Source organism: Euphorbia lathyris, chromosome 8 (genome assembly GCF_963576675.1).
Source record: "Euphorbia lathyris chromosome 8, ddEupLath1.1, whole genome shotgun sequence".
Lineage (NCBI taxonomy): Eukaryota > Viridiplantae > Streptophyta > Magnoliopsida > Malpighiales > Euphorbiaceae > Euphorbia > Euphorbia lathyris.
This window is the reverse complement of record NC_088917.1, coordinates 7,359,889-7,431,977: the sequence shown is the minus strand read 5'-3', so window position 1 is coordinate 7,431,977 and position 72,089 is coordinate 7,359,889. Positions and strand designations below refer to the sequence as shown.

Here is a 72,089-nt window from a genome sequence, read left to right as displayed (position 1 = left end):
CTAATGGACAATGACCAAATATAATTTGGTCCTTGAGGTCCAATTGAGCGGGACTGATAAATGCATCATTATGCATTTGCCACTTCCAAATCATGTTTTCTTTTCTTAAAATATCTATAGCCCTTGTAAAAAAAAATATTATTCTCGTATATTTTGAAAACGTCGTATTTACTTTTGACTTGTTTAAATTGATTTAAATCTATCAAATTTTCTTACTTAGTGGTATTTAGTTACTCATTTTTATGTTCGAGTTGAAAAGATAAATATAGTGTTTTTATTGTGTGGTGTAATAGGACATGTTCACGAAGATTGTGAAATGGAGAATCCTGAAGGTCTAACGGACTGGCAATACGGGCCTGGGTTAAGAGCCTCCCCGACAAAACTAAGAACCTTTAACTATGGGTTTAGAGAACAACCAATGAAGGATGAAACCTTTCAGGGCACTAGCTCAGTGTCGAGTAGACATGAACCGGTCAAGAGACAGTTGGTGTTGCCTAATCCTAGGAGTGAGGAGGTTCAGGATAACTCGGATGCTCAAAGTACACATCTAGGACCAACAAGTAAAGGGGATAAGGAAGGGGAAGGAGTTCTCGAGCATACGTCGGGGACGAATCCGGGTGTGGCACAAACAGCAGTGGATGGGAAGCATGCTGTTTTGATGAAACAGACGGATTGTGAAAAGACGGGGTTGAGGAAAGTTAATCTAAAGAAATTGGCTAGGCAAAGAAAACAAATAGGGGAAGGCCAACCTACTGTGCAAGCCGTGGAGACCAAGCAACCAAATAGCAAGAAAAGGAATTTTGAATGTGTTGATGATATGGAGATAGAAGGTAGCAGTAACAAAAAAAAGAGTTTCCTATTCCAATGACCAGAGGGTGGAGGCCGAGATTCGGCCCCACCCTACACAATGATGCTACTAAGTTGGAATGTTCGGGGGTTGGGCAATACCCAGACATTCCAAGATTTAAAGCAACTTCTCAAGTTGCATAGCCCCGATCTTCTTTTCCTTATGGAAACAAAATTGTTTGATAGGGAACTAGGAGATTTGAGATCATTGTGTAGGAATTATCATTTGTTTAGTGTACAATTACATGGTAGAAGAGGCGGTATTCTATTAGCATGGAAAAAGGGGCTCAAAGTTGAAATTCAACACTTTGGGGCCCACTGCATTTATTTTTTTGTTAAGAACGTGGATGATGATGTGTGTTGGCGTGGCATTGGTTGTTACGGGTGGCCTGAGGAGAATAATAAACACCATACTTGGAATCCAATTAGACATGTTACAGGGCTTCATAATTTTCCTCTTCTTCTCTTTGGAGATCTAAATGAAATTTTACTTCCCTCGGAGAAGGAAGGCGGGAGAGGAATGGACTGGGCAAAAATTAAAGAATTTTCTGACTGTCTGCAGGATTGTGGTCTTAGCAACTTGGGCTTTATTGGATCACCTTTTACATGGACAAACGGGAGACAGGGGGATGCAGAGATTAGAGAGAGGTTGGATCGATGCCTTGGGGACGCGAACTTTCAGGCTTTATTCCCAAATCTGGTGGTCAGGCATCTTGGTCGCCATAGTAGCGACCATTGTCCGATCCTGTTAACCCTGGACCCTGGTTTTGAAACCTGCAACAAGAAGAAAAGGATTTTTAGGTTTGAAAGGATGTGGTTAAGAGATGAGAGTTGTAGGAGAGTGGTGGAGGATAGCTGGAAAAAGGGTGGCGGTGCTATTCAAGGTATATTTTCTTGCTCTCGGCGCCTTAATGATTGGAATTATAGCTCGTTTGGGCACATTAATAGGAAAATGAAATTGCTCTATGAGGAGTTGGCGGAGGTTCAGAAATTGGAGAGATCGGACAGGAATCGAGCAAAGGAGATAGCAGTGTCTAAAGAAATTGCAGAGATTTCAGAGAGGGAGGAGATATTATGGAAGCAAAGAGCTCGAACCGATTGGTTAAGAGAGGGTGACAAGAACACAAAGTTCTTTCATGCTAAAGCTTCAGCAAGACGAGCAAATAATCGAATTGATCGGCTTAAGAAAGGTAATGGGGAGTGGGCGAAAGGTGACGATGATGTGAGCCGTGTTATTTTGGAATTTTATAGAGAGCTGTTCTCTAAAGGTGAGCAAATTGGGGTGGATGAGTTTATTCGGGGGATTGATACCAGAGTACCTGGCTCAAAGCTAAATTTACTTGGTTGTCAGGTTTCTGACGAGGAGATCAAGCACGCCTTATTCCAAATGCACCCCGATAAGGCCCCTGGCCCGGATGGTATGTCATCTCTTTTCTTTCAAACCTTCTGGGATACTGTTGGCAATGATGTGGTGAAACTTGTTAGGGATTTCTTCAATTCCGGAATAATGTCGGATAAGTTAAACCATACTTGGGTAACTTTGATCCCTAAGGTCCAGAAGCCGGACCGAGTAAATGACCTTAGACCTATTAGCCTGTGCAATGTATTGTATAAAATAATTTTCAAAGTGTTGGCTAATCGACTGAAATCCTGTTTGAGCGATGTGATTAGTGAAGTACAAAGTGCTTTTGTTCCTGGCAGGGCTATAACTGATAATACCCTTATAGCTTTCGAGGTATTTCACTCAATGAAGCATCGTATTAAAGCTAAAAAAGGTGTCTTTGCTTTTAAACTGGACATGAGCAAAGCTTATGACCGAATTGAGTGGAGTTATCTAAAGAGTGTAATGAAGAAAATGGGCTTTCCTGGGCACTTTATCAACTTGATTATGACGTGTGTGTCATCTGTTACTTACTCTTTTCTTGTGAATGGTACTCCTAAAGGGTTTCTTATACCTGAGAGAGGTCTTAGACAAGGGGATCCATTATCCCCCTACTTATTTCTGTTGTGTGCTGAAGGGCTGTCATCCAGGATAAGAAAAGAGGAAAGTAGTGGCAACATACATGGCATTCGAATGGGGAATGAAGGGCCAGTGATAAGTCACCTATTATTTGCTGATGATTCTATAATTTTTGATCGTGCAAATAGCAGGGAGGTCAATGTGGTTAAAAAGGTGCTTTCTGATTATGAAGGTGCATCAGGCCAGATTGTGAACTATATGAAATCGGAAGTGTCATTTAGTGGAGGGGTGATGGATGAGAGGAAGAATGAGCTGATGCAATTGTTGGGGGTTAAAGAAGTGGACCAATTTCCTAAATATTTAGGGATGCCAACTCTTATTGGTAGATCGAAGAAGGCCATTTTCCAATTCTTAATTGAGAGACTTGTCAAGAAGCTACAAGGGTGGGGAGAGAAATTGTTGTCCAGTGGTGGCAGGGAAGTGCTTATCAAAGCAGTGGCTCAGTCAATTCCTCAGTATATTATGAGTTGCTTCCTGGTCCCTGAATATTTCTGTAAGGAGCTTCAATCCCTCATTGGCAGATTCTGGTGGAGTGGAGGAGGTGGGAAAAGGTCTATTCATTGGTTATCCTGGGATGTTTTGTGTAAATCAAAAAAGGAAGGTGGATTGGGGTTCAGATGGTTGGAATCCTTTAATCTGGCTATGGTTGCGAAACAATCCTGGAAAATTTTAACAAACCCTTCCTCCCTTTGTGCAAAGGTTTACAAAGGCAAATATTTTAGTGGTTCAGACTTCAGACATGCAGTTTTGGGAAATAAACCGAGCTATATATGGAGGGGGATCCTTAAAGGGTTGCGGCTAGTGGAAGAGGGGCTATCTTGGAAAGTTGGGAATGGGGAAAGCATTGAAATATGGAGATCTAAGTGGGTCCCAACACTTCCGATTCAAAGACCCTTGTCAAGACTTCGGGATGTAGATTTCACAACGGTTGCACATCTTATTGATCGGGAGTTGGGTTGTTGGCGGGTTAAATCCCTTAAAGAAGTGTTCAGTTATGATGAAGTTCAAGAGATTATCAAAATCCCCCTGAGCAGACGATTCCCTGAGGATGTTTTATTCTGGCCGGCTACGAGATCGGGGACATATTCAGTACGAACTGCTTATTTTCTTGCTGAAAAGCGCAGACGGGATAAGTACAGTAAGGCGAGTTCATCGACCACCATGAATAATTCAATAAGTTGGATTTGGAAGTTGAATATCCCCTTAAAAGAGGAAAAGAGGAGTTGAAGCTCCGTTTCTTTGTCCATCATGTAATTGGTTTAGTGAAGATGTGTTTCATATCTTTAGAGAATGCTCTGTGGCTAAGGAAATGTGGAAATGTTTTTTTGGCGATGATTGGAGGTGGAAAGATGGCTCGGAGAGTTTTAGAGGTTGGATAGAAAAAAGGAAGGAGCAGCTCACAACTGAAGGCCTAAGGGATGTCGTCATTGTTTGTTGGTTCAGGTGGTATAGCCGTAATCAATTAGTGCATAATAAGGTGAGCTGGTCAGCGGATAAAATTGTTTCGTGTGCAGCGGATTGGGGCGTTAAATGGTCTGCTGTTTGCAGAAATCTCGAGCCTAGTTCGATGGTGTCGAATGATGATGTCAAATGGAGTCGGCCGCCTGTGGATTTTGTGAAAATTAATACGGACGCGACTTGGAAGATGAACGAAAGAGGAGGGATTGGAGCGATTATTCGAGATGAGGTTGGCCAGGCCGTTTTTGCTGCTGCTGCACCTACTGGTCCAACAACGTCTGTGGAGACAGCCGAGCTGCTGGCAATCCTGTTGGGGTTGGAGACGGCTTGGAATGGGTGCTATCGCCACATAATCTTAGAGACTGATAACTTATCAATTGCGAAGGCGATAAATGGAGGAGGATTGGTTGATTGCTCTGTCTCTGTTCTACTTGATGACGTTAAAGCTTGGCTTCCTAATTTTGATTCTATCATTATTAACCATGTTAAAAGATCGGCCAATGTCACAGCCCATGAATTAGCTAAATGGGGTGCTTTCCTTGATAACCATGTTTTGTTTATTGAAGATGTTCCTTCTTTTCTTGTAAACTTCATTCAGGCTGACTTTTGTAATTCGGTTCCCGTTTAATGAAGTTGCATTTTCCATCAAAAAAAAAAAAGAAATGCATAATGCTTTTTTTTTACTTCGCAAGTATCTTTTTTAATTAGTTTCTACTAATTGGTTTAAATTTTTTTCTTTTTTTTTTTACTGAAATCGGTTTAAAGTTATTTAAAGGGTAAATTCCAAAAACAACCCCTGTGGTTTCATGTTGTTCAAAAAAAATCTCCGTGGTTTGTTTTTACAAAAAAAAGGACCGTGGTTTACACCGTAACCCGAAAAACGGAAAACGGCTTAACGGTGTTAAAATAGAGGGGTAAAATTGGAAATTCCAGATTTTTTTATTTTTTTTTATTTTTCTTTACTTTTCTTCTTCTTCTTCTTCTTCTCCTCCTCCTCCTTCTTCTTCTTCTTCTTTTCCTCTCACTTCTCTTCTTCTTCTTTTTTCTTCTTCTTCCTCTCTCTCTCTTCTTCTTTTTTTCTTCATCTTTTTTTTCTTCTTTTTTTTAATTTCCAGAATTCTATAAAATTTCCAGAATTCTGGAAAATTCTAGAATATCTAGAAAATTCCAGAATTCTAAAATTTTTCTAGAATTCTGGATGTCTGAAATCCAGAATTTCTCGTCTGGGTTTCAGACATTGAACGTCTGAAATTCAGACGTTCAACACGTCTGAAATCCAGACGTTGAACGTCTGAATTTCAGACGTAACGTCTGAATTTCAGAATTTAAAAAAAAAATAGAAGAAGAAGAGGAGAGGAGGAAGAAGAAGAGAAGAGAGAGAGGAAGAAGAAGAAGAGAAGAGAGAGAGAGAGGAAGAAGAAGAATAAGAAAAAAGAAAAAAAATAAATAAAATTCCAACTTTACCCCTTGCCACGTCAGCAATTTATCACCGTTAAGCCGTTTTCCGTTTTTCGGGTAACGGCGTAAACCACGGTCCCTTTTTTTTGTAAAAACAAACCACATGGGTTTTTTTTAACAACATGAAACCACATGGGTTGTTTTTGGAATTTACTCTTATTTAAATGTTCATTTGATTCTTCCTTTTTATAATTTATTTTTATTGTTTTACTCAAGAAAATCATTAATATATGCGAGCTAACTATAACAATTGAATCACAACATACTTTAAAACTTAAATTTTTAGGCATGATAATTTATTTATTTTATAATTTATCTGATTTCTCGGTTCGAGGTTTGTCAAGTACTTTTTAAGTGGATCTTCTCCCAATTAAAACGGCACGATCAACTTTTAAACCCTAAATATTGCATGTTTTGATGCTTCATGATCACTTAACTTTGTTAATATGTGATATTAAACTCCCATTTTTGTTTTTCTATTTGTATTAAGTCCACGTAACTTATTTTTAGGTAAATTCTATGATTACTATGTTGGAAAAAAAAAAGTAATAATACTTTGTTTTAGTATCCAATAGTAATTAGACATGTGTTAATAAAAATAAAGTTAATTAAAATTAATAACAAAGGTAACCTGCTATAACAAGTAATATTTAATTATGGAATTTTAAAAATTATTAATTACAAGGTAAATATTATATGAGTCCCTATATTTTAATCTAATCACTATTTAGTCATTATATGTTAGTAATACACTATTCAGTCCTTAATTTTAGCTCAATTTAACAGTTTAGTCCCTTGTAGAGGGATTAATCTGTTCAATAATTTAAAAATTTAAGTGACAAAACTGTTGATCAAAATAAAAAATAAGAAGTAAACAATATATTATTAAAATACGAGAACTAAATAATATGTTAGATATTTAACATATGGACTGATAAAATAAAAAATTTACGTAAAACTCTATTTTCACAAGGTTTGTGAATTTGTTTCTCCTAAAATAAAAAAGGTTACCTAAATTTAGCAAAACTATACGTAAATTATATCTAAAAATAAAATATTTACGCAAAGGTTGTATGTAAAACTCTAATTTTCACAAGGTTTGGATTTTTTCTTCTAAAAATAAAAGATTTACGTAAAATTCATGGTTTTACAAAAAACTCTATTTTCACAAGATTTGTGAATTTTTGTCTCCTAAAATAAAAAGGTTACGTAAATTTAGTCAAACTATACGTAAATTATATCTAAAAATAAAATATTTACGTAAAGTTCAAAGGTTTTACGTAAAACTCTAATTTTCACAATGTTTGTGGATTTTTTCTCCTAAAATAACAAAGTTACGTAAATTTAGTTAAACGTTACGTAAATTATGTCTAAAAATAAAAGATTTACGTAAAATTCATAGGTTTTACGTAAAACTCTAATTTTCACAAGGTTTGTGGTTTTTTCTCCTAAAATAACAAGGTTACGTAAATTTGGTCAAACCTTACGTAAATTATGTCTAAAAATAAAAGATTTACGTAAAATTCATAGGTTTTACGTAAAATTCTATTTTCACAAGGTTTGTGAATTTTTTTCTCCTAAAATAAAAAGGTTACGTAAATTTAAACAAACTATACGGAAATTATATCTAAAAATAAAATATTTGCGTAAAGTTCAAAGGTTTTACGTAAAATTCTATTTTTATAAGGTTTGTGGATTTTTCTCCTAAAGTAAAAGGGTTACGTAAATTTAGTCAAATCTTACGTAAATTATGTCTAAAAATAAAAGATTTACGTAAAATTCAAAGGTTTTACGTAAAACTCTATTTTCACAAGGTTTGTGAATTTTTTTCTCCTAAAATAAAAAGGTTAGGTAAATTTAGTCAAACTATACGTAAATTATATCTAAAAATAAAATATTTACATAAAGTTCAAATATTTTACGTAAAACTCTAATTTTCACAATGTTTGTGGATTTTTTCTCCTAAAATAACAAGGTTACGTAAATTTAGTCAAACCTTACGTAAATTATGTCTAAAAATAAAAGATTTACGTAAAATTCATAGGTTTTACGTAAAACTCTATTTTCACAAGGTTTGTGAATTTTTTCCTCCTAAAATAAAAATATTACGTAAATTTAGTCAAACTATACGTAAATTATATCTAAAAATAAAATATTTACGTAAACTTCAAAGGTTTTACGTAAAACTCTAATTTTCGCAATGTTTGTGGATTTTTTCCCCTAAAATAACAAGGTTACGTAAATTTAGTTAAACCTTACGTAAATTATGTCTAAAAATAAAAGATTTACGTAAAATTCATAGGTTTCACGTAAAACTCTATTTTCATAAGGTTTGTGAATTTTTTTCTCCTAAAATAAAAAGGTTACGTAAATTTCGTCAAACTATACATAAATTATATCTAAAAATAAAATATTTACGTAAAGTTCAAATGTTTTACGTAAAACTCTAATTTTCACAAGGTTTGTGGATTTTTTCTCCTAAAATAACAAGGTTACGTAAATTTAGTCAAACCTTACGTAAATTATGTCTAAAAATAAAAGATTTACGTAAAATTCATAAGGTTTTACGTAAAATTCTATTTTCACAAGGTTTGTGAATTTTTTTCTCCTAAAATAGAAAGGTTACGTAAATTTAGTCAAACTATATGTAAATTATATCTAAAAGGAAAATATTTGCGTAAAGTTCAAAGGTTTTACGTAAAATTCTATTTTTCATAAGGTTTGTGGATTTTTCTCCTAAAGTAAAAGGGTTACGTAAATTTAGTCAAATCTTATGTAAATTATGTGTAAAAATAAAAGATTTACGTAAAATTCAAAGGTTTTACGTAAAACTCTATTTTCACAAGGTTTGTGAATTTTTTTTCTCCTAAAATAAAAAGGTTACGTAACTTTAGTCAAACTATACGTAAATTATATCTAAAAATAAAATATTTACATAAAGTTCAAATGTTTTATGTAAAACTCTAATTTTCACAATGTTTGTGGATTTTTTCTCCTAAAATAACAAGGTTACGTAAATTTAGTTAAACCTTACGTAAATTATGTCTAAAAATAAAAGATTTACGTAAAATTCATAGGTTTTACGTAAAACTCTATTTTCACAAGGTTTGTCAATTTTTTTCTCCTAAAATAAAAAGGTTACGTAAATTTAGTCAAACTATACGTAAATTATATCTAAAAATAAAATATTTATGTAAAGTTCAAATGTTTTACGTAAAATTCTAATTTTCACAATGTTTGTGGATTTTTTCTCCTAAAATAACAAGGTTACGTAAATTTAGTCAAATCTTACGTAAATTATGTCTAAAAAAAGATTTATGTAAAATTCAAAGTTTTTACTTAAAACTCTATTTTCACAAGGTTTGTGAATTTTATTCTCCTAAAATAAAAAAGGTTACGTAAATTTAGTCAAACTATACGTAATTATATCTAAAAATAACATATTTACGTAAAGTTCAAAGGTTTTACGTAAAACTCTAATTTTCACAATGTTTGTGGATTTTTTCTCCTAAAATAACAAGGTTACGTAAATTTAGTCAAACCTTACGTAAATTATGTCTAAAAATAAAAGATTTACGTAAAATTCATAGGTTTTACGTAAAACTCTATTTTCACAAGGTTTGTGAATTTTTTTCTCCTAAAATAAAAAGGTTATGTAAATTTAGACAAACTATACGTAAATTATTTCTAAAAATAACATATTTACCAATAGTTCAAAGGTTTGACGTAAAACTCTAATTTTCACAATGTTTGTGGATTTTTCTCATAAAGTAAAAGGGTTACGTAAATTTAGTCAATTCATACGTAAATTATGTCTAAAAATAAGAGATTTACGTAAAATTCATAGGTTTTACGTAAAACTCTATTTTCACAAGGTTTGTGAATTTTTTTCTCCTAAAATAAAAAGGTTACGTAAATTTAGTCAAACTATACGTAAATTATATCTAAAAATAAAATCTTTACGTAAAGTTTCAAGGTTTTACGTAAAACTCTATTTTTCATAAGGTTTGTGGATTTTTCTCCTAAAGTAAAAGGGTTACGTAAAGTTTCAAGGTTTTACGTAAAACTCTATTTTCACAAGTTTTGTGAATTTTTTTCTCCTAAAATAAAAAGGTTACGTAAATTTAGTCAAACTATACGTAAATTATATCTAAAAATAGAATATTTTTGAAAAGTTCAAAGGTTTTACGTAAAACTCTAATTTCAACATTGTTTGTAGATTTTTCTCCTAAAGTAAAAGGGTTGCGTAAATTTAGTCAAATCTTACGTAAATTATGTCTAAAAATAAGAGATTCACGTAAAATTCATAGGTTTTACGTAAAACCCTATTTTTACAAGCTTTGTGAATTTTTTTCTCCTAAAATAAAAAGATTACCTAAATTTAGTCAAATTATACGTAAATTATGTTCTAAAAATAAAATATTTACGTAAAGTTCAAAGGTTTTACATAAAACTCTAATTTTCATAAAGGTTTGTGGATTTTTTTCTCCTAAAATGACAAGGTTACGTAAATTTAGTCAAACCTTACATAAATTATGTCTAAAAATAAAAGATTTACGTAAAATTATGTTTAAAAATAAAATATTTACGTAAAGTTCAAAGGTTTTACGTAAAACTCTATTTTTCACTAAGTTTGTGGATTGTTTCTTATAAAAGAATAAAGTTACGTCAATTTAGTCAAATTTTACGTAAATTATGTCTAAAAATAAAAGTTTATGTAAAGTTTAAAGGTTTTACGTAAAACTCTATTTTTTACAAGCTTTGTCGAATTTTTCTCCTAAAATAACACGGTTACGTAAATATAGTCTAACTTTATCTAAATTATGTCTAAAAATAAAAGATTTACGTAAAGTTCTAAGGTTTTACGTAAAACTCTATTTTTCACCACGTTTGTAGATTTTTTCTTATAAAAGAATGATGTTACGTAAATTTAATCAAATTTTACGTATATTATTTTTAAAAATAAAACTTTTACATAAAGTTTAAAGGTTTTATATAAAACTCTATTTTTCACAAGTTTTTAGATTTTTTCTTCTAAAAGAATAAGGTTACGTAAATTTAGTCAAATTTTATGTAAATTATGTCTAAAAATAAAAGTTTTACGTAAAGTTAAAAGGTTTTACATAAAACCCTATTTTTCACAAGCTTTGTGAATTTTTTTCTTCTAAAATAACATGGTTACGTAAATATAGTCTAACTTTACGTATATTATGTCTAAAAATAAAAGATTTACATAAAGTTCAAAGGGTTTACGTAAAACTCTATTTTTCACTAAGTTTGTGGATTTGTTTCTTATAAAAGAATAAGGTTACGTAAATTTAGTCAAATTTTACGATATAAAGTTTAAAGGTTTTACGTAAAACTCTATTTTATACAAGCTTTGTATATTTTTCTTAAAATAACACGGTTACGTAAATGTAGTCTAATTTTACGTAAATTATGTTTAAAAATAAAAGATTTACGTAAAGTTCAAACGTTTTACGTAAAACTCTATTTTTCACTAAGTTTGTGGATTTTTTCTTATAAAAGAATAGAGTTACTTCAATTTAGTCAAATTTTACTTAAATTATGTCTAAAAATAAAAGTTTTATGTAAATTTTAAAGGTTTTACGTAAAACTCTATTTTTTACAAGCTTTGTAGAATTTTCCTAAAATAACACGGTTACGTAAATGTAGTCTAATTTTACGTAAATTATGTTTAAAAATAAAAGATTTACGTAAAGTTTAAAGGTTTTACGTAAAACTCTATTTTTCACTAAGTTTGTTGATTTTTTCTTATAAAAGAATAAAGTTACTTCAATTTAGTCAAATTTTACGTAAATTATGTCTAAAAGTAAAAGTTTTATGTAAAGTTTAAAGGTTTTACATAAAACTTTATTTTTTACAAGCTTTGTAGATTTTTTCTCCTAAAATAACACTGTTACGTAAATATAGTCTAACTTTCCGTAAATTATGTGTAAAAATAAAAGATTTACGTAAAGTTTAAAGGGTTTACGTAAAACTCTATTTTTCACTAAGTTTGTGGATTTTTTCGTATAAAAGAATAATGTTACATAAATTTAGTCAAAATTTACGCAAATTATGTCTAAAAATAAAAGTTTTACGTAAAACTCTATTTTTAACAAGCTTTGTGGATTTTTTTTCTCCTAAAATAACAAGATTACGTAAATATAGTCTAACTTTACGTAAATTATGTCTAAAAATAAAAGATTTACGTACAGTGCAAAGGTTTTACGTAAAACTCTATTTTCTCTAAGTTTGTCGATTTTTTCTTATAAAAGAATAAGGTTACGTAAATTTAGTCAAATTTTACGTAAATTATGTCTAAAAATAAAGGTTTTACGTAAAGTTTAAAGGTTTTACGTAAAACTCTATTTTTTACAAGCTTTGTAGATTTTTTTCTAAAATAACACAGTTACGTAAATGTAGTCTAATTTTACATAAATTATGTCTAAAAATAAAAGATTTACGTAAAGTTCAAAGGTTTTACGTAAAACTCTATTTTTAACTAAGTTTGTGTATTTTTTTCTTATAAAAGAATAAGGTTACATAAATTTACTCAAATTTTACGTAAATTATATTTAACAATAAAAGTTTTACGTAAAACTCTATTTTTCACAAGCTTTGTGGATTTTTTCTTCTAAAATAACAAGGTTACGTAAATATAGTTTAACTTTACTTAAATTATGTCTAAAAATAAAAGATTTATGTAAAATTCAAAAATTTTACGTAAAACTATATTTTCACAAGCTTTGAGGATTTTTTCTCCTAAAATAATAAGGTTACATAAATATAGTTTAACTTTACGTAAATTATGTTTAAAAATAAAAGATTTACGTAAAGTTTAAAGGTTTTACGTAAAACTCTATTTTTCACTAAGTTTGTGGATTTTTTCTTATAAAAGAGTAAGATTACGTAAATTTCCTCAAATTTTACATAAATTATGTCTAAAAATAGAGGTTGTACGTAAAATTCTATTTTTCACAAGCTTTGTAGATTTTTTCTCCAAAAATAACACGGTTACGTAAATATAATCTAACTTTACTTAAATTATATCTAAAAATAAGAGATTTATGTACTGTTCAAAGGTTTTATGTAAAACTCGTTTTTCATAATGTTTGTATTTTTTTATAAACTAACAACTTTACCACAATTAAATATAACGAGTCAAATAATAGTGAAACGGTTTATTTGATTTTACTTACTAAATTAAGTCTAATTTTACGTAAATAATATCTAATAATAGATTATATACATAAACTACAAAAAACAAAAAAAAATTAAGTAAATTATGTCTAGTAATAAATTATTTACGTCAAAACCATGTGACTTCAAAACAATAATTACTTTCAAAAAGAAGTTTCTAGTAGGCTTTTGGAATCATCAAACAAAAGTGATGTTATCTTGTCAAATAAAATAGTTTATTCTTCTGGACACTCCTTTAAAATCGGCCAAGGGATGAATATGTGATCATCATCCACCACTTCATTCGACATGGTGGGATTGGCCTCTTTACCTCTTCATTTCTGCAATCTATCTCAGAACTTCAATTCCTTTCTCTCTCTATGGAACTTGAGAACTACAATGATAAAAGCTGCACTTCAGTTCTCAAGAAAGTAAATTTAATTGTGTTTGCGCCTCTACATATGTGTATTAAGACTGGTTTCTCTAAAAGTATAATGTATGAAAAGTAGAGCCAGTGGCGGAACCAGGATCCCGGTTGAACCAGGATCCCGGTTGAACCAGGCTAAAATATTTAACAAAAAATTTATAATACCAAAAGATTTGACAAAGGACAATTTGTCCAAAACAACATGTCATAGGACAACCTTTCTAGCTTTCTCAGTAGGTTGGTGGAAGAATAACACGCACAATAACAGAACTTGGAGGAATTATCACAATTCCTTCACTGGTTTAGTTTTTTTTCTCTTTAAATAAACTTCCCATTCCTGTACACTTCACCGCTTTTGGACTGGACATTCAACTTGATTAATTGTTCAGAGTCCTCTCTCTTTGTTACTACTAGCTAAGTTATTATCTAGTGTTGGATATTACTTGTAGATAATAGTTGATTTTCATTTTAATTTTTTATGGTACACACATTATTTGTTTATATTAAAATGATTTTTCTATTTTAAACAAGCTATATTTCTAATCTTATATAGTATACACTTTATTTGTATTAAAAATAAGATCGAAAACGTTGAGCGACAATAGCATCAGTTTTAACATTCACACCCCATTCTCCATGGATCTTTGCAGAAATTGCTACATTACAACTTAACACTTTAATGTATTCTTTGAGCTAAAATCAACACCTTAATGGTGCCAACATATTATATCAGCAATGACTAACACCATTAACCGAATACCTTCTCTGGCTAATAGTGTAAAATGCATATCCCTAATATTTAAGGACATGAACAATTTTATCCTTAACGTCTAAAATAGTGCAAATTAAACGTTAAGGCTAAAATTGCACTATTTTAGACGTTAATGTTTAAATTGCTCCTAGGTATTTTTGCACCTTATTCCCATTCCCTGTAATACCACATTTTTCTATTTTCTCCATCTCTGCAATGAAGCAAGTTGACTATAAATGGGGTTGTCATATCAGAAATTGACAACGAGAAGTATATTAAGGAAGTTTAAACAACATTTACAACATATTTTATATAAGACAGTTTACAGATTAACAAGAAGTTGGGATTTCTAGCTACCTCAAGAGAGCAATACATAATCTAGATTTGGATAATATATAATATAATATATAGTTTCTATTCTACACTATTGCATTGCAGCAGATGCCCAAACACCCATTCTAAAGTATCTAACAAGCTTGCTTTGTTCATCAAAAACTTTCATTTGTTACATAATATCTTGCTCTAAAGCCCATGCCAAAATAAATGGTGGATAAGCTCAACATGTAAGAGTTCAAGTTTGGGTAAAAGTAAACATGTAGATGTAAATAAGACAAGCTCACAATTGCATTTCACATGAACATCAACTTGCATTTTGTATGTACTCACAAATTGAGAATGCCTGGGCAGTTCAGTTGAATTATCTTGAATTATCTTGCACAAGCAAATACATTATAGACCGTCAACATAACAAGTAGAGATTAATATGACCTAATAAGATTTCAAATTCAGTATTAATCATCAAAAACAGAAGCATTCACATTAATCAGTTGCAATCTCATCGACCATTAATATCCATAACTATAAACCAACAATATGATCATCAGAGAACGAAAAATCAAAAAATAAACAGGATAATGCTCTATTTTTCACTATCATCAATCTCTCCAAATCAATATTAGAACATGAAGAAATTGAATAACGTAGGCTAGGCTCTGTTTTATCTATAGTGCCTGTCCAAACTGAATATAGCCAAGAAAGCAATTCAAGCAAAGAGATCTGTTACCGAATTGGTGGTGTTTTTGACAGCCTCCTTGTGAAGTTTCCTTACTTCTGAGTGAACCTCGTGCTTAACTTCCATTGCTTCATTTAGTTACCTAGCATGCTTTGCACTCCGCCAAAAGCTTGCTTGATTTCAAACGTTATGCTGACTCTCGGTTTTGTAGTTTATCTGTCAAATCCATTGCAGTTTTCTTCACAGTTGTATTCAGCAACACGAATTACTCTCTTTTTCTTCTTGTGTCACACTTCACCTAATAAGAATTTTGTATGGCTTCATGACTATCTGTTGTTGATAGACAGGATGCTGATCGAGTTGCAGTATCCAACCCTGATCGAGTTGCAGTATTGCTCTCTTTTTCTTCTTGTGTCACACTTCTCCTAATATAGGCAAAACAACTTTACAAGGAGGAGTAGTCTACATATTCATCCCAACCAATATGAAACCATAACTTACTGTCAATTCTTTCAAGTTCCGCTACCTATATACGGCCATTGGATCCACTAAGTGTAGTAATAGAATTGAGTTCCTTCCCATATTTCTTTGGATTCTCAGTATTGGAGTTCCACTACCCATACGGCCATTGGGTCCAGTAAGTGTAGCAATAGAAGAGAGTTCTTTCCCATATTTCTCCACAAACTTAATTGGGATTCTCTGGATGGACACATATTCTTTCCCCCTACCCTGAGGAAGGATGTTAGACGCCATGATCAGGAAACAAATTAAAGGTCTTGATGTAGAGAATTTGTTACAGAATTTTCCCAAGCCCCTCAAAAGTGACATAAAGCGCCATTTGTGGAGGGTAAGTTTCCTTCCCATACGGACATTGGGTCCGATAAGTGTAGCAATAGAAGAGAGTTGTTTCCTTTATTTCTCAGTCAACAAAATTGGGATTCTCTGTAGGCCAAAAATCAAGTCAGCTCATATTATATAAACCAACAATTTCCATAAAGAATTAAGAGTTCTACACATCATTTATAAACCTTTCCTGCCAAACAAGATAAGATTATTAAACTTTATAAACCCAAGTTCTTCTCGCAAGCATAGGAAAGGTTAAATTTTTATTCTATCATTAAAACCCAAGTTTTAGAATGCTGGCATCAACAGCTATGAACTTGCTCTTTGTTATTGTTTTCATTAGTTTATGGATGGTTATACTTTAGCATTGAGTTAATTGAACATATGATTTATAATTTATGATTTATGCTTTATTGCTCTCACTAGAGGTGTAGACGAGTCGAGTTGAGCTGAACCTAGGCATGCTCGGTATTGGCTCATTAATAACTTGAGTCGAGCTTTGATCGAATCTGACCGAGCTTTGATCGAGCCGAGTTTTTTAATCGAACTTTAATTAAATTCATCATACATCAATAGAATAAGTAGGGTACGAGGGAAAAAAAATCTTTAATACTAGATTCACTCAAAGAATAAAGTATATATTAAAATTTGTAATGTATTTTTTTCAATATCAAAACATATTTTTAGCTAAAGGCTCAAAGATTAAAGTTCTTTTTGTATGATTTTTTCGGTGGATTAAAGCTGATTTGAGTTGTGAATTAGGATGAAAAACTAATAATAATCAATGAAATATATATACAGTGAGCTTTTGAGCCGAATCTAAAGAAGTTCAGGTTCGTTAGTACTCGAGCGAATCCAAATACGAGTCGAACCCTATCATACCGAGCTTTAACCATGCTTCGAGTCGAAGCCTATCAAACCATGCTTATTGACATCCCTAGCTCAAACCTAGCTTATGAGGATGACATTTTTCTTCATTTATTCCAAGGATATTGTGTCTAATCTAGACCTTTTAATTTGATATTTTCGTCCGAACTAATTCATGACAAATTGAAGATTGTTTCACTTTTTTTCTGTTAAAATCGATTTTTAGTACCATTGAAATTAATTTCTATAAACCTTCAGCTCAATTCAAAATCAAAATACAAAGTGACATTCTAATACAGGCCAAGAAGTAAAATAAACAAAAAGTGAAGCAAATAAAAGCAGTAAAATAAACTTTAAATTATGAAATGAATTACCGGCAAACAACAGCGGCTGCAAATATCCGAGGGTGAAGATAATTTTGTATAGGTTCATGACTATCGATTGATATACGAGATGTTGATTTAATTGTAATTCTAATTGCAATCGGATCCTGTTAACAGCATAACAAGTTTTCATCGGAGATTTCAATGTCTTTACAGGGAACACGGCGAAGGAGGAGGGGGTGGTCATTGCACGGCAGAGAAGACCCACTTTCGATAGAAACCCTTATGCTTTACGTTATGCAGACCAAATTTACGGGGGTGGTCTGCCAAGTTCTTTTTCAAACAATTTTCTTTATATAGACCAAATTGCCCTTATGTGATGTAGACCTGTCCACGAGTCTGGATACCTGCTAAGTCTGTCAAGGCCCGTGTCTGGACTTGGACAGTATAAATTAAGTTTAGGTCCAGTCAGATCCAGGCTCATTAAAACCCGCCTATTTTTTGGACGGGTTTAGGATTGATTAAAATAGCACGGACCGTCCCAGCCTGAGCCGCCTATTAATATTAACTAATTAATTTATACATTTATATATTAAATATTTACTTTTAAGTATAAATTTTATTTTTTATAACTAAAAATTATATATATATATATAGGTGGGTTTATATGAGTTAGGTTTGAGATTTGATTTTTAAGCCCGAGCCCGCCTAAATTTATAGTGGGCTGAGCTGGACTTGGACTAAGTACTTTTACATAAAAATCCGATAGGTCCGGGCCAAGTTCAGCCCAGGCCAGGTCTAATGTGATGTAGACTAGATGTGCCAAAAGTACACACGACACGAAATCGACACGCAATTTTAGTGTTTGGGTTTAGCTTAGTAGGTAATGTGTCATTTTTTGGTTGACACGAAATGGACACGTAAATTTTTGGATCGGGTTAAGGTTGACATGTGAACCCAAAACCGACACGAAATGACACGAATATTGAAAATTATTGTTATATCCTCTCGTGTTTTTTTATGTCACTTTATTAATAAAGATAATAAAATTATAATTATTACTTGCAAATATTGATTCAAACCTCCTAAATTGTTATAAACACATTACATGATCCTTTAATATGATATTAACGAACTTTTCAATGGTTAAGTATTAACATACTAATCTATAAGCGATATAAAATATTTAAAAATAGTACAATATCTTATATTTTTACAAGTTATCATTAATATATATATGTATAATAAAATTACATGTAACCCGAAACACGATACGAAATCGACACTAACTCGAATAGGTTAACACGATTGTGATACGAAAGTTTTTGGGTTGGGTTTGAGTTTACTCTTTTTGATACAAACTCAAAATGACACGACACGAACATGATAATTATCAGGTCTAATGTAGACCAAATTGCCCTTATGTGATGTAGACCAAATTGCCCTTATGTGAGTCACTCTTTTTGTAAGTGGTGAAATATCTAATACCTATTTGCAACAGCAAACTATAAAGAGCTAACAGCAAATCGCAACAAATAAAACAAATGGGTTCTTAATATAGTTTCTGATATTTCAATTAATGGATAAGGGCTAAATTTGACGGTTGCATTTTTATGTGAAATGCAAATTTAGCTTTATCATATGAAATTGTTCAAATTTAATCCTAACATTTTCAAGTATTATCCGTATATTACTGAAAATTTGAAAAAATTGGTATACCTGTTATTTAACTATCACATTAGACATTACAAATAAGTTTATCGATAAAGCGAAGCAGTTTTGTACAATTTTGGATGGTTGTTTGTAACTATATTTAGATTTGTAATTAACTTTTTTAGGAAGATTTGTAATTAACTTGTATATGACAGATTTAGTTGTTAGCACTTAAAAAAAATATATATTAGGTCAGTGACACGTTAAATATCTTGGACGTAGTTTATGTTTAAAAGATCTGGTGTGACAGTTAAATAATAGTTAAATCATTTTTTTCAAATTTTCAATAACGTATTGCTAAAATTGATTTTGCTTAGAAATATTAAAATTAAATTTAGACCATGTCATACGTTATGACTAAATTAAACTTCAAACGTTAGGGTCATATGATATTTAGCCCTTATCCCTTCTTTCAATTCGTTAAATTAAGTCTTCAATCAAAATTTTAATTACAAAATTAGTTATTTATTATACATCTAAAATTTTGTGGGAAATATTAATGTATCATTGAATACGCAATTTATTTTCTTGTTTTAGTTTTGCTTTTAAAAAAAAAAATTGGCCATTTATAGTCTATTTTCTTTCCTTTATGTATTTCGGTTTTAATTACCTTTTTGTAGTATTTTTCTTTTTCTTTTTTTTTTTGGTAAGAAGGGAAGAAAAAAAACAAACAAACAAAAACCTAACCCGGGATCAGTCTAGGAAGACTGACCCCAATCCTATCCTCAAGAAGAGAAGGTAACAGAAAAGGAGGAACGGAAAGGGTAGAAACACCTAACATCCCCCCATGCCCAGCAGCTGCCAAGCGATCCGCCACGCGGTTTTGCTCCCTATAAATATGGGAGAAGGTAAGAGAATCGAAGGCAGGACGAAGCCTCAAGATGGCTTTAATGAGATTCTGACTCTTAAGACAAACAGCATGTCTATCCGAAATCCTGTTGATAGCCTCCAAATTGTCAGACTCCACCGAAAGTCTTTTAACACCCATGCGAATGGCGAGTTTAATGCCAGACAAGATCCCCCAGAGCTCTGCAGTAAAGGAGGAGCCCGTACCTAAGTTATGGGTAAACCCAGCCAGCCAGGCGCCACCAGCATCCCGAAGAACTCCACCAGCAGCAATTCTGTCATTACTAAGGCAGGAGCCATCCGTATTCAACTTGACAACCCCTTCCCTAGGCTTCCTCCAACCAACTAACTGGACCTCTTTAACCGGGGAGGGGTGAACCAGGGGCTCTCCTTCAAAACTCTTTGTAATAACAGAGAGTTTTTTCGAGAAGTAAAACCGGAGGTCAGGAATAAAGACAGTCTTCTCAGCAAATAACTCTTCATTCCTCCATTTCCACATTTGGTGACAAATAATAGCGAAGAGAATAGCCCCGTGCTCCATACTGGCCAACAAATTCCCATTAACGCCTTCAGAGAACCAGTCAATATCAGAGAACCCCATAAAGGAAGGAAGGATGTGGTGAGGAAGGACCCCTTCCCAAACCTTTCTACTATTCGGGCAATCCCTCAAAGCATGGCACAAGGTTTCCACATGGCCGCTGCATCTGCTACAGGCACCAGATACAGCCAAGTGCCTTCTGTGTCTATCTGCATTCGTGAGGAGCCTATCTTTGACTCCCAGCCATAGGAAACTCCTAATGCGGTAGGGGACTTTGAGGGCCCAAATGGACTTCCAAATTTCCAAAGGAGGATCAGCCCTATTAGGGGTAAAAGCTTCATAGGCCGATTTGCAAGAATAAGAACCATTATTAGTCAAGGCCCAGCAGTGTCTGTCCTTATCCTCCTCCTGATTACTAATCTTCACACCTCTAATATTAAGGAGGGTCTCCAGGCTAAGAAAGGAGTCGAACTTAGACCAGATCCAGTCTCCCTCCGAGTCCACCACATCAGCAATTCTCCAGGAGAGGAGATCATTCGGCGGAGGGGCGATGCACACCTCAATCAACGGTTTGTCACCAATCCAGGTGTCATACCAGAAACTAATGGATCTCCCATTACCCACTTCCAAGCCAATCCCCGTACAGAACTCAGCAAAAACAGCACTAAGCCCTTTCCAGAGGAAGGAACAGCTGACAACCCTCTCCTTCGGGCCACCAAAGATTCGATATTTCCTATACTTGCCGCACAGAAGACGAACCCAAAGGGAGGAGGGGGATTGCCACATTCTCCAAAGAAGCTTCATTAACAGGACTTTATTATTGTCCTTAGCTTGCCTTATACCAAGACCCCCCCTGCTCTTAGGCTGGCAGGCTTCCTTCCAAGGGACCAGGTGAATCTTTTAATAGAATAATACAGACTTTTATCAAAAACTTCGGATTCAATTAAATCATTTCGTCTAATATTTCATATCCATTTTGATAGGTTATGTTCCGAGCCTTCTCTCTTTGTTACTACTTGCTAATTACCATTAACTTGTGCAAATCCATTTTTATCGGTATTCTCTCTATTTTTCTGTGTAATTGATTACATTTTTTATTGAGATAATCGCGTATGAGATTTACGGTCTATTTGATTTAATTGCTGTTATTTGCTATTTGATGTGGTTGGTAATTGTTAATTGATTTTCATGTTAACTTTGTATATTATACCATTATTTAATTGTATTAAAATGATTTTTCTATTTTATACCAGCTATATTTCTAACATTTTATAGTACATCGGTTGTTTTTACCTGGTCAGTGACTGACCAAGTAAATTTGGTCAATCACCATTAGATCTAGAACGAAGAGATGACGATGATGATGCGTAATCTTTAGTTTGCTCGTCGTGCATAATATCAAAATTGCCTTGTTGATTCACACGTTCTGAGTCATCTCTCTTCGCGTTACTACTTGCTAATCACCATTAAATTGTGAAATTTATTTTCGTATGTATGCTCTTTTTCTCTTTGTAATCCATGATTTTTTTTTTCTTAATTTTAATTGAGATAACCATGTCAAAATCTTAGAGACTATTTGGTTGATATGTTGTTTAATATTTGTTGTTATTAATAGATATTAAGTACATACAAGTTAATTGTATTAAATTTGACTTTTTATTCGTTCCAAAGGGGCCGAAGGTGCCACACCCCGCCCCTAACGGCCAATGGAATCATCCCTACCAAGATGATTACAGTCATCCTGTTTCCGAAAGATTGGGGTAGAGAGTGTCAAAATTGCATAGATATATATGTATATATATACACGTAAGTGTAAAATTGGCCTTGCAGCGTAAGAATTCTATATTCACCAGTCGTTTGTTTCATCGAACACATTGATATTACATCATGTTTGGTATGCGTCTAAGACTAAGAGAAGATGATAATAATGCATAACTTTTAGTTCGCTCGTTGCAGATAATAAAAATTAAAAATTTAAGGCCTAATGCTTCCCCAGCCCCCTTAACTTGTCCAAATTAGTTATTTTACTCCCTCAACTCATCGAATGTCCTATTTACCCTCTTAATTTCATAAAAGTGGTATTTCTTACCCCCTCAACTTGTCCATTTATCCCCCCAACTCATAGAATATTCTATTTACCCCCTTAACTCTATAAAAGTGGTATTTTTCACCCCTTACAATCTGTTATCAAAGCCTAAATTGATAACTTTTTTTAAACGTTAAACCTATATTTATGCTATTTTGTAAGTGGAACCTAAATTGATACTTCCCCGAAAATCATAGGCCTATTTTGGTACATTATCCCTACATATAATGTATTTAACTTGTTTATATTAATGTTCTTGTTATTTGTATTTTTATTCGTTCTTTCTCTTTTCAATTTTTTTGACTACCATAAAAGGATAATAAATACCATTTTTATGCAGTTAAGAGAGTAAATAGAATCATAAATGGTGAGAAATACCACTTTTTGGAGTTAAGAGGATAAATATGATATTCGATTAGTTGAGAATGGGTAAAATGACAAATTTAGACAAGTTAAGGGGGTGAGAAATACAATTTTTATGGAGTTAAGGGGGTAAATAGGACATTCGATAAGTTGGAGGGATAAAATGACCAATTTGGACAAGTTAAGGGGGCTGGAGAAGCATTAAGCCAAAATTTAATGTATCATCTGAGCTAAAATCAACATCTTAATGTTACAACGTATTATGTTAGCAAAACTAACACATTAATCAAAATTACTTCTTTTACTAATAATGTAAAATGCATATTCCTTAGAACACCACATTGTTCTATTTGCAAATTTGGCAAATTTGAAAATACACAGAGACCACATATGATTGCATATACATAACCTGTACAACAAGAAGAGCTTACCCAATACAATGCAACAACCAAAAATCTATGATGATTATAAACGACATAAATAACACAAATGATAATCGTATCAAGCTGGTTATCTCTGTAAATCACGATGTCGAATCAGAAATTGACAGTTCTAAATATGATAAATATATTAAGTTTAAACAACATTTACAACGTATTTATATAAGAAGGTTTGCAGATTAACAAGTTGGGATTTGCATAGAAGTTTCCATTGTTTTGTTTCCTTCATTAGCTATATAAATGTCCTCTCTAATCTGCCCAATTTACCAACATCAGCAGAGAAATCATATCCTAAATTACATCCAATTCACACAATTAGAGGCATTTCATATTTGGGAATGAAAAAATCTTATTATCCAGTCAAAATAGTTGGAAAGCTACAATAATACACACAGCAACCATCTAGCAGGTATTATGAGCCCTCCGTCCCGCGCATCCATCTAAGTATCTAACAAGCTTGCTTTGTTCACCGAAAACTCTCATTTATGTAAATAAGACGAGCTACTACAGTATAACATGATAATCTTCGAAATTATATACAGTTCAATTATCATCGACAACAAGCGCAAGCAAATACAAAATAGACCGTCAACATAACAAGTAGAGATTATCTCATATAACCAACAATATAACTATAAACCAACAATATGATCATGATACAAAACGAAAAATCAAAAAAGAAACAGGATAATGCCCAATCTCCTCCCTAAATTACATCCATCTATTCATTACACAATTAGAGGCATTTCATATATGTGAATGAAAAAATCCATCAATCCAGTCAAAATAGTTGCAAAGCTACAATAAGAACACAATAACCATCTAGCAGGTACTATGAGCCCTCTGTCCCACGCATCTTACATAATATCTTGCCATACAGCCCATGCCAAAAGATATTAGAATCTTTGGGATGAAAATAAAGGGTGGATAAGCTCAATCTGTAAGAGTTCAAGTTTAGGTAAAAGTAAAACTAGACTATAACAGAAAAGAACATGTAAGATGTAAATAAGACAGAGCTAACAATTGCATTTCGCATAAACATCAACTTGCACGAGGTCACATCATGAAACAATGTAGAGACCGTATATCGCAAGCAAATACAGTACAATTATCTTCGGCAACAGTTAAGCACAAGCAAATACAGTATAGACCGTCAACATAACAAGTAGATATTAATAGCAGCTAATAAGATTTCAAATTCAGTATTAATCATCAAAAACAACAACAGAAGCAGCATTCACATGAATCAGTTGCAATCTCATCTACCATTAATATCCATAATGATAAACCAACAATATGATCATCAGACCAATACAAAACGAAAAATAAAAAAATCAACAGATAATGCTCTATTTTTCACTATCATCAATCTCTCCAAATCAATATTAGAACATGAAGAAATTGAATAACGTATAGGCTCTGTTTTATCTATAGTGCCTGCCCAAACTGAATATAGCCAAGAAAGCAATTCAAGCAAAGAGATCTGTTACCGAAATGGTAGTGTTTTCGACAGCCTCCTTGTGAAGTTTCCTTACTTCTGAGTGAACCTCGTGCTTCATTTCCATTGCTTCATTTAGTTATCTGCCAAATCCATTGCAGTTTTCTTCACAGTTGTATTCAGCAACACGAATTACTCTCTTTTTCTTCTTGTGTCACACTTCTCCTAATAATAATTTTGTATGGCTTCATGACTATCTGTTATTGATAGACCGGATGCTGATCGAGTTGCATATTGCTCTCTTTTTCTTCTTGTGTCACACTTCTCCTAATAATAATTTTGTATGGCTTCATGACTATCTGTTATTGATAGACCGGATGTTGATCGAGTTGCATATTGCTCTCTTTTTCTTCTTGTGTCACACTTCTCCTAATATAGGCAAAACAACTTTACAAGGAGGAGTTGTAAGCTCGCTCTCATTGGGTCCAGCCCTTTATTTCTTCACAAACACAATTGGGATTCTCTGTAGGCCAAAAATCAAATCAGCTCATATAACTTCCTCTTTGGTCACTCGAAAACCCCTCAAATACATCGACCGGTCATCTTCGGAGACACTTTTTGAAGGATCCCAGCCCCATAATCCGCCTAAACGGAAGCCAAAATCCAGTGCTCCTGCCACAATGTTCACACAAATATAAGATTTGAAAGACATCGTTGCATCTTGCATCTTGTACGAAAAATCAAGTAGTTGAGCATCTTGCACAACTAATTTAAAAATAGCAAACATATATCCATCAATGATTTTAAAGAATGTAAAACAGAAAGATAAGAAAAAAGGAAGCATAAAAGTGAAAGACATCACATGTGTATAGAAAACAGCCAAACAAGATAAGGTTATTGAACTTTATAAACCCAAGTTCTTCTCGCAAGCAAAGGAAAGGTTAAATTATTATTTTCTCATTAAAACCCAAGTGCCATTCTTACCATTGACATCGATTCAGCTCAATTCAGAATCAAAATACAAAGTGTCATTCTAATACATGCCAATAAGTAAAATAAACTAAGAAGTGAAACAAACAAAAGAAGTAAAATAAACTTAAATTACGAAATGAAAATTACCGGATCGTATAGATAACTTTGTATAGGTTCATGACTATCAGTTGATACACAGAGATGCAGATTTAATTGTAACCCTGATCGGAATCTCGTCCCATAAACAGCACAGCAAGTTTCCATCGGAGGTATCAATGTCTCTACCAGGAAACACCGATTTACACCGATGCACGGCGGAAAGGGAGGGGTTGTCATTGGACGGCGCAGACTTTCGATTGAATGAAACCCTTATGCTTATATAATGTAGGTCTACCAAGTTGCTTTTCAAACAATTTTATTCGTATAGACCAAATTGCCCTTATATAATGTAGACCAAATTCACCTTATATAATTTAGGTCTACCAAGTTACTTTTCAGATAATTTTGTTCATATAGACCAAATTGCCCTTATATGGTGCAGATCAATTCGTTCCTGTGACAAAATTAAATTTTTATTTGGATACATTAAATTCTTAATTATTTATTTTTGGCTTAATATATCATTTGCACTCTGAACTTATTTAAAATAATTAATTGGTTTCTTAAATTTTCAAAATGTCTCGATATCTCCTTGAACTTGTATAAAATATTCAGTTAGTTCCCTGAATTTGCATAAAATCTAATTAATTAATTAATCGGTTGTAAAAAAGTAAGTCAAATACGGAAGATATGTTGCACGCATCTTAAAAAAGTAAAACGAGCAAAATTGGAGTATGCGATTATAATATTAGAGAAAAAAATGTTTTATAGTTGAATAAGTAAGAAATTTTTTTTTAACATGTTTTAATCTATTTTGTGAAGTATGTAATAACATTCTAAGGCACGTGTAATATATCTTCCGCATTTGAGTTACTTTTTTACGACCGAATGATTAATTGATTACATTTTACGCAAGTTCAGTGGGCTAATTGAACATTTTATGCAAGTTCAAGGTGGCTATCGAAACACTTTGAAAGTTCAGGGAGGCAATCAACCATTTTGGACAAGTTCAGGGGGCAAATGATGTATTAAGCCTTTATTTTTTATCTCATTAAGTCATTCATGGCCAAATTAGTAAGTTATGAGCATGTAATTCTGTTAAAAATATGTTATTAACTTCATCTATATTTGAAATTATTAAAAAAAAAATTACAGTTTGAATTAAGGTTTTTACAGTTTTCTTGTAACCACCTTATACATCCAAAACTGCTTTCAAATAGTAAAAAAATACAAATTTCGAATACAAGTACAATGAATAACAGTCTGATAACCGAATTTTATATTCAAAATTAATTTTTTTTTATCATGAAGGACTTAATGAGACAAAAAATAATGATCAAAGATTTAATGTATCCAAATAAATGATCATGGGCTTAATGAACCAAAAAATAAAAGATTTGGGGCCTAATGATGTTTTTTACCTTATATTTGGTTGCTCATTTTCATGCTATTGTTTATTTTTTCACTTGAAAATGAGAGTTTTAGGTGTTTGGTTAGGAACTTCATGTTTGTTTGTTATACCTTAAAAGTAGTCTTTTTACAAAAGCAGAGAATTCCTGCTTTTTTTTTTTTTTAAAGCAGTTTTTTCCAACATCAAATAGTATGTAAAACAAACCAATTTTTAGTGCATGTTTGTTTCTATTTTTCGAAATAAGAAATATTGGCTTAATGCATATTTACATCCTTAAACTTAGTATGTTTTGCCTGTTGGCACCCTGACATAAAATAATCTATCACACACCTATAGTTTGCTTTAAAAACATATCGCGTACTTATACTTGGCTTTAAGAACCTATCACATGTCTATACTTAGCTTATTCGGACCTCCTGCACACAAAATGATTGATATGTCATCTTTGACAGTTGAGATGGCATACGTACTATAGGAAAAAAGAAAAACGCATAAGTTCATTCTGTATACCGCCTCATCTGTCAAAGATGACAAATCAACGATTTTGTGTGTAAAAGTCTGAATGAACCAACTATAGATATGTAATAAGTTTTCAAACCAATTATAAATGTGTGGTAGATTTTTAAAGCCAACTAGAAATGCGTGATAGATTATTTTAAAAATTAAAGGTGTCAATAGGCAAAACGTACCATGTTTAAGGCTATGTATATAATAATTTATTTATTAAAAGTTAAAAAAAAAATCGATTATTCTGCCATTAATCTCCGGAGGACCTATTCACCCAACTAATTCTTAGATCTCGTTTGATACGTTGTAATGGAATGCCCATTACAATGGATATTCATTACCATGTTTGGATTAGTCTATGATTTTTATCGTAATGAAATTACAATTACATCACTCAATTTTTCTTTGCAAATTTATGTAATGGGGATTACATAAAAAAATAGACATAAATTCTCATTACGACTAGCTCAAATATATATTTTATTATTTATATTTATTATCCACAATTCTTATTAAACGGTAAAACATAAATGAGAAAAACATGAAAAATACGAAGAACGGGGAAATGTGAAAATAGAAAAACACAAAAAATAAAAACATGAAAAAATATGAAAAACGAGAAAAACGAGAAAAAACATGAAACACGAAAAACGAAAAAAATGAGAAAAACGTGAAAGATAGAGAAAACGTGAAAATGCGGAAAAGGAAAATGGAAAAAACGTGAAAAACGCAAAAAAATGCAAAAAAAAAAACCATGAAAACGCGAAAACAAGAAAACGAACAAAAATTAATAAGTTTTTAAACCATCGTATATAAATATATTCCCATACATATGAAAATTTGAGAATAATTAAGGTTTCTAACTACATTGTAGAGAAAACAAACATAAATATTGTAATAATAATTAATTTCACTGAATTTTTTTAAAATTTGCCAACAAACATTGTAATATAAATCATTATTACATTGCATTACATCGTACCAAACGAACCTTAATCCTTAATGTTTGTACAACCTTGAAATAAATAATACTTTTTTACCTGACTTCAATTTTCACACAGTTCTTTGGAAACATTTTTAATAACTAATATAATTGAGTGAATACTACAAAGTATAATTGAACTAAAAAAACGAAATATATAATAATCGCGTTATGTAATTTATATATTCCAATTCAAACCGAGTTGGTTTTATCAGAAATTAACAGCCCGACTAAAAACTACATCGAATGCAGGAGAACTACTGCATAACAATTATTCTATGCACTTTAAATTATTGTTTCACTGGTTCAACAAATTTCAAACTCAACCACAGAGTGACTGCTAAATTCTGAAACCCTAGAAAAGTTTAGCAGCTCGGCTATGCTCTATACTGTCGAAAAAACAAGACGAAAACAAAATATTCAAGAAATCTACTTCGACTTTCGCTGGGTGTATCGTAAAATTCCATATACATCAACAATGCCTGGAGGAAAAACAGGATCAGTTGCTGCCCTCACTGCAACATTTGCCACCGCAGTCACGTTGACAGGGGGCGTGAAAAGGGGTCCGACCACCGGAAGCTGCTTCAGTGGTTGTGCATTTTGTAGAAGCTGCAGTTATGTGCAAAAACTTAGTCAATCACCAGAACAAAACCGAAAAACCAAGAAACCGAAAAATCGTTGAGACGACATTGATTATTCCTTTATAGGACATAGGAAGGGAACATGATATTCGGACTTGATTTCAGTAGGCTGATAATGTTTTACCAACAACATGATTTACAGAAATAACCTGTTTGACACGACTCGTTTGACACGGATATCATTTTTGTTACATTTATAGCATATATAATATTCCACATGACACGATTATGCCACAACAATCCGTTTCGACACTCCTAGATTTCAGGCGATGTGATTAGATCCAATCTCAGATCATGACAGTCTAATGGGCTATCCAGCTAACTCTTATAAAACTTGATGCTCAGATGCATGACATTTATCCATAGGCCAATTGGCCCGAAACCTTTGAATAACTCCGAGGAAGTTTCAGCAATGAGTGTTGAATGGAACAATATCAGTCGTTCCTCCCTGGCCAGCGAACATGCATTTGGCTTGAGTGATATGCCCTAAACCATCGGCGACTATGAGCCGAGCATCTTGTCTTGGGAAAGAGAGGTGGGATGTCTACACAGGAATCAAGCCCTATTGACACTAAGAAACCGCCGAGTCCATAGTGCGTGCTCCTACAAAGGTCGAGGTTTGATACACAGAGGGATCTTGCGGGACGGTATTCGGAATGGAATAACGAGTATTAGTTTGGGTTCAGCTATATTCTCGGAAGTAGGACTTGTAAGAACGCTCTATATGGACACTAAGAAACCGCCTAGCCCATAGTGCATGCTCCTATGAGGGTCGAGGTTAGATACACAGAGGAATCTTGCGGGACGGTATTCGAAATGGAATAACAAGTATCGGTCTGGGTTCAGCTATATTCACGGAAGTAGGACTTGTAAGAACGCTCTATAGAGGAGAAATCCCCTCGGTACCGGTTGGTTGGCGGGCGGCTTCTAATTCAAGTTTGGCATTCATTTATTTCATCACAAATCCAGCATAATTTGGTTGGAGAAAACGGGTAGTGCAGACATCATAAGAAAAGAAGTTACCATTTCCATTGGAGAGCCAAGAACACCTAGAGGTAACTTCATGCTCCCAACAGTGCGAGTCCCGTAAATAAATCCAGGCCTCAGAATCACACCTGAAAAAGAAGCTAAATTTTATTAAATACACTTTAATCGAGAGGACGAACCAAAACTAACTGATCAATTCTAAGCAATTCAGCAACAAGGAACATATAATTAAGTGGGAAAAAAACACCCCCCAAAAAAAAACTTGATTGTGACATTGACTCGACGACATGACAAACAGTGTTACCGTGTTAGTCAAATTCCTTTTCTGCTGATGTGTAAAGCACACGGTCTCTTCTACAATAGAAAATACCACATTTTTCTATTTACATATCCGTAAAACCACATGTTTTTTTTTTTACTTTTCCCTATTTAAAGTTGCCAACAAATACAATATAATACTAACATATTGCTAGAAGCCTAAAAGGTTTGATAAAGGCCCAAATAAGTAATCCTGAGAATAAGAACAAAGTCTGAAGGCAAGACAGAAACTGCAATTAAAGGCCTAAACCACATACGGAGCCCCCTAAAGTTGTCCATTTCGGTCACTTTGCCCCCGAACTTAAGGGACAACCCATTAGCCAGTCCAACTCCCTAAAAGGGACACAACACACCCCTTAATTTTCCTCAATCCGAGAAGATGTTGACCAGTGAAGACCACTCGTCTATCGGTTGACTTAATGTGGCTTTTCCTTTTATAAGAATTTGCAACATGGCCTTTTGGGATAGTATTTCAAGGTGTGTTTGTGTATGAGTTTAGAGAGACCATTGCAAAATATGTATGAGTTTGAAGGGAAAAGCTACATTACATATGGGAAGTCATTCGAAAGGCGAGTGGTCAAAATCTTCTCTGATTGAGGAAAAATAAAGGACGTGTTATGTCACTTTCAGGGAGTTGGAGTGGCTAATGGGTTGTCCCTTAAGTTCGGAGGGCAAAGTGACCAAAATGGACACCTTTAGGGGGCTCCATATGATTTAGGCTGCAATTAAAACTCCTATTTAATTAGCATGCCTTCTGTGCTTTCAATTATTTGTTTTGTCAGCAGTCACAAAAGTCTGGACTAAAATTCTACAAGAATTTCAAAGACGAAAATGCAAGTATACCTCCATAAGGGAACTTAGTCAGTAACTCCGTTTCAGCAGCTCTCTACTTCATACAGGATGGAAGAAAATTTCCAATCAGACATAAATATTCAGAACAAAAGAGAAAATAATTAACATCATGAAATTTCAGAGTGCTAGCTTTCTTGTGGCATAACAATATCTGTTAGTCAACAAATTTAACAGCAACAAAAATAATAATTCACATAACGTTTCTGAAATCTTTGAGGGGTCAACAACATAATTTCCTAGGAAGCACTGACACGGGTGCGGGTGCGGAAAACGGCATTTAAAAAAATTATGAGACACGGGTAGGGTGGGAACATGCCAAATTTATATATAAACCATAAATAACATCCATATAAGTCATTAATTCATCAAAAAAAAAAAACATTTAATACTTCAAACTATTTAAACTATACCACAAAAAAAAAACGGCTGCTATATTCTTTTCATTAGATTTTGATTTCTTTTTATTTATTTATTAGGATTTTATTTTAATTTTGTATATATCAACCCCTCTTTTTTGTAAGATTATTAAAAAAAACACCCCTAAATTCTACTTAATTAACGTAGAATCAATCAGTGTCCAAGAAGTGTCCCCATTAAAAAAGAAAAGAAAACGAGGGGACACCTATTTTGGAGTGTTGAGTGCATCTCCCCGAGTGTCCCCGGAGTGTTCGACACTCGTACGTTAACCTCCTAGAAGTGCCGGTGCTTCCTAGATAGTTTCAGTTCAATACCAAAGAAAAGTTAGCTAGCGAAGAAAGTTATTACCTTTCCCTCATAGTATCCCTTCAGTAAGTAATTGGCCAATCCAAAGTCAGCAGCAGAGATATAAACAAATCTTTTTATACCTAAAAACAAAATTAAGGACCAATTATCCAAGATGGTGAAGCAGTAAGAAAACAAATTATTACGTTAAATAGGGACTGCAAATATCGTTTTTGTAGCATTTAATTTATCCAGGTCATAGAGCCCATAACGTATTAATAGGAGCATAAAATTGACAATACAATTCATTGACTTTATATGAACGTGACGGAGCCCTACATGACTGACTTTTTCAAATACCTAATACAGCTGTAGCCAAGAGGACTTTTCTAAGAGCCATCCACGGTACTCTACAGGCAACATTCAGTCTTCAAATGGAATTGCTATTATCAGAAGGGGCAGCAGTCTACGGGAAATTCTAATGATGGGAAGGTCAACTGCAGAATAGACATAAGCTAAGCCCAAGAATACGACATTTTAATGTCGTGCCATTTATTTTAAATCTTTAACTGTGGCTAATCAGTTTTTCACCACTTTGACAAAACATAAATTTTTAGATACAAACCATACCTTTTTCTGAAGCAGCTCTTACAGCATTGATGTTTGCAGTTCCATTAATCTTATACATGTATGAGTTTGAGCCAAAACCGCCAATACAGGAGATCTAGAAAGATAAACTATAGTTAGATGATAGACCACTAAACAATAATCAGATTCAGTGTGGCTAAAGGATAGGTAGGGCTGTAAATGAGCCAACCCGCTCATGAGCGGCTCGGCGTTCGGCTCGATAAAAGCTCGACTGTGTTCAACTCGATTTATGAGGAAGGTGAAACTCGCTCGAAAGCTCGTGAGCAGGCTTGGCTATAGGTTCATGAGCAAGCTCACGCCTGTGAGCAAGCTTGATTCGATTATTTTTTTAATAATATTATTTCTATAAAGGTGGAAACGTAAACAACGTAGTTTTATGTGAACTTTAATTTTGTAGGTTTCAAAACTATGTAGTTTTGTATTAAAAAAAATCAAATGAACATAATTAATGAGTTGTTCGCGAGCAAAGTTCATCAACAAAATTAATGAGCTGCTCGCGAACAAAGCTCGTGAACAAGCTTGCGAGCTCGCAGACCGAATGTTGAGCTCGAGCTCGTCAATTCAATTTTCTGACAAGCCGAGTATGAGCAGGCCAAAGCTCAGCTCGTTTACAATCCTAAGGACAGGTGCAATCAGATGAATGCAACAAGGTGTAGAACAACATACAACAGCTGACACCCCGTTGAGAGCTTCCTTCCATGAATTAGGAGAAAGAAGATCGCCTGGAAAAAGAAATCAACATTTCCAAAAGTTCAGAACGCCACAAAAAGATAAGGAACTTTGAGAAATTGAGTGGTAAGAAAGTAAACCTTGATGCCACGTCACAGAATTAGCCCAAGAATCATGTAGTGATGACCTACCAGATCTGAAAGGAAACAACCACATGATTAGGGGGAAAATAACAGATGGTATTGATTACAAAGATGCTTTTTTATATCCAGAAGCCAGCAGAAGGCCAAAACTGCTTCCTCACTCCACAAAACATTTTCACAAACCAAAATAATATAAGATGACATATAATTATCAATAACCAAGACTGTATGCAATTGAACCAACTATGAAAAGATCTTGATGGGGATGAGACATGCCACATAGTTTCTCGAACAAGGCTTCAGAGCTATGCCTAAGGATCCCATTGCAGGAAATGAAGTCTAAAATATAAGTACTATGTGCACACCCATTGTACCAATTTCATTCTTTCTTGAAACAAGCATTTGAAATTCAACTCTCGAAACACTTACTATACAATCGTAGATATATCAATAGATTGTGAATCCAAATTCAGTTTCGATGCAATTTTCATCAATCAAATCAATAGTTGGAATTTCGATTTTTTGTAGTCATTGACCAAGAAATGAATGAAACCCCCTTCCATACCTTTAGATCATAACAGTATCTTCATTTTTTAGTTTAATAGTTGTACTTTTTAATCAATCAAAGTGGTTTATCAATTTCTTTACGTTGCAAATTGTTCGAATCATATAATCGTCACTACTGACATTGGTAAACGACCCAAAGCAATTTGATTATAATTCAATTCATGGCGATCATAAGTAGAAAATTCATATTCTACTTTCACTGATAAACAATTTGCTGGACAACAATACTCAACACACTTGCAGCAAAATATACAGATTCCGAAATCAATAATGCAATTAAGCAACTGTTTCTTAAATGGCCAGAATATTGCCATTGATATGTTCAGCACTCAGTCATATGATTAGAAAACTATGCATCCAAATGAGAAACTTTATGCAGTTTGTAATCATGTCATGTTGTTATATGAGCTCATTGATTAATGTTATTAAACAGAACATCACAATAATAAACATATATAGACATGAACTTGAAATAATTAGAGATGTGTCAAAACGGGTTGTCATGTCATAATCATGTTACATTATCTATATATTACACATGATCATACATATCAAAGAATTCGTGTCATAGTTGTGAAAGGCGCAAGGGGGTCCTGGAGCCTAGGCGCGCGCCCAAGCGACACAAGGCGCACCAAAATAAAATAACATATAAAATGATAACATTTCAAATCGACACAAATAATCAAATAACAACAATTTTAATCATAAAATGCATGAGATAAATTCTAATTAACTACCAAGAAAAAATTATAATTCATAATAAAATTTAAATCTAAACTAAAGACCAAAGTTCAACTTCACCTAAACACTAAGTTACTAGCTAGTAGTCTAATAATGTAAACTCTTTAGTCTTTATCGTCCTTATTCATCATCGAACTCACCATCATAATCACCATCATCACTATCATCTCCTCCATCATCATATTCTTCTTCAAGGTTCTCAATCTCATCATCATCATCTTTTTCTTTCTTTTTCTAATTTAATTTGAGCCCTTAATCATAAATATGTCCTATGGCTATGATTAGAAGCTGAAAAAACCCTCAAAGCCCCTAAAAACCCCCTACAACAGCGCCTCGGCGCGCCTTGAGTCAAGCAGCGAGGATAGCCAAGGGGCACAAAGGCGCTTTCCATTCTGACATCGCGCTAACCTCTCCGCGTTTGACAACTATGGTTCGTGTCAAGCGGATTGTCTATCGTGTTCTCATATCAGAAATTAGAGCCTTAAAAATAGTTTCAATTACAAATTTACAACAGTATAGGAGCAAAATACCTGCTAAGGCTAGCAACAGACAAACCACGATCCAAAGCTTCTCTGCAAATGTGGGAGCCAACAAATCCATTTCCACCCAATACAAGCAACTGAATTGACTGATGCATCAGTCTAAATGTACAAAATCACCCAAATATATCTATTTAACCAAACATACCTTTTCAGTTGGAGGTGGAGGAATATCTACTGTCTCTGCCTCTTCAACTTTAAAAGGTTCATCAACCTTATTGGAATCAGTTGATAGATATCTTCCATTTCTCGGTACAGCCAATCTACTGTACAGGAAAAGAAAAAAAAAACAAGCAGATGAAACATCGAATTTCTCTTAGTATTCCTTTCACGAATCACGCCCAAATTACTAAAGAAAAAACCAGAGAAACCTAATTTTGATTTCGAAATCCCTCCTCTAGCCATCATAATCAAGGACAGATAACAAATTCTCATACAATATTCACCAAAATTAACAATAATTCCAACGACATTCCGAAGCATAGATAGAAATAAATTATGAGTTTCGAACGCATACCATGATCTAGAGAGAGATGGTGTGGAATGAAGCAACCGCGAAACAACCGTCCTCATCTGATATAATCTGAAATTAGATTTTCCGATCAACGACGAAGAGTTTCGGTTAGCCTTATTTGAGTTTCAGCTTTCTAGTTTCTGCTCCTAGAAGAGAAGTCTCAGTCGCTCACACAGAGAGACACCGGAAGGACACGTGGCAGACGGTCGGGTTGACAGCTCGCATAGCGTATGTGGCCCGATGTCAACCTAGAAATACTGAATGAGTTGTGGGAAATATCCAGTGCATCTCAAACCACAGTGAGCACTTTTTTTTTGCGGGCCAAAACCATTATTAATGCAATGTGTACTTTGGGCCTAATTCTGGCCCAAACAATATTAATACAATATAGGGAGAATTACAAAATTGGGTTAAATAGGAGACTTATTTACATATTTAACTCATTTAATCAACATACTACATATCTAGACTATATTTGTGTGAATTTTTCAAAATACCCTTACCTTTTCATCTTCTCCCTTCTCCTTTCTGGTTACGCGAACAGTTGATTTTCCCTAAATGATTCTCAAACCTTTGATCTTCCTCTCTTCCTTTAAATTGCACAAAATCTGCACCATTTTTCCATAACACCATGTATTTCTTTCTTCCTCTCTTTATCTCTTGACTCTTCATCTTTCTAATCCTAGAAAACGAAGTCATGGTTCATCATCTTCCTGTTCTTGCTCGTTTCTTGGTTTCTTTCTTCTTGTGACCATCGAAGAAATGGTGATTCTACGTTATTTTCATCGTTTTTCCCAGTTTATCATATTGTTTTTATCGAAAAATGTAAGTATATACTGTTTTCTCTGCGTTTTTTCTAGAAATTCACTTATCGTATGCCGTTTTTGCAAAGTCTGCGGAGAGAAATTTATCGATTTAACTTCGCGAAACGATGATTACGCAAAGTTTGCTAGGTAAATCGATAAATTTCTCCCACAGACTTCGTGTATCCTTATTTCATGAAGTCAGAGCGTCACATTTCTCCTCGTAGATGTCGCGAAATCATCGTTTCGCTAAGTGAAATCATCCTCTTCCTTGCACATTTATATTCGCATACTTCGCGAATCCTCATTTCGCGAAGCCAAGTCTTCCTTTTTTTCTGACTAACACGATTAAATTTTTCTGAAAGTGGTTGAATACATAACATCCAGCAAGAAGGCGGTGTCCTCGGATACAGATGGAATGACTTTCCTTCTGATACAGGGAGAAATTCTCATCAAGATTGGTCACATTCAACTTTAAAGTGATTAGTTAAGAGTTATTGTGTCAATCTTGTTCTGTACCGTGGGACACATCCATCCCAAAAAGTCTGGACTTCCATTTCTCATCCCAAAAGGTCTTGAATTCCAATACAGGAAGAAATTTTCGTCCAGATTCGTCACGTTCACTTTAAAATGATTTATTAGGAGTTTATTGTGGCAATCTTGCTGTAAATTTTGATAATGTTATGATTTTTATGTTGTTATTATGGCAATCTTGTTGTAAATTTTGATAATGTTATGATTTTAATGTTGGAATCCCTTGTTGTTGTGCATTTTTGTTGTTATATACTTCATAAAAACACGTTCTGACTTCGCATATTGAGAACTCTGCGAATTGAAATCATCTAATAACTCAAACATTATTTTCGCAGACTTCGCATATCGTGAAATCTGCGAAGTCAGGCGGGATGGAGACAGACGGGGCGTAAAATTACAAACATATTAAGGGTATTTTGGGAAAGTCACACAAACATAGTCTAGATATGTAGTAGGTTAAATAAATGAGTTAAATATGTACACGGGTCTCTCATTTGACCCAATTTTATAATTTTTCCTACAATATATCAAACTAGCATAAATAATCATTGAAGTTTGAACTATATTTAAAAAAAACCATTAAATTTTATTTTATTTTATTTTAATGAAACAATTAAATTTTTTTTGTTTTAATAAATTCATTTTAATCATTTCAGACATAAAAATCATTAAAATAGTGAAATATTCCGAAAAAGTAAAACGTTCATGCTCTGCATGCAAGATCGTGAATTAGTAATTACATCTATCTCCAAAAAAAATTCAATTGTTTTGAATTTTTTTTTCTTTCTTAATAGAATATTTATGGAATCATCTTAAATAAATAGAATCAAAACTTATTTCACAGTATTTCCCTCTTTCTTATTCTAAAGCAAGTCCTCGAGATGGTTTAATTGATCCATGATTTATGTTTCTATCTTTCATTTTCTTTGTTTCGAGAAATATAGAAATATAGGGATCAATTCTGATTCTTTCTTTTTCTATTGTTTATTTTTCGATTGAGATATATGGCTCCATGAGTCTATGTGTGCGGCATCCATGTTGGAAATACTAAATTTTATAATGCATTACATGGCAAAAAAAAAAGAGAAAATTACAAAACTAGGTCAAATGGGAGGCCCATTTACATATTTAACCCATTTACTCAACCTACTACATATTTAGACTGATTTTGTGTGACTTTCCCATAATACCCCTAACCTTCCCACTTCCCACCACAACGCGAACGGCCGCTCCCCCCATCTCCTTGGTTACACAAAAAGTTGGCTCCTCCATTAATGATTTCAAGACTTTTGATCTTCCTTTCTTCCTTTAAATTGCACGAAATCTGCACCATTTCGCCAAATCATAATGAATTTCTCTTTTTCCTCTCTTCATCTCTTGATTCTGCAACTTCCTAATCCTAGAAAACGAAGCCATGGTTCTTCATCTTCCTGTTCGTTACTTGGTTTCTTTCTTCTTGTTACCATCAAAGAAATGGTTATTTTACGTTATTTCCTTCGTTTTTCCCAGTTTATCATATTGTTATTGTCGCTTTTAAGGGTGAAAGGCGTGAAAAATGTAAGTATCTGTTGTTTTTTCTGCGTTTTTTCATGAATACACTTCGTGAATCGATGATTTCGCGAAGATTTGCGAAGAGAAAGAGCCTGAAACGTGACGATCTACTTCGTGAATCGATGATTTCGCGAAGATCTGCGAAGAGAAAGAGCCTGAAAGGTGTGGATCTGCTTCGCGAATCGATTATTTGGCGAAGTCTGCGAGCAGAAAAGTTCATGATTTGACTCGCAGACTTCGCGAAAGCATCGATATGCGACGTAGATCGTCACGTTTCAGACCTCGCATACCTCGCGAAAACATCGATTAGCGAAGTAAAATCACCTCTTTCCCTGCCCATTTACATTCGCATGCTTCGCTAATCCTCATTTCGCGAAGCCAAAATCGTCTTTTTCCCTGCCTAACATGATTAATTTTTTATGAAGGTGGTTGATTACATAACATCCCTTTCTAGAAGACGGCGTCCTCGAATGCAGGAGAGATAACTTTCCTTCATGTATAGGGAGAAATTCCCCTCATGATTGGCACATTCACTCCTAAAATGGTTGATTAGGAGAGATTGTGCCAATAGTTCGGTACCAATTTTGAAGCGGATGAGTTATCTTGGTGTGCACCCTGGGACACATCCATCCCAAAAGGTGTGGACTTCCATTTCTCATCCCAAAAGGAAATGGAAGTCCAGACCTTTTGGGATGAGAAATGGAAGTCCAGACCTTTTGGGATGGATGTGTCTCACGGTGCACACCAAGATTACTCATCCGCTTCAAAATTGGTACCGGATTATTGGCACAATCTCTCCTAACCAACCATTTTAGAAGTGAATGTGCTTTGTTAGGAGTTTATTGTGCCAATCTTATTGTAAATTTTGATGTTGTTGTGATTTTAATGTTGTTATTGTGGAATCTTGTTGTAAATTTTGATAATGTTATGATTTTAATGTTAGAATCCGTTGTTGTTTACCATTTTTTGTTATATACCACTTCGCGAATTAGCTTCAAAACACATTCAGGTATCGCATATGCGAACTAAATTCATCAAGTAAACCAAACTTTAGCTTCGCATATTGCGCGTAAATTCATCAAGTAAACCAAACATTAGATTCGCAGGCTTCGCATATAAACCCAAACATTAGCTTCGCAGGCTTCGCATAATATGGAATCTGCGAAGTCAGACGGGAGGGGGCGAGACGCGAGTAAATATTGAGGGTATTATGGAAAAGTCACACAAAATCAGTCTAGATATGTAGTAGATTGAGTAAATGGGTTAAATATGTAAATGGGCCTCCCATTTGACCCATTTTTGTAATTAACCCTAAAAAATTAAGAATTGTATTTTTATTTATTTATTTCAGCTGCTTTCAATTACCATATGGCAACTAACGTATTTACTTTTTTTTTACTGTCACGTGACACATGTGTATCTTCTATGTGATTATTATATTATACGTAACGTGATTGTCACATCACTATTTTGATGATTTTTTTTTGTTTAGATTTGTCGAAATGATTTTTTTTTTTTTTTTGAGAAAGTCGAAATGAATTTATTGAAATATAAAGAAAAGTTCAATGATTTTAAATCTGAGATATCACAAGGTATGTAACCACACAGTTAATCCTTTGCTTTTTCTATCAAAAAAAAAAAAATCCTTTGCTTTTAAGGCTCACTACTTTCTTTAAGTATTCCACTAACTCAAGCATCGGAGAAAGGACGTTGGACTCAGGCCGAGCCGATTTGGTCTGCTAATGCTCGACTGTTTAGAAAATTGACGATCTAATATCTTGTTCGTGAATTGCTCGCAAGCAACTCATGAACTTCACTCACGAACAACTTATTATGTTCATTTGAAATTTCTTTATCACAAAATTATGAACCTATTAATTTTATTTGAAATTTCTTTATCACAACCCGTGACACAACCTATTAATCTTGTTGGTTAAAAGTGTCAACTTATTTACAATCCGAACCCATTACGCTTTAACTCTAATTCGTTTAATTTGCACGTTACGCGAATTATTGATACATTGCTTTGAAACAAGAAGAATTGTTAATGGATCTATACAACTTCTATTTGAGATGATGCTACAAAACTTTCCTACCACTTTCATTCATATACACAGGCATCAAAATTTACAGCAATTTTCATCGAAAATGTTGTTCGAGACACTCCTTAAGTTTCTGAAACGTGAGAGGTTTCGAGATGAACGAGTCCATACCGTTCGCGTAACATTCTTCTGCACTCTCCGATAATGCATTTGCTGTCATCTGCACAATCCAAATAGTGTTATACAATGATTTCCTAATCAGAACAAGCAAGAAAAACATCGGTAATGGATACGAGGAATGGAAGAAGAGCTTACCGCAATTATAGGTATCCGTTTCAAAGGCAACGATCCTTGAACATTCTGTGATGAATTTGACGAAGGTTTGCTGAATTCAATTCCGGCGTTCTTAGCTTCATCCCAGCTGCCCGTTTCTTCGAAAGACCGAATTAATCTTGTGGCTTGAAGGCCATCCATAACGGGCATGTAGACATCCTGCAAGATAAGTTGCCAAAATTTGTGTTATTTCGAATACAACACTCTCGAAAACATCGCATTCTCGAAAAAGTTTAAGAAGCCGAGAAATTACCATTAAAACAAGATCATAGTAGTTGCATTGAACAGCTCGGACAGCTTCAAGTCCGTTGTTAACGACATCTATGGAATGGCCTAATTGCTTCATCATTGACTCGGCCACCATTAGATTAATCTTGTTGTCTTCGACGAGAAGGATCTTCGGTTGTAACTTTGATGAGCATTGAGAACTTATATCGGATCTTTCGTGTCCCGGACATGTTCCTTGACGTTCACTTGTTTTTTTACTTAAAGGTTCCGGGCTGTGATCCGGTTCAGATCTCTCCGCGACTTCAGAAGTAGAACAGGCATCCTCAACTGAAGGAGCACTGTCTTTCGGTCTAACATTATCAGCAGAAAACGAGTAAATATTGTCGGAGAATCCGTTTAGTTTATGAGAATTATTGCAACGAACGCTATGTGTTGCTAATTCTTGAGTCCTGGTTGAGCCGTTGGAAGAGAATAGCGAGCCTAGAGTGCGCGGCTGGAACATAAAGAAGCCAGCTGTTTCGTCCTCCTCGTGATCACTCATTTCCGAGAGCTCATCAGGATCATCGGAAGAATCACACGCCGATGATACTTTGTATGGTAAAACAAATGTGAATGTTGATCCATAGTTCACTCGGCTCGAGACAGTGAGAGTGCCACCCATCAACTCAACCTAATCGAATACACAGAAACGTTATCAGAAAGCCGTACTTAATCTGTTTTCCGAACAATACACGTCAAAAAATAAATATATAATAAAATAAATATATTTATAACAATAAAACATGGGTAAATAATTTATAGGTCCCCTCTTTTTTACCTAACACACTGTTTAGTCCTCCTATTTTGAAAAACACATTATAAGGTCCTTATCTTTTGTCAATATTAATCATTTAGTCCTTCTGTCTAGTTTTTTTATATTTTTAACCGCACATAGCTTAGCTTTCAAGACCACCATAGTAAATGCAAAATAATCATGTTACTTTGTTATTTTATGTCTGTCTGTTTATGCTAAATATAACGGTTAAAAATCTAGAAAAAAATAGACAGAAAGACCAACGGGTTAATATTGATAAAAGATAGAGATCTTATAATGTGTTTTTCAAAATAGGGGAACTAAACAGTGTGCTAGGAAAAAATGAGAGGACTACTAAAACTCGAACCCGTGACCTCTCAGTCACACAACAACAACGTTTGTCGTTGCGCCAAGGCTCGCCCTCAATAAAACAATAATAAAATACTCATATTTTATATTTAATTTTTTTTTACGAGCGATGTAAAACTGACGGGAAGAAGGCTTACTAGTTGTTTGCATATTGCGAGTCCAAGTCCCGTCCCGCCATATTTTCGAGCATGATCTGCACTGACTTGCATGTACTTATGGAATAGAGAAGGCAAAGCATTTTCTGCTCACGATACCCGGAAAGTCTAATGAATACTCAAACACATAGTTTACTACTGCTTAGAGTTCGAGACAAGCTTATCGAATATGCACCTGGTATTCCGATTCCCGTGTCATAAACATCGCACCGCAGCCACACTCTTGTTTCGGGAAATTGACGTTCCTCCTCTTTAATCACATGATTTTGATGACTACCATTTCGATCGTTTTCCTCTTTCAATGCATTTTCCGCAATTGAATCATGAATTCGTTCGGCTTTTTCAAGGCACGGTTCTGCTACAACGTAAAGGTTTATCCCTACCTTTCCTTCGTGAGTAAATTTGATTGCATTACTGCGAAACGGAGATAAAACAATCAAGAATCAACGCTAACAACGCATCTAAAAGTACACGAGAAAACCCGAGTTCCGCATAATTCGGTACCTGACCAAATTCGTAAGGATTTGCCTAATCCGCAACACATCTCCAACGACCTGAAATTGACAAATCATGTTTATTTATTATGAAAAATCGCAACGATCATACAAAAACGTTGCTTTTACCTCAAACGGGACATCATCAGCTATCCGTCCTTCTAAGGTCAGAACTTTTTGCAACGATGCAGCAGCGGTCTGAAGAACATGCTTGACTACCTCTCTCGGTCGAAATTTAGTAGCTTCCAGCTTCATAACACCGGACTCAACCTTCGAAAGGTCGAGTATATCGTTTATAAGTTGAAGAACAAGATCTCCCGACGATATCATAACACTCAGCAGTTGTCTTTGTTCGGCGTCGAGCTTCGTGGTGGATAGAATCTCAGCCATGCTTACTACCCCGGATAAAGGCGACCTTATCTCATGAGACATCGTCGCTAGCATTTGCTTCGCCCGCATTGTCTCCTCTGTAGACAAAATCAAAGATTTAATCCGGTTTTTCTCTCTTTTACACAGAAACAGAAATGCAAACTGAAACAGACACCAACTTTAAAGGGCGGCCCGGTGCATTACGCGTCCCCACTTAAGCGAGGGTCCGGGGAAGGGTCCCACCACAAGGGTGTACTGGGGGCAAGCCTTCCCCTACCAATATTTTGGCAAGAGGCCGCTCCTAAGACTCGAACCTATGACCTCTCAGTCACACGACAACAACGTTTACCGTTATTTCTAAGGAAATTTAGCTAGGAAACGGTAATGGAAATGGAAAAGAAACGGACATAAAACGCGAAAACGCCAATGTAAAAACCTGTTATATGGATTGTTTTGTTGAGTTCGGTTTCTTTGGCTTTCTGTACGGCTATCTCTTCGCGAAGTTTCGCCATTTTTTCGCGTTTTCGTACCTGATCAGATACTTCCATTCCCATATAATTTATCCCAATTGTCTCTCCGGATTTGCTGAAAACAGGTTCAACATAAATCAGAAATGTTTTCGATCCGAATAATTCCGTCTCGAATGTAATTTCCCTCTTTGCAGGCAATCCTTTTTCCAAAACTTCTCTCTTGAAATCTTGTGATTCTTTCACTCCTGCTCCTGTGAAAATTTCTACATCTGTCTTCCCCAAAATGTCCTGTTATCGAAAAGTATATCAGTATTCGAACAAATGATTCTAAGTAGTGGTGTTAATTCGGGTTATTATGTCATAATCGTGTTATGTTATGTCGTGTTCATTCGGGTTATTATGTCATAATTCGGGTTATGATTGTGCATGATTGCCTATCAATAACGTTCAAAATTCAGAGAACTTTGTAAAAGAACGAATTTTGTCTATTGATTACCAAAAACTAATTATTACAGCCGAAATTGTTCGAACACCCTAAATCTGAACACTAAACGGAATAGGAAAAGACTAAAAATGAAAATTACACAATTAGCCCAAAAAAAACATTAATTTGCATTTTTGAAGCCGCAACAAAGGAATTTGGTCGAAAAACCAAGTACATCACAGAAAAGCGGTGAGTTTTGCTCGTTTGTCTGTTTCAATGCAAAATAGGGTCAGAAAACACAAAAAAAAAAAAAACGAAACTTCATAGCTTGGTAGAAATTACAGAAATACCACTACATCAAAATTTATCAAATTTCTCCATGAAGTTGCAAGTCAATTCCTCAAGCGCATCATTTTCTTTATGGCTTCTGAACTTTAAACGCAGACATAAAGCAAAGTTCATAGACTTTTATGTCCGGTTTAGAAGTTCATGGACCATAAAGAAACTAAACCAAATATAAGGGGCCATGAGTGTAATTTACCTGTCAAACAAATGATTTCATGAAGAAATCAGGATAAAATACTTCCATGGCCCCTGAACTATTGAGCTACTAACATTATAACCTCTAAACTTTATGCTCGACTTAAAAATTCTCGAACTTAGAACTACTTTCACATTAAAGTCTAAATCAACAAAGATCCGTAAAAAAAACAAAAGGATGACATGGAGAAGTTTGACTACATTATTGACTCGCTTTTTTATCCATGTCACCAATAAATAATAGTCAAATAACTATTTTAATCTCATCATTTCGTTAATTTATTTTACAGATTTTTGTTGATTTGTACTTCAATTTTGCAGAATGTGAAATTCAATGATTTTCATGTCAAGAAATGAAAATTGGGGACCACAATGATAAGAACTAGATAGTTCAGGGGCATGAATGTAATTTACCCTATGAATAAATCACACTTGAAAGGAAATGTAGCATTGAAATTCATTACCTGCTCTTGCAAAGTAGGAAAATGATTATAGATAAAGCGATATCTTAACTCGTTATCCTGAAAAACAAAGATTTCGTAGTGTTAGGAATTGAATCCGATTAGATCGGGAATTTGATTAAGCAAGTTTAATATACGGAAAGAAAATTGCAAGCTAACTGAAAACACAATATCCACTCGAAAAGACTAAAAACACGCTTTTTATGGCTTTATATAGGTACCAAGAAGTCCCCGCGTCCTTAAAAGACCTAACCAGATCGTGATTAAGTATAAACAAAACCGAAACCAATTTCCTATGTATCGGCAATTAGCGATGGAACTACGAACGTCAAAAATTCCGTCGGTACATATGACAAAATCAAATTAGGAAATTAACCCCTTCAGCTAGAAAATGACTATATTTCGGGACAGAATAACAGCATCGCTAGGAATCAATCGGAATCTTCAACACGAAATTGCCAAGCATGATCAGTTTAGTCCAAATTGAATCTGATCAGATCGGGAATTTCGATTAAACAAGTTTAAGGTAAAAAATGGCGGCCCGGTGCACTATGCGTCCCCGCTTAAGCGAGGGTCCGGGGAGGGGTCCCACCACAAGGGTGTACAGGGCAAGCCTTCCCCTGCCAATTTTTTGACAAGAAGCCGCTCCTAAGACTCAAACCTGTGACCTCTCTGTCACACGACAACAACGTTTTACCGTAATATAAAAAAGGGCGGCCCGGTACATTACGCGTCCCCGCTTAAGCGAGGGTCCAGGGAGGGTCCCACCACAAGGGTGTACTGGGGGCAACCCTTCCCCTGCCAATATTTTGGCAAGAGGCTGCTCCTAAGACTCGAACCCGTGACCTCAGTCACACGACAACAATGTTTACCGTAATATAAAAAAAAAGGGCGGCCCGGTCGCACTACGCGTCCCCGCTGAGCAAGGGTCCGGGGAGGGGTCCCACCACAGGGGTGTACTGGGGGCAAGCCTTTCCCTGCCAATTTATTTGGCAAGAGGCCGCTCCTAAGACTCGAACTCGTGACCTCTTGGTCACACGTACCGTTGTACCAAGGCTCGCCCTCAATGTTTACCGTAATATATGGAAAGAAAATTGCAAGCTAACTAAAAACACAATATCCATCGGAAAAGACTAAAAAAACTCCTTTTATGGCTTTATATAGGTACCGAGAAGTCTCCACGTCCTTAAATTCCTAACTAGATCTTGTCCTATTTATCGGGAATTAGCGACCAAATTGCAAACGTCGAAAATTCCTTCAGTACATATGAAAAAATCAAATCAGGAAATTAGCCTCTTCAGCTAGAAATTACCATATTTTGGGACAGAATAACAGCATACGCTAGCAATCCATTGGAATCTTCAACACGAAAGTATAAAGGCGGAATTTTTTCGCCATTTTAGGAATTCGTACCTGATGCCCCATAACAACAGGAGCATTTTGAAGTATAAAGTGCAAGAAATTGTCTGCTCTTTTAAGAATCTGAGACAATTCTTCCACCGGCGAAGACTGTTTTTCGAGGGTTTTTATGCTTTCGTGTAACTTCTCTGTAACGGCTAGTTCCCGCTGAACACTGGCCTCCAACAGCTTCTCCAAATGCGCGGCTCGCTGTTTCCAGTACGCAACATTGTCACATTCTCCTTCTATTTCTGCCTTCTTGTTTTGAACTTTGAAGTCCCTTTTCCTCCTCGGAAGAACTTGATAGATATCGATAACTTCGTCTAGTATAGTTATCGGATGCTTATCGCCATCTTGGAACCGAAAATCTTCCAATATTTCGAGTTTTTTTTGCTCAACTTCCTCCCTTTGTTGGTTGAGGATGTCAAGCTCTTCTCGTAGAAGGCGGACAGCATTTGCCTGCTGATACTCCCAATGTTTTACGAGGTATGCGAGCTGCGAAGAGCCACGATCTGTGTAACTTGTGAGCTCGATAAGGCGGTGGAAATCGACTATACTTGGCTCCTCAACTATTGTAACCTCTTCTAACATGTCTTGATCACCTCTCGGCTTTTCGATGTTGTACGGCTTCGAACTATCTATGTCTTCAGGCCACATTGAAAGGACAACTTCAATTTCCATGTCCGTGTCCTCTATTTGATCATCATTTCCCATTTTTCGAAGACCCGTCTGAATCACTTGCTTAGTCTTCGCGCATTGGAGAGCCGATCGCAGTTTCGGCAACGCTTGAACGGGCAAAATTTGGATGAACAGTGTGGTTGTAAATGCTGTCAAGACCTGAAAAATCAAAGTATAAAAAGCTCAGAAGAAATCGTATCTTGAATATCACAACCGAAAAACTAACAAAGCTTTCGGTTAGTATTGAGAAACAACTGCTAATAGCTATATGAAAGAAAAATCAGCCTATGTTGCACGGACACCAAGAAACATTATTTCAAATGAGCCGAGTCGCTTATGAGCGGCTCGATTTATAAAAGGCTCTCTCATGCTATAAAATGGGAAAGGTAAAACAACCTAGTTTTGTGTAAACTTTAGTTTTGTATGTTTCAAAACTATGTATTTTTGTGTTAACGAAATTTCAAAAGTATGAATAGGATGTTGACCCGGAGAGATTCAGGGTTTTAGAGGGGGCTTCAGCATCCACTGGTCGTCGTAAAACATAAAAATTTCAAATGAACATAATTAATGAGTTGCTCGTGAGCAAAGCTCGAGAACAAGCTCATGAATAGGACGTTGATGGGACAGATTCAGGGGGGTTAGAGGGTGCTCATGCACCCACTGGTCACCGTGGTCACGGTAAGACCTCAAAAATTCTATGAAACTATGAACCCGACTTTAATTTTTTATGTAAAAACATTCAAAAAAAAATATTGATTTAGCAATCATAAATCACTATAACCACCCGTTTCAATGAATCTGGATCCGCCACTAGAGCTCAAGCTCTTTAATTTTCTGATGAGCCTAGCATGAGTATCCAAAGCTCGGCTCGATTACAGCCCTATCTAAAAAATACTCTTCAAACGGAAACTAAAACGGATATGGACACCGATAACATAGTCTTCAAACGGAAACTAAAACGGATATGGACACAGACACGAAAAGCAGAAAAATATTACTAAAGGGAGTGTTTGTGCAACATATCAATCAATGTTCGATTAGCATTGAGAAACAACTGCTCTATTTGGAACGAAAATCACCTGATATCTATCATCAACACATCAACGAAACAGACCCTAATTAAACATTAGCAAACTATGAAACTATGAACCCGACTTTAATTTTTTATGTAAAAACATTAAAAAACAATATCAATTTAGCAACCATAAATCACTATAACCACCCAACTCAGTGATCCTGGATTGGTCACTGGAGCTCAAGCTCGTTAATTTCCTGACAACTCTAGCATGAGCATCCAAAGCTCGGCTCAGCTCAGCTCAGCTCAATTCCAGTCCTATCTAAAACATAGTCTTCAAACGGATACAGACACGGACACGAAAAGCAAAAACACTACTAAAACACTACTAAAGGGAGTGTTTGTACAACATATCAGTCAATGTTCGATTAGTATTGAGAAACAACTACTCTATTTGGAACGAAAATCACCTGATATTCATGTTGCACGGAAACAGAAACTGATACGGGAAAACACTATTTCGATGAAAAGTTAGCTAGAAAACGGTAAGGGAAACTGAAAAGAAACCGAAACAAAACGCAAAAACTCTTCATCAAACACATGAACGAAACAGAGCCTAAATAAACATTAACAAAAAAACATATTGTTGAAAACGAAGCTAAATAAAACTGAAATTAATCGAGCAAAGATCGAACATAAGGATTTGCTAACGAAGTTTGACAGTTTTGAATTGCCTATGTCTCCTCTCGCTCCACTCCGGGATAAGCCTCTTTGATATTATGAGCCATATCCAACACATATGCATAATATATTGCCAACCCCGTTTTGATTGTTTATATATATATATATATATATATATATGGAATTTAGAGATTCAAAATTTCAAACTGGTCAAAAGCATAACTAGATTTTGATCAAAAACAGAATGCTATTCCCGTTTTTCTCTCCAATCAACAACTCACTGAAACTTCCTCTTAAAATTCAATTTTTTTTAAAATAGAAAAAATAAATTTAACAACTGAACTTCCAAATTCAAAAGCTACTGTATTCATTTGGGGAAAATTTCAAATTGAAGTAGAAAATGATTGAATTAGAAGAAAAAGACTGACCTTTATTGATTCTGGATTAAAACAAAGCAAACCCAGCAAAGAGGGAGAATAAAAATGGAAGCTGAAAATGGGACAGAACTTTTTAACTGTAGATCTAAGGAATTTGATGAGTCAATTGTTTTTCTAATGGTATTGTAAAAAGGAAATGGTTAATTAAGAAATGGAGTGGAAGAGAGAGACCATGTGAAGGGAAATGGAAAACAGAAAAGAAAAATGTGAGTGAAAGAGAACATAAACTAAGAAGAAGCCATGTGCATCATTGGAAGTAATGTTATTAATTGGGTAAATTACACCCATGGCCACTGAACTTTATCCATTTTAACATTGTGGCCACTAAACTTCAGAATAGCTTAAATGATGATTGGATTGCAGATGCTTTTCTACGGATTTGGATTTATGAGAAGTATATTTTTTATTGTTCTTTTGTGTTTTTAAATACCTTTTATGGTTATTTTTATTCTTTATAGTTTTTTTTTTTTTACCTTTATGGATCTTGTAAGGTTTTTATTCTTTACGTTTATTTGTTGTACTTGTTGTTTGTTCATCTATTGAAGATACAAGTTTTTCCATAAAAAAAAAAACATTGTGGTCACTAAACTTCAATTCTTATTTTTTACATTTTTTAACAAACTAACTCTTCAAAATGATCGTTAACGACCTCAAAATGAAAATATTCAAGAATTAAAGTTTTTCAAAACGACATTTACTATGAAACCACATTTTTTATTTTCCAAAATCATATTTTTTTTGAGTTTTCTCTCTCTAAAAATGTGTTTTCTCTCTCCTAACTAAACAATACATAAATGACATCAAAACGAAAATTTTCAAGAATTAAAGTTCTTTAGAATATCATTAACTCTTCAAAAATGTTATTTTAAGAACGTCAATGGTCGTTTTGAGATATTGAGTGGCCACCAGTGTTTAAAAAGTGTAAAATTCAGTGGTTATACTGTAAAGAAGTGAAGTTCAGTGGCCATAATGTTAAATGGGCAAAGTTCAGTGGCCATGGATGTAATTTACCGTTATTAATTGGCTTAATACATCTAAGGTCCCTAAATTTGTCCCAAAAATTCTCCATTGATACTGAATTTACAAGTGTTTTGTTAAATATACATTTCAATTTATGTAAATATATATAAAAAATCAAAATCTAAAAAGTAAATTTCTAATTGGTGATTTTAAATCTTCAAAATAAATTAATTTCTATTTTTTAAACATTTGAGGTTCTTTTACAAATTTAAAGAGTTAATGAAATTCACGAGCTAATGAAATAACATGCAAGTTTAGGGATCAATTAATCTTTTTAAATAAATTCAAGGTCCAACTGATATATTCAGCCTTATTAATTTTTGACATCATGATATTTGCAAAAAGGCATGTAGTTTTATCGTATTAGTAAAAAAATTGATTAATGATGTTAGTATTTGATACGTACAGTTTTGATCACATGCACTTTAATGAGCATGTAGAATTTGCTCATTCACCATTAGATCTAAGCTTATTAGAATTCTAAGGTGGAGATTCAAAGCATCCTGAGGCTTAGATTTAATAAGTCTAGATCTAACGGTGAATGAGCAAATTCACTTGCTCATTAATGAACATGTGAAAATTCCTGTTGATACGTATCATATTAATTTATCGACTTTGATGATGTAACACAAAATATTAACGAATTAACTTAATGATATGTTACAATCAAACATTGTTACTCGGAATTTTTTTTGTTAACTTTGTAAAATATATTATCTTTTTTAACGAAAAAAAATATTATTATATTTCTCTGTTTGCAAAATTGAAGTAAACTTTTTTTACTTTTTTCCATTTTTATTGTTCGTATATATTATAGTATATAATTATAAATTTATGATACAACAAAAGCATCGCAATGTATATACATATTTGTAAGTTTATTAATTTCTGATATAATAAAATGATACAGTTATAAATTAAAAGGAGGCAGACTTGAGCATACACTCATATGCGTAGACAGAGTCAGGGGAGCTTCGACGTCCTTAACTCTCATATCAGATGTAGTTTCGGTCCTCCTGTCCTCGGCAGATTTGGAGTTGGGGGTATGAGATGATCCCATATTTATTTGGTGAGTAATTTTTGAATTAAAAAAAATGTAAAATATAATTGCAAAAAATTGGTCCGAAACATGTAGTTAAATTTTAAATCGTGCAAAAAAAATATACTTGTGATACTTGTGTGTTGCTCCAACAAAATAGTTCTATATTCGTCTTTGCAGCCATACTAAAAAAATCCATGAAAATTGTGATGAAATGAGTGGCGAATTCAGGATTTGAGGGAGCGGGGGCGGGCAAAATTGTACGTAAAAAAATTTAGACAAAAAATGTAAAATTGTTCAATTTTTTATGACAAAAAATGCAAAATTGTTCAATTTTTGATGGCGAAAAATGCAAAATCGTTCAATTGTCATGCATTACTTTCATGATTTTTTTGATAAAAAACGTAAATTATAATGTTTCCGACTCGTAATCATCCATTTCCGGGATTCTCGGGTTGTTACGCATCAAATATCCCTAACGTTTTGGGTCAAGTGCAATTTTACCCCTAACATCTAAAATGATGCAATTTTACCTCTAATGTTTGTAGCCAATAGCAATTTTATCCCTAACGTTGATAAATTGCATCAATTTCAGACACTATTATAAAATACAGTCATTTTTTTCTTTATTTTGCACAAATTGCATATCAATTTTGTAATTTTGCACCAATTTTACCTCTAACGTTGATAAATTGGATCAATTCCAAACACTATTATTCATGACCGAAGACAGTTTGATGAATTATTTCTCAAATTGACCCAATTTATCAACGTTGGGGGTAAAATTGCTCTTAACTTCCAACATTATGGATAAAATTACTCCTACATCCACCCCTGGATGAAATAAATGGGCCGAACCCATCAAACAGGGAACAAGATTCATCCATCGTGGACCTAGATCACATCAGAAGTGTTATAAATAAGACAACTAATCTCAGTAATAGAGGGCCGATCAGGAACCGCTCCCGACACAGGAGGAGGAGTCTTCAATAAGAAAGCAACATTAGAAATCTCATGTCTCCGTTAAATTTTATAAGGAAACTTTTAACTCTTTTTTGCAACAGAAGTTAAAAAAAAAAGGGTCTTTTACATAAAGATCATAAATGATAAAAATAATATAATTTAATTAAATTAATAATTTTATTAGTATTATATTAGATATATCATTTTTTATTTTAAAACTGTCAAATATTTTTGAATTTCTATCATCTTTTAACATTCTCTAACCATTTCTAACCAATCATTTATTGATAACTTCCTAATTGACAAAATGCAAAATATGATTTGCTATAACTGTAAATTACTTTTTATAAAGGCTTTTCTGTGTAATTTCCCCTAAAAAAAATACCAATTAAAGATCCACGGATGACATCTCAATTACTTATCTCTTATTATTAAAAACAAACGGCTTCCACCATCCTCATTTTTATAATATCTACGGATAAAGTATCAAAATATGTTTAAAGTTTTTGGAGAAGTATCAATTTAGCTTTCACGTATAAAATAGTACTAATGTATGCATAACATTTAAAAATAGTACCAATTTAGGCTTCGATAATGAAATATGACACATCATTCATATTACTCCATTAAGTTTTAATTTCTTTCTTAATATACAATTGACATAACTTAACAGAATAATATGAATGATGTGTCACGTTCCGTTATTAAAATGTAAATTAGTACTCTTTTTTAATATTAAGCCGATATTGATACTAAGGTCTAAATTGATACTTTTCTAAAAACTTTAAACTTACTTTATCCCTAATATTTTTATTATATATAATTACTTAATATATGTATATATTATTATACATAATCTGTGTAGATTATTTATTTAACATGATTATCTCTTAAAAAAATTATAATTTATTAAAATATCATAGTTCAATTGGTGAGTTCATTTTCTTTATAAACTATTAAGAAATAAAAATAAAAGGAGTAAGAAGGACTTTTTCCATTTGTAAATTATGTTTTATTAATTTATTATTTTGAAGGAGGAAACTTTTCCTTGTTACCCGCCTTTCTTCTTTTCCTAGGTGACACGCTTAGATAGGCGCGTGAATATGACTCCCCGCCGTTGTGGGACCGTAATTGCGGTTGCGGCAATCCTACTACGGCAGCACAAGTATGTCACCATATAAATCCAATGATTAGTTCAATTAATAATAGATTAAGATAAATAACTACCAAGTTATCGCGAATCATAAATCTCATATTAATCTCTGATAGATTTACATATCTAAATGTTTTATAAGCTTATAATACATGCTCATTCCATCATTTTGTTTTAATTCATAAAGGCTTAATACATCATTTATCATCTGAATTTGTTTAAAAAGCTTGATTGGTCCCTTAAAATTTCAAAACGTCTCGATAGTCTCCTGAACTTATAAAAAATATTCAATTAGTCCTCTAAACTTGCGTAAAATGTAATAAATTGATCACTCGATCTTAAAAAAAATAAGTTAAATACGGAAGATGTATTACACGCATCTTAGAATGTTATTACATAATTCAAAAATAAATTAAAAATGAAGTTATTACTTGCTCAACTATACAACTTGTCTTCTCTAATATTAGAACTGCATACCACGATTTTGGTCGTTTTACTTTTTTTAAGACTCGTGGAATATATTTTTCGCATTTAACTTACTTTTTTATGACCGAGTGATCAATTGATTACATTTTACGCAAGTTCAGGAGGCTAACTGAATATTTTATGCAAGTTCATGAAGCTATCGGGACACTTTGAAAGTTCAAGGAGCCAATCAAACTTTTTGGACAAGTTCAGGGGGCCACAATGATGTATTAAGCCTTCCATAAATTAATGAAGTTTCCAGGATTCAAACTGTCGACCGTTTGGTCTAAGAGGAACCGATATCATGTTATGAAACCAATTGAACTAAAAGTTCACACAAATAGATAAGACTCAATCATATATCTTGTATTAATTTTTGTGTGTGAGATATTAATATGAAATGGACCTTTAACTATCATCTTGATCTTTTAGTTCAATTGGTTCCATGACAAGATGTCAGAACCAATTAGACTAAGTGGTCTAAGGGTTTTAAAAAAAATGTTTTAGGGTTCGATTCCTAACAACTCCATTTGTAGATTTAATTACATTACATGATAATATGGACCTATGTTACTAACCGAACCGAACTGTCGATTAATCGAACCAAAGTTTGTCCTATTTCTATAACTGAACTGAATAAGATTTGTAATCGAATATTATTAAACCGTAAAATTTTGATTCAGTTCGGTTACCAACCGAATAACCGAAAACTCATAATATTTAATTTTTTATATATATTTTTGTTTTATTGGTTTTCAAATAATGTCCTCATACAAAAGTTACAAATGAAGAAACTAAATGCTACTAAACCAAAATTTATATAAATATACGTAAAGATAAAAGCGAGGGCGAGCCTTGGTGCAACGGTAAAACGTTATTGTCGTGTGACCAAAGGTCACGGGTTTGAGTCTTAGGAGCGGCCTCTTGCCAAATAATAATTGGCAAGGGAAGGCTTGCCCCTAATACACCCTTGTGGTGGGACCCCTCCCCGGACCCTCGCTTAGCGGGGACGCGTAATGCACCGGGCTGCCCTTTATACGTAAAGATAAAAGCATATTTTTAATAGGTTGGGCTTTATATTTTATAAGTTATTTATAGATAAAATTATAGTATTTTTTATATTTATATATTAAATTTGGTTTGGTTATCTATTACATTAATATTTTTTATTAACCGAACCGGTAACCGATTACCAAACTAAGTCAAAATTAAAACCAAATTGAACCAGATCTGGCTCGCCCCTAACTAATTCGGAGCAACGAAAAGAGGAAAAAAATTACTTTTGTGGGTGTTTGGTTGCTCATTTTCATGTTCATGTTTGTCTTTTCACTTTAAAAGGGAGAGCTTTAGCTGTTTGGTTAGTGGCCTCCTATTTGCCTTTTACACCTGAAAAGCAGTCTTTTACAAAGACAGAGAATCTCTGTTTTTTGGAAAAACAGCGTTTTCCAACAGCAAACATCAAACATCAAACAACAACAGTAAACAGTAGGTAAAATAAACGGGCGTTAGTGTGATATGAAACAATTAGAAAACAAATTAGAGATAAAAGGAAATATTAAAAGAAAAATAATTAGAAAGGTGTCTCCAATAATTTAAATAAGCAAACAGGATAATGAATTGAATTAGTTGGAAGGATATGTATTTCACATTTATTTTATTTAACCATAAATAATCCAACTATATTATTTTCTTTTTTATATTCCTCTCTCTCTGGCATTCAACCTTTGTACATATGTGCCAATTCCCCACGTGACCTCAGTCCAACTATGTCCAAGCATTTACAAAAAGTCTCGTTATAAATCTATTATAAATCTAGCACAATTAAAAAAAAAAACTATTTACATATCTAACTCATTTTGCTTCAATCTCACCACATTTTCATCCACTTTGGATAAAATTATTCTTAGTTCTATTCAATCGATCGATCTGCTTCTTATTCTCTTCATCCGCTTCTTCTTCTTCTTCTTCTTCTTCTTCGTTTCAACTTTTTCGGTTCATCTTCTTCAATTTCTGATACCAATCATTAACGATTTTTGAGATTATTGAAGTACTATGTTCAATTTCCGGTAGAAATTGTATGTTTTTAGCTTATGCGCCTACTTTTCTCGCTGGTCTTGCCTCTTTCTTCATCTGTAATTGTATCATTTCAATTTTCTCTATTTTCCACCATTTTCCTCTATTGTTGTCGCATTTGTGACGAAATTTATCGCAATTTGTCACAAATGCGATAACAGTTGTCGCATTTCGTAGCAAATGCGACAAATCTTGTCGCATTTCTGACGAGTTCGTCACAAATGTGACATCGCAGCAGTTCAATTGTTATATTTTTTTTCTTTCTCATTTTTTGAGCTTTCCATCATAATCCTATTTCACAGACACTAATTCTTCAAAAGTTTAACGAAACATAATCTCTTCTCTCTATAAACCACCGTCTTTTCATCGATTTGGAATGGTGAAGAAGACGTTGAGAGTCTAAGGAAGAAAGTGAATTGAAATAAGGGTATTCTTGTCCAAAGTGGATGAAAGTGTCTAATTTAGTGAGATAGAAGCAAAGTGGGTTAGATATGTAAATGGATCCTTTTAGTTAGGCTAGATTTGTAATTAGTCCTTTACAAAATCAGCGATATAAATGGAACGGAAAATGCATTTCTCATCCTCACTCATTGACTAGTTGGGGATTCTCCATCCTCATCTTTACAAGTTAGATGGAGATAGATTTGTTTCTATTCCCGTCTTGTGGGAAATCCTTAATCCCCGTTTACAAATATTCCAAATTTTTTTGGTTAATTACTAATTTAGCCCATTTGAAGGGGTCCATTAACATATTTGACCCACTTTACTTCCATCTCACCAAATTAGACACTTTCATCCACTTTAGACAAGAATACCCTTATTTCAATTCAACTTCTTCCTTAGACTCTCAACGTCTTCTTCGCCATCCCAAACCGACGAAACCGGCATTACCGCCAAGTCTTGAGAGAGAAAAGACGGTGATTTATAGAGAGAGAAAGAAGAGATTATGTTTGTAGAGAGAGAAAAGATGATGGTTTATAGAGAGAAGAGATTATATTTCGTTCAACTTTTGAAGAATTAGTGTCTGCGAAAGAGGATTGGGATAGAAAGCTCAAAAAATGAGAAAGAAAAAATGTTAGAAAGAAAAGATTATATTGCGATGTCGCATTTTTGACGAAAAAGTTGTCGCATCTGCGACAAAATTACTCCTGTCGCAGCTGCAACAGCACAGATGCGACAACTATTGTCGCATTTGTGACGAAATTTGTCGCACATGCGAGCAAAGTGGGTCAAATATGTTAATGGACCCCTTCAGTTGGGCTAGATTTATAATCTGCCCTTTTTTCATTTCTCATTCTCGTTTCGTGCGGAGAATCACCATTTATGTTTAGATAATAATGTAAAGCATGAACAATCATTCTCAATTTTTTCAAACCACAACCAAATTAAAAATTGGAAATAACTGATCACGTAATTAAAATGTAATTAAATCGTAGAAAAAAATAATTATCACGGGGAATAGTCGGGAATCCTCTATCTGGAATTAACGGAGCGGGGATATCTTTTCCCATCCCCATCCAGTCCTCATCACAGGGGGACAAAACTATCCTCATCCTCATCCCATGGACATTCTTTTTGGGGATGGGGAATCCCCGCTCCATTTACATCTTTAATTCCAATTATTGTATGAGTAAATAATTTATTAGTTTAATCCTTTTTACCCAAAGCACTGTTTAGTCTCTCTATTTTAAAAAAACATATTAAGGTTGCATTTGGCATAAAGAGACTGACAGAAAATAACAGAGTAATATGGTCATTTTGTATTATACTATGATTGTGCAGAAAATTAAGATATGTTTGGTTAAAAATCTAAAAAAATAGACAAAATATAGAGACCTTAAGATGTATTTTTTAAAATAAAAGAACTAAATATTGTGTTCTGTAAAACGGTGAGGACTAATAAATTATGATGAGGGATATGCGTAAGCCCAACCCAATTCAACCCCATCCCAAACAAGACGTGGACCCGCATCCTCAATTGAGTCACAAGAAATGCTAACAGGGATCCCATCACCATCATTAAGAGGTCTGCCCCCTTTCTCTCTCTAACTTACTCTATTGCTTTACCTCTCTGCCCGATACTAACTTGGTGTCGGAGTGTTTCCAAGGACCGTTTTCCACACAGAGACGTCATCCGAGCTCGCAGGTTTAAAGCTACTCCAACTCCACGTTATTTGGTGCGGTGAACGTGGAGAGCAACTGGCCTTCAGATTGGTCTGAGACACCTCGCATACTGAATGATGGAAGACTCTGCGCAGTTCATCTTGTTGAAAGAAATGCTAGCACCCCTGCTGGAACCTCCATGAACTGTGAGCGGAAGGAACCGTCGACAAGCCCTATAGTGGCACCAATAAACTCGGGGCCCCTCCTCGAAGAGATGGAGCCGTCAGAGGAGGAAGTGTGCAACACCGCACATCTCATAAACATCATTCGGAGCTTCCAAGCCGCCCAGGCAGTCCAAACGGCAGTCCAAATGAAGATCATCGATTAGTAGACAAGCCTCTAGAAAGAAAATGCAAAAATCTTACATTTCCTCAAAGGTGAATCAATTAAGAATCAATACATAAAACAAAAAATATTACAAATTTAACAAAGTATAAATTTAGAAAATCATCCATCTAAAAACTGAACAAATTGAACCTTAATCAATAAGAAGAAAGTAGTTTAATGTATAACTCAATGGTGAAAGAGCAAAAGGTCAAGGTGTGAATATCATATCTTATATCTAAAAAAACAATAATATTTTTTAATATGTAAAAGATTTATATAGGTATCAGATATCCTGGGGGTATTCTCATACCCGTCATAGATAATGGTTTTGATCTCATACCGTTCTATACCCTTTTATACAGGGTACGGGTGATTCCATTAGGATCAGATAATGTCGGTCATTTGCGGATACAGTACCCGTTGTCATCTTTAATTAAGGGTCATTTCATCGAAATTGCCTTTAAAATGTCTTGGGCCTACTATTAGGCCTGATCTGAATCACCATTTATAATGTTAGGCAGGGACGTCTGCAGGGAGGGGCCCGGACCCCTCCGGCCTCTAGAACCACCATGATTAGAGTAGTTTCGGCCATCTGTTTCCATAAAATTTAATGATTATGGTGCTAAAATGGTGATTTGATTAAATATTTGATAAATTGAGCATTTGAACTAGAATTTTGATTGAGTATTTAATAAATTGACCTAATCAGGAGCGGTTCCGCCCCCTGTCTCCAAGAAATATTAATGGCGTGTTGTATTAACAACCCAAGATGGCCCGAGAAGTGTTACACCCTTCCTAAATTCAATTTTTTTTTCCCCAAGATGGCTCGAGAAGTGTTAGACCCTGCCCGAATTCAATTTTTTTTACCTGTTAGGCCCATCTAAATCCAAATTTCTAAATTTTTTTATCTGTTAGACCCCTATAAATCCAAATTTCTAATTTTTTTTATCTGTTAGGCCCTCTCAAATCCAAATTTCTATTTTTTTTACTTGTTAGATCCTCCTTAAATTCAAATTTTTTTATTGAACAATTTTTTAAAAAATGTTAAGAATTTTAAATATAATCTGACTTAATTTTAAGAAGTTTTACATCGATACTTAGCTCTTCACCACTCAGATTATAATACGTATATATATGAAAAAATTTGAACAAGTTCGACTTAGAAAATAAAATAAACTTTACGCATGCACGTGCAAAATTGGCTCCCTCAACCGACCAGTCCTGTATTATGCCACTGACGTTATGATAAAATTAAATCGACTAGTATTTTTTTTTTTACATTATCCCAAAGTAATAACTTTAAAAGTCTGAAGAATGGAGTTAGAAACTAAAAAATATAATTATTTATAGAGTAAATAATTTATTAGTCTCTATCTTTTTACGTAAAACACTGTTTAGTCACTGTATTTTAAAAAACGCATTATAAGGTTCCTAACTGTTGTCAATAATATTAATCATTGGATCTTTTTTGTCCATTTTTTTTTAAATTTTTTACCGAACTTATCTTAGCTTTCAAAACAAGTATATTAAAATACAAAATGATCATGTTACTCTGTTATTTTCTGTTTATCTGTTTATACTAAATATAACGGTTAAAAATCTAAAAAAATAGATAAAAGCACCAAAGAGTTAATAATGATAAAAAATATGGACTTTATAATATGTTTTTCAATATAAGTAAACAATGTGTTAGGTAAAACGTAATGACTAATAAATTATTTACCCAAAATGTTATTATTATTTATGATTACTCCTTTTCATTCATGATTGATCTCTAATTTAGTGAGGCAATATGAATTGCAGCAGCCAGCCAGCACAGCTCTGACAGCAGCCAGCTCAGCAGGAGGAGTTTTTAATTGGGCCCGGCATTGGGCCCATTGGTGCCTCCTGTCATTTGAGGCAACTTTTTAACGTACAGCCGAGGTTGCATTATGTCTTTTTAATCATATATTATTATATTTACACAAAAAAATATTATATTTTCATATTATTACTTTTATTATGATGGGCCCTAAATTAGTTCATGTCAACGTTGGATTTTTTTAGTCCACAATGGATTTTTAGCAACTACATTCATCAATGGCTTAATAAGCATGGTTTAAAAACCGGATCAGACCGGCCGGTTGAACCAGTTCAACCGCGAACCTGTCAGACATCCGGTCCGGTTAATGTACGGGGTCACCCCATAAGAACTGGGTGAAACCGGCAAACCGGGATCAACCCGGTGAACTGGTTTCATCCCGATTTGGGTTAAAAAGATATAAATATTTTACTAAGTTAAAATTAGGGTAATTAATTTATTAGTCCCTATATTTTAACAAAACATACTGTTTAGTCCTTGTATTTTCAAAAACACATGATAAAGTCCATAACTTTTTTCTCAATGAACTGTTTAGTCCCTAACATTTTTCTCGGTGAACTGTTTAGTCCCTGCCGTTAGACTCTCATGAAGATTTTGTTAGTCAATTTGGATTTGCGTTCTTCTTTTCCTTTCCTTTAAACTCTAATGCATCTGAAATCAACTTTGAATGTTCTTCTTCTTGATTTTCTTCTTAATCGTTCAAATTCGTATTCATTGGGTCTTTTCTTTTTCTTGTTCTCCATACAAATAACTTCTTTTAAATTAGACTTTCTCTTCTAAAGTTTGAAGGTAAATAGTAAAGGGTAATTTAGTCATTTCTGAAGTCATAAACGGTAAAAAAAATATAACAAACAGACGGAAGGACTAAACAGTTCATTGATAAAAAGGTTAGGGACCTTACCATGTGTTTTTGAAAATACAGGGACTAAACAGTGTGTTTTGTCAAAATATAGGGACTAATAAATTAATTACCCTTAAAATTATACCCATACCCTTTTTTTAGGGTAATTAATCGTTCAAATTCGTAAGCATTGGGTCTTTTTTTTTTCTTGTTCTCCATACAAATAGCTTCTTCTTTTAAATTGGATTTTCTCTTCTAAAATTTGAAGGTAAATAGTAAAAGGTAATTTAGTCATTTCCGAAGTCATAAACGGTAAAAAAAATCTAACAAATAGAAGGAAGGACTAAACAGTTCATTGAAAAAAAGGTTAGGGACCTTACCATGTGTTTTTGAAAATACAGGGACTAAACAGTGTGTTTTGTCAAAATATAGGGACTAATAAATTAATTACCCTTAAAATTATACCCATACCCTTTTTTTTATAGCGCACTTTCCTTTTGCTTTTCTTCCTGAGAGGCGATGTGGGATTCATAAATTTAAACTCCTCATCTGTGTACCTATCACAATTTTCTTTTTCTTTCTTTTTTTTTTTTTTTGTTTTTTTTTATCTAATACTCCCTCCATTCCATTATATAGGTCATTCTAGCAAATTAGTTTTTTCCCTAAATATAAGTCATTCCAGGATTCCAATGCTTATTGCCCAATAGTGACATGAGAGAGAATTATTTTTTGTATTGGTACATGTGTTTTTTAATATTCCAATGCTTATTGCCCAATAGTGATATGAGAGAGAATTTTTTTTTAGTTAACCAATATATTTCTTAATTTGTGTGAAATACCCTAAAATGACTTATATAATGGAATGGAGGGAGTATTGATTACGTGGTTGAGATGTATATCCCTGACCCTAATTTCAAATTTCAAGATGGAGTAAAATTTAAAAACAAACAGCATTTAATAAATTATAGTTTCTCCATGTTATTATTTTTTTAAAGGAAGTTTCTCTATGTTATTAATTTATAATTTTTATATAACATTGTATATAAATAGTATATACATTTCTAACTCTAATCTACCTAAATTCATTTAATATAAATTCAATATTTTGGTTTTTAATTTTAATTTATTAATTTCATGCTTAATTAAAAATAAAAGTGATTCAATAATAAAACTTTCCTGAAGCCATTTTTGTTCTTTCATTCCATCGCAAATCCTCTTAAAGTATTAACTAATGTAAGAGGATTGGAGAGGAATGGAATGTTATTAGAAACCTATCTCTTTCTTTTTTTTTTAACAAAGAAATAATAAGTATATATATAATATTATCCGGTTCAATCAATCCGAATCAACCGATTGAACCCATTGACCACTGAACCCTTTGACACACCGGTTCGATGTCCGGTCCGGTTTTTAAAACATTGTTAATAAGTTAATATAGAGCATCTCAAGCAGACCTGACAATTTTACGTTGGAGTCGTATTTGTGCCGTATCATTTTTGGGTTCATTTTAAAAAAATAAATCCAAACCTAATTCAAAAAATTTCGTATCACAAACATGTTAATCTATTTAGATTGTATCAATTTCGTAATATGTTTTCATGTTACATGTAATTTTGTAATTTTGTTATGTATATATATTAATAATAACTTTTAATAATATAAGAAATATGGTACTATTTTTAAATAATTTATGTCATTTTTAGATTAATATGTTATTATTAACCATCGAAAAATCTGCTAATATCATGTTATGGGCTTGATGAACGAAAAGATGAGGTTGCTCTTGAATGAATTAATCGCCTTGCATGAACTATGAAATCGATTTTATTAAAGAACAGATGATTAATATGTGTGCTCCAATATATAAAGAGTACGAGTAATTTGAATGGCAAGATTATGTCTTTATAGCTGAAGTTGTCTCTAAATTGAAGTGGACTAAGATTGGGTATTTGTACACATCGTAATTGATTTTTTGTACAATGTTAGTTTACCACATGCACTTCTTTCAAGTTGAAAGGGTAGAACATTGAAACATGTGATTATGTGTATTATATCTGCTTAGCGATCATGAGATAGAAAAAGTATAATCTCGATTTTCCCCAATTTTAGACTCATATCGTATTCGCACGAACTATTTACGAAAACGAATGGAATGGAATAAATGACATAGAATATGTTCCATCATGTGCGAGTGTGAGATGTAGGAATTTTAGCATAGGCCAAATAATTCGCCCATGAAGGATATGGATCGGTCTAGATTGATCCATCCACTTAAGTATATAAGCATAAACCCTAAAATAAAATATATCAGAATACGGAGAATACAGAGAAAATATCATAGTCTCTCTCCCTCTCATACTCTTTGTGTGACATAGATTACTCTCAAACGTGTCGATTTTGATTGTAAATCAACGAAAGAGTTTTTTTTTCTAAAACCTAGCTTGAAGAAGTTAATTTCAAATAAAGGTTGAATAAAAGATTCTTTCCATTATAAATAAGAATGATTATCTATCCCTCCTAATTTAAAAGCAAGAGACCTAAATACCCTTACTAGGGTTACAAACATTAAGGAAAGGATATGGGTAATGAGGGGATATGTGGCTAAATGACATTTAGGATATTATCCCTAAATGGCAAGACATCAATTACAGATAATGGCAAAACAGTAAATTATAGAAATGAACAGTAAAACTGACGGTCTTGTCACATGTCTGATTTTGTTGCAAATCCTCCCCACACGACGTGTAGCCTTCAAAGCATTCGCATCCAGCTCTTCCAAGTCTGCTCGATCAAGCCCTCTAATTAAGTCACACGGCGTGTGGCATAGAGGCACACGTCGGAAAGTTCCAGCGGCTTATTATCTTGCCCACATGGCACGTGTCCCTCGTGACACGCCGTGTGGGGAAATAACTCTCACAACTCTCCTTTCTCCTTTGTCTCACACGACGTGTGAAACGCATTTCCTCCATGCTTTGGCCTCACGTTGGTGTTGGAGATGTCCGCATCACTACGCCTCCCTCCTCCTCCTCTTTTCAGCTCGTTCGTTCTTTCATAGATTTTCGTGTTTGTTCTTGTGTGCGCTTTGGGGACACGTAATTAAGATTCATTTTTCAGCTGTAACCAATCTCAACAGATTCTGTATTAGAAGAGGTAATTCTAGAACCCGTTCTTATATTCGAATTATCAAGCGGATCGAAATTTATAATATCCTTTATATTTATTTATAATTGACTTTACCATTTTATATATACATATATATAAATAAAATCCAAGAGTGAAAGCCTCAAAAGTTGGACCTCCTTTCAACAAAATAAAAAAAGAAGGCCAATCCCCCAATTTCTGGAAGCAAATAGCTTTTGATTTTCTCCGGATAATAGGATAACTCATGGGAAACAAAGGAAAAAAAAAATTGAGTAGGAAAATTTATTAAGTGATTTTGAATGGTTAATTTTTAATTTATACATGAATTAGTGGACAACACCACTCCGGGTTTTGATACTTAACATCCTAATCATAATTAACAAACAAACCATTATGTTTTTATGTCACATCATCACGGTTAAAATGCATTTGTTGGTTAGTGAATTTTTTTTTTTTATGATTTTCTCAAAATGATCACTTCACTCGAAATCATTTAATTTTGAATTTTGTCTCAATAAAGATATTCTAGCGTGAGAATAAAATGAGAGAAAACCGACTAAGGTGGTTTGGTCATGTGAGACGTAGAGCGCTTGATGCGCCGGTTAGGAGGACCGAAGAGTGGCAAAGGGATGTAGTGGTGAGAGGTAGGGGAAGACCTAAGCAAACTTGGAGGAGGGTGATCGAGAGTGGTATGAGTTTACTGGGAATTGAGGAAAATATGGTAGTGGATAGGCCGGAGTGGAGGGAGCGAATTTGTGTCGCTGACACGACTTGATTTCACGGTTTTATATGATAGTTCATTTTAGCCGACCCCGAATCATTTCGGGACTAAGGCTTTGTTGTTGTTGTTGTTGAAAGATATTCTGGCGACTTGAATAGCAAAAAGATACTGAAAAAATAATGTGACTGTCACATCAGCAGTTGTCAACGTTCACTATTGATCAATGCGACATGTGATGGCCACCTAGATGGGCAAATTATTAGAAGCACCCGGTTCTCCATGTCAAATGGAGGACCTTTTATACATATTTTGACACATGTAATATGGACCCACACATATTATAAGAGGTCCCACTATTTTAATTATTACGTGGGGTCACAATACACGTGTTCAAATGTGAATTTGAGGTCTTCCGAGTGACATGGAAGACCAGGTGCTTAATATAAGAACTCCCTAGATGACAGGTGCATGCCACCTATCTGATCGAAATGACACATGTTAGCTAGGTGTCAACCACATGTCGTTTATACCGGCTAAATGGTAGCCACATGTCGTTTTGACCAACGGTGGAAGTTGACTAGTGCTGATGTGGAAGCCATGTCATATTTCTAGTGTCTTTTTTGCTCTTGTGGTCGTTGGGATGACTTTATTAAAATAAAATTTAAAATTGAATAATTTTGTTGAAACAAATTAAAGCTTAGTTGGGTAACCATTTTGAGAGAACTATAAAAATTCAGTGATCAATGCCACATTTAACCGATCATCATCTTCAATTATTGATAGGATATAAGGTTAATTATGAGATTAATGAATCATAATATTATGATTATGTTGTTATTTTACTGGTTGGAATAGTAACGTGTTCTTTTCCCTCACGGAAGATTTCAGGTTCGGGTTTTGCGCAGTAACAGACTTAAGATTCACTGACAACAATGTTTAGGGTGGTATTTCGTAATTTATGAGTGTTAAATTGGTATTTTTTAGTGTTTTTTTACATAAAAAAAATTAGTTTCCATAAAATTTTCGGTGTCCGAAGACCAGTGGATACTCAAACCCTCTAGCTCCCCCTGATATATTCCTGGTTTTGCGTATGACGAAAATAGTTACCGGGAGAACTTTGTACTTGCAACTAAGAGTTTGCACCAACTAAAATCTTGAAAATGGAATAACAGAAACTAACATCATTCACGTACTATTCTCGGTCATGAACTCGTTATCTTCACTCAAACTTGTACATTATGTTATCATTCAGTAATAACTGGTAAAAAAAACATATGTACACATGTCAACAAAAAATATTAAATTATATCGCGTTTTGTACGTACTGAATAAAAATTATAAAACAAAACTACATATTTTATCTAGTTTAAAGGCGTCTAAAGGCATTCTGTATGAATCTATTTTGAAATCGTAAAAAAAATATAAAACTCTTACTTTCTGAATCAATTGATATATAACTGGTGTACAACACCGTAAATAAAATATTTGAATTTTTTTAATTATATTCGAAATTGACATAACTTATTAATGCTAGACCATCAATTATATCATGCCCCTCTTTGGTGGAAAAAGTTTTTTTTTTTTTTTTTTGGTAATTTTAGTGGTTTGAGTTATTTTTAGAGGTTTAACACTTCTAATAGTGGTGTTTGAAAAAAACGAAAAAAGCAATTTGAGAAAACGAATAGGTTTCAAACCACTAATTTGAAAAAGCTGGTGAGACGAGATTTTTTCAAATGGAGGATTCAAACATTAATATTAAAAAGACTATTTTGTCTCTAATAATTACTAGATATTAGCAATCGACCGATCGAATAGGTAGGCTGTAAATAAGTTGAGCCGTTTATAAGCGGTTCAGTATTTGATTTGATAAAAGCTCGATCTAATTTGATTCGATTTATAAAAAACCCGAGCTTGAACATGACGAAACTCGACTCGAAACTCCCAAACATGTTCGATTATAGGTTCATAAACAATCTCGATTATAATGATCATGAACACACTCGTGAGAAAGTTTGGCTCGATTTTTTTTAATAATACTATTTCTATAAATTGAGAAATGTAAAACATTGTAGTTTTATGTAAATTTTACTTTTGTAGATTTCAAAACTATATAATTTTCTGTTACAGAAATTTCAAATGAACATAATTAGCGAGTTGTTTGCGAGCGAAGTTTATAAACAGAATTAACGAAGTACTCGCGAGTAAAGTTTGTAAATAAGCTCCCAAGTAGCTCACAAACAGGATATCGAGCTCGAACTCAATAATTTTCTAACGAGCCGAGTATGAACCAGGTCAAAGCTCGGTTTGATTACATGCCTGTAAACATATTTATATAAACAGCTAGCTAAAGCTCAACTTGATTACATGCCTAAAAATATATTTACGTAAATACTAATCAAATCTGTTAAAAAAAAACTTAACCGCTAATATAATAAGGTAACTGCTAAATTTTAAGGGTTAAGGTGCAAAAATACCCCTAACGTTTTGGGTCAGGAGCAATTTTACCCCTAACATCTAAAATGGTGCAATTTTGCCCCTAACGTTTGTAGCCAAGAGCAATTTTACCCCTAACGTTGGTAATTTGGGTCAATTTCAGACACTATTATAAAACACGGATATTTTTGTTCATTATTTTGCACCAATTGCATATCAATTCATTCTAAAAAAAAGGATTTCATGTTTTTTGGAATTTAATAATAGAATTGGAGATTAATATTTATAAATTCGGCGAATTTTTTGAATTTTTTTTTTGTCTAATTCGTACAAAAGACAATATATTTTTTTATTTTCTTTTATTTTTTTCACATCCCAACATATGTTTATGATTTGTTACTGATAAAATGACGCACATGTGAAGTGTAGATGATAAGATTCATGAGCGAAAAGACATTTTGATGAATTATTTCTAAAATTGACCCAATTTATCAACGTTAAGGGTAAAATTGCTCTTGGCTACAAATGTTAGGGGTAAAATTGCACTGTTTTAGACGTTAGGGGTAAAATTGCTCCTGACCCAAAACGTTAGGAGTATTTTTGCACCTTAACCCAAATTTTAAACTCTAATAATATTTTTATAACTTATAAAAAAATAAAAAATTTATACAATTATATATAAGAAAATGTATAATTTTAATAAAATATATCCTTAATATTTTTATAATGCCTTTTTACTATAATTAATAAATAGGAATTTGGATACCTTCATATACCTTCCCCTATGCACAACAAACAATGCTCATAAAATTTTCAAATAATTATAATTAATAATAATTAAAGAAGACATTTTAGGGCATTAATTACAACTTAATTATTTTCCTCCATCATATAGTGTTCATTGTACATGGTCTTTTATTAAATGAAATTGAAAAAAATTGATAATTGTTTTGTCCACCCAAATCTAGGAAGCAATTATTTAATGTTTTTTTCATATTGTATAATATAATGTATATAGTTCTAAATTTTGAATTTTTAAATTAATTTTTTTATTAGTGTGTGGGGTTGTGCATGAGTATGATTGTACTAAGAAACATTTATCATTAATAATTTCATTAATTTGTGTTGAGTAATTGGTCTAAATATATAAATAGATCTTTATTTTGATCCAATTTTATAATTTTTTTTTTGAAAAAATGATAAAATTGTATCATTTTAGACGTTAAGAGTAAAAATGCTCCTAACTATAAACGTTCGTAGAGGTGGAAATTTCGTATTTCGTGTCAAAATCGTGTTATCTCATATTTATGTTTCATATGGTTTTATATGTTATAAATGTTAGAAAAATAATTTTCGTGTCAGTCGGGTTGACTCTGTAATCGTGTCAGAAATTGCCACCTCTAAACGTTGGGACATTATCCCATAATTTTTTAAAAGTGAAATGTAAATTTTCCTAATTGAGGAACCAATTTTCATGTAAAAGCCCAACAAAACAAATGAATTGGGTTGGTAGTTTTGTATGGAATCAGCCCAGCCCACTGCTGGCTAAGCCTGCTTAACCAAATTTTTATTGGGTCAATTACATGAATATGATAATTAAGTATAAAATTACAACTAAATCATATTACCAAATTTAATTTTTAATATGTCATTATTCTTTATATATTATGATTTTATACTATAAATTAAAAATTCTAGACTCTAATTCATAAATCATAAACTCTAGAAAATATATGGGATAAGGTACCAAAATAGGCCTAAGGTTTTTGGAGAAGTACCAATTTAGGCTCAACGTTCAAAATATCATCAATATAGGCTTAACGTTTACAACATAATATCAATTTAGGCTTAACGTTTACAATATAGCATCAATTTAGGTCTCACGTCCAAAATAGCACTAATATAGACTTAACGTTTACAAAATAATACGATTTTAATCTTAACGTTTACAAAATATATCCAATTTAAGCTAAACATCACAATTAAATTAACCATGTTATATTCTTTTCCTATTAACTTTATATGTTATCTTTTTATTTAGTTCTATTTTCGTATTTATTATAATAAAAGAGAAAATAAAATATTATATTTTTAGATAATGTGTTAAGTTTTGTTTGACTTTTGAAGTTGCTTCCATTAGAGATGCTTTTATATAACCGCATCTTTCCATTTAATTGTATTATAATAAATAAGAATATAGAACTAAATAAAAAGATAACATATAAAGTTAATAGAGAAAGAATATAATATGATTAATTTAATTATGACATTTAGTTTAAATTGTATATATTTTGTAAAACGTTAAGCTTAAATTCGTATTATTTTGTAAACGTTAAGCCTATATTGGTGCTATTTTGTACGTGAGACCTAAATTGATGCTATATTGTAAACGTTAAGCCTAAATTGATATTATGTTATAAACGTTAAGCCTATATTGGTGCTATTTTGAATGTTGAGTCTAAATTGGTACTTCTCCAAAAACTTTAGGCCTATTTTAGTACCTTATCCCAAAATATATTCTATACTTCTAATTTATAAATTCTAATCCTTAAAATATATTAAAAGTACTGGTTTTAATAATTTGACATAATCTAAAATTATAACTTGACATAGTTGTAAATAGTTCTTAAAAGATGAATTTCTATGTAATTTTCCCAACTTTATTTCTCCATTCTTTCTTTGATAATACTAATAAGGAAAAAAAAACATTACGGTTTGACCAATTTACAAACAAACAAAAATGGTACCAATTTAAGCATTAATAACGGAATGTGACATATCATTCATATTACTCTTTTAAATACCAATTTCTTTCTCTACATACAATTGACAAAACTTAACAGAGTAGTATAAATAACGTGTCACGTACGTTCCATTATCAAGGCCTAAATTGGTACCATTTTTTAAACGTTAAGCCTATAATGATGTTATTTTATACGTGGAGTCTAAATTAATACTTCCTCAAAAACCATAAACCTGTTTTAGTACCTTAACCCTATATAAAATAATGAATCGTGGAACCATAGTGACAACTTTTAAAGTTACTTGATATTAAAGTATATGTTTTAAAAAAGTTGCAAAAAATGACATAAATAAAAGAGAAAATAAAATATTATATTTTTAGATAATGTGTTAAGTTTTGTTTGACTTTTGAAATTGCTTCCATTAGAGATGCTTTTATATAACCATATCTTTCCATTTGATTCGTGCATCACGAATCGGTACTAATTGGTTTTTTCACAAAAAGGTATAAAATCAATTTCATAATTAGTTACAATATTATTAGTTAGGGTAAATAATTATTAGTCTCTATATTTTTTTACGTAACATATTGTTTTAATTCCATATTTTGAAAAGTATATTGTTTTACATGATATTATTTTGTATATAAAACCTAAATTAGTACTTCTTCAAAAACGATAGACCCATTTATTTGGATATTTGGGCAAAAACACCAATTAGATGATTACTGTAATTATAAGGTCACAGTCTAATTTGTCAATCTAATTTTTAACTGTGTCATTCTCATTTATTCTCAGTAGATTTCAATGATACTCGTATTAGTAGTTTTATATCCTAGTAGCAATAGTTAATTATAATTTTATTAAACACTAATAATCAAACAATTAATACAAAATAGTAAACAACAACTATCAACAACTAGATCTGTCCACTATTTCGGATATTCATCTAGCCCGTCTAGACCCATATCCCTTGAGCCGGATTTGGACAATAAAAATTAATTATAGACGCAGCCCGGCCCAGGCCCGCTATTTTTTGGACGGGATTGAGATTGATAAAAATAGCACGGACCGGCCCAGCTTGACCCGTCTATTAATGCTAATTATTAAATTATATATTTATATATTAAATATTTAATTTTAAGTATAAATTTTATTTTTTATTTTTTTTGAAACATAAATTTTATTTTTTATAATTAAAAGTTATACATATATTTTTAGGTGGGTTTATATAGATTGAGCTTGAGATTTGATTTTTTAGCCTGAGTCCAGTCTGGTCCGAATCCGTATAAATTAATAGTGGGCTCACTGGGTTTGAACTGAGTATTTGTATATAAAAGCTATCAGGAATTTTCACATGCACCTTAATGAGCAAGTGAATTTGCTCATTCACCGTTAGATATAGGCTTATTAAATCTAAGCTTCAGGATGCTTTGAATCTTCACCTTAGGATTCTAATAAGCCTAT

The 72,089-nt window shown here is 33.4% G+C and overlaps 2 protein-coding genes and 1 long non-coding RNA gene across 3 annotated transcripts; all 3 read right to left on the bottom strand.

Moving 5' to 3' along the window:
* Positions 1-24,353: 24,353 nt before the first annotated feature.
* On the bottom strand, positions 24,354-25,947 carry LOC136201940 (uncharacterized). The gene is made up of 2 exons (XR_010674215.1): positions 25,734-25,947; positions 24,354-25,286 (listed from the first exon to the last, which is right to left on the bottom strand). It is a non-coding gene; the product is annotated as an uncharacterized lncRNA (long non-coding RNA).
* A 2,773-nt stretch (positions 25,948-28,720) lies between these two features.
* LOC136202827 (uncharacterized protein At1g32220, chloroplastic) lies at positions 28,721-36,128 on the bottom strand. The gene is made up of 10 exons (XM_065993743.1): positions 35,910-36,128; positions 35,541-35,658; positions 35,384-35,472; positions 33,543-33,598; positions 33,400-33,455; positions 32,716-32,809; positions 32,149-32,228; positions 31,375-31,417; positions 30,250-30,341; positions 28,721-29,194 (listed from the first exon to the last, which is right to left on the bottom strand). Exons 1-10 carry the CDS (start codon positions 35,963-35,965, stop codon positions 29,015-29,017), a joined length of 864 nt encoding a protein of 287 aa, XP_065849815.1. The 5' UTR covers positions 35,966-36,128; the 3' UTR covers positions 28,721-29,014.
* A 4,640-nt stretch (positions 36,129-40,768) lies between these two features.
* On the bottom strand, positions 40,769-49,870 carry LOC136202123 (histidine kinase 5). Its single transcript, XM_065992607.1, has 11 exons — positions 49,673-49,870; positions 46,886-47,707; positions 45,476-45,532; positions 44,014-44,335; positions 43,338-43,675; positions 43,219-43,268; positions 42,890-43,128; positions 42,697-42,800; positions 41,423-42,067; positions 41,152-41,328; positions 40,769-41,056 (listed from the first exon to the last, which is right to left on the bottom strand). The coding sequence occupies exons 2-11, from the start codon at positions 47,582-47,584 to the stop codon at positions 40,934-40,936; spliced, it is 2,754 nt and encodes a 917-aa protein (XP_065848679.1). The 5' UTR covers positions 47,585-47,707; positions 49,673-49,870; the 3' UTR covers positions 40,769-40,933.
* Positions 49,871-72,089: the final 22,219 nt, after the last annotated feature.

Excerpts from the sequence above, each read along its gene's own strand:
- LOC136202827 (XM_065993743.1), bottom strand. The coding sequence starts at position 35,965 with ATGAGGACGGTTGTTTCGCGGTTGCTTCATTCCACACCATCTCTCTCT. Across the intron at positions 35,659-35,909 it reads CCATCTCTCTCTAGATCATG|TAGATTGGCTGTACCGAGAA; the intron begins GTATGCGTTCGA and ends TTTCCTGTACAG. Across the intron at positions 29,195-30,249 it reads TTGGCTCTCCAATGGAAATG|CTTCTACAAAATGCACAACC; the intron begins GTAACTTCTTTT and ends ACATAACTGCAG.
- LOC136202123 (XM_065992607.1), bottom strand. The coding sequence starts at position 47,584 with ATGGGAAATGATGATCAAATAGAGGACACGGACATGGAAATTGAAGTT. Across the intron at positions 44,336-45,475 it reads TTCCTACTTTGCAAGAGCAG|GACATTTTGGGGAAGACAGA; the intron begins GTAATGAATTTC and ends TTTCGATAACAG. Across the intron at positions 43,676-44,013 it reads CAAAACAATCCATATAACAG|AGGAGACAATGCGGGCGAAG; the intron begins GTTTTTACATTG and ends TTTTGTCTACAG.